At 36.2% G+C, this 60,712-nt stretch overlaps 6 protein-coding genes and 3 pseudogenes across 10 annotated transcripts; all 9 read right to left on the reverse strand.

Moving 5' to 3' along the window:
• Positions 1-2,322: 2,322 nt before the first annotated feature.
• On the reverse strand, positions 2,323-5,326 carry LOC127165968 (UDP-glucuronosyltransferase 2B15-like; annotated as a pseudogene).
• A 995-nt stretch (positions 5,327-6,321) lies between these two features.
• LOC127165966 (UDP-glucuronosyltransferase 2A1-like) lies at positions 6,322-7,467 on the reverse strand (annotated as a pseudogene).
• Positions 7,468-7,937: 470 nt separating this feature from the next.
• LOC127165969 (UDP-glucuronosyltransferase 2C1-like) lies at positions 7,938-18,535 on the reverse strand. The gene is made up of 8 exons (XM_051111008.1): positions 17,654-18,535; positions 17,458-17,459; positions 11,252-11,876; positions 9,862-10,010; positions 9,094-9,225; positions 8,802-8,889; positions 8,476-8,698; positions 7,938-8,367 (listed from the first exon to the last, which is right to left on the reverse strand). The coding sequence occupies exons 1-8, from the start codon at positions 18,345-18,347 to the stop codon at positions 8,085-8,087; spliced, it is 2,196 nt and encodes a 731-aa protein (XP_050966965.1). The 5' UTR covers positions 18,348-18,535; the 3' UTR covers positions 7,938-8,084.
• On the reverse strand, positions 12,604-15,763 carry LOC127165965 (UDP-glucuronosyltransferase 2B15-like). Its single transcript, XM_051111006.1, has 5 exons — positions 15,632-15,763; positions 15,009-15,111; positions 14,255-14,342; positions 13,791-14,013; positions 12,604-13,660 (listed from the first exon to the last, which is right to left on the reverse strand). The coding sequence occupies exons 2-5, from the start codon at positions 15,078-15,080 to the stop codon at positions 13,378-13,380; spliced, it is 666 nt and encodes a 221-aa protein (XP_050966963.1). The 5' UTR covers positions 15,081-15,111; positions 15,632-15,763; the 3' UTR covers positions 12,604-13,377.
• Positions 18,536-18,975: 440 nt separating the features above from the next.
• Positions 18,976-26,294, reverse strand: LOC127165963 (UDP-glucuronosyltransferase 2B15-like). 3 transcript variants are annotated; one of them, XM_051111001.1, is made up of 7 exons: positions 25,376-26,294; positions 21,152-21,780; positions 20,801-20,949; positions 20,492-20,623; positions 20,233-20,320; positions 19,893-20,115; positions 18,976-19,760 (listed from the first exon to the last, which is right to left on the reverse strand). In XM_051111001.1, the coding sequence occupies exons 1-7, from the start codon at positions 26,086-26,088 to the stop codon at positions 19,478-19,480; spliced, it is 2,217 nt and encodes a 738-aa protein (XP_050966958.1). In that variant the 5' UTR covers positions 26,089-26,294; the 3' UTR covers positions 18,976-19,477. The 3 variants fall into 3 exon arrangements, with proteins under 3 accessions (XP_050966958.1, XP_050966957.1, XP_050966956.1); XM_051111000.1 differs by lacking the exons at positions 18,976-19,760; positions 19,893-20,115; positions 20,233-20,320; ... (1 more) ...; positions 20,801-20,949; positions 21,152-21,780 and adding exons at positions 22,094-23,904; positions 24,011-24,233; positions 24,360-24,447; positions 24,620-24,751; positions 24,832-24,980 and having other exon boundaries at positions 26,165-26,294; XM_051110999.1 differs by lacking the exons at positions 18,976-19,760; positions 19,893-20,115; positions 20,233-20,320; ... (1 more) ...; positions 20,801-20,949; positions 21,152-21,780 and adding exons at positions 22,094-23,904; positions 24,011-24,233; positions 24,360-24,447; positions 24,620-24,751; positions 24,832-24,980 and having other exon boundaries at positions 25,380-26,294.
• Positions 26,295-28,102: 1,808 nt separating this feature from the next.
• LOC127165964 (UDP-glucuronosyltransferase 2B15-like) lies at positions 28,103-32,596 on the reverse strand. 2 transcript variants are annotated; one of them, XM_051111004.1, is made up of 6 exons: positions 30,811-32,596; positions 29,932-30,080; positions 29,603-29,734; positions 29,293-29,380; positions 28,866-29,088; positions 28,103-28,773 (listed from the first exon to the last, which is right to left on the reverse strand). In XM_051111004.1, the coding sequence occupies exons 1-6, from the start codon at positions 31,517-31,519 to the stop codon at positions 28,491-28,493; spliced, it is 1,584 nt and encodes a 527-aa protein (XP_050966961.1). In that variant the 5' UTR covers positions 31,520-32,596; the 3' UTR covers positions 28,103-28,490. The 2 variants fall into 2 exon arrangements, with proteins under 2 accessions (XP_050966961.1, XP_050966962.1); XM_051111005.1 differs by lacking the exon at positions 30,811-32,596 and adding an exon at positions 30,395-30,794.
• A 683-nt stretch (positions 32,597-33,279) lies between these two features.
• LOC127165970 (UDP-glucuronosyltransferase 2C1-like) lies at positions 33,280-36,996 on the reverse strand (annotated as a pseudogene).
• LOC127165961 (UDP-glucuronosyltransferase 2A1-like) lies at positions 36,954-48,869 on the reverse strand. 2 transcript variants are annotated; one of them, XM_051110998.1, is made up of 8 exons: positions 47,654-48,869; positions 47,260-47,261; positions 42,035-42,659; positions 41,188-41,336; positions 38,432-38,563; positions 38,191-38,278; positions 37,861-38,083; positions 36,954-37,755 (listed from the first exon to the last, which is right to left on the reverse strand). In XM_051110998.1, the coding sequence occupies exons 1-8, from the start codon at positions 48,435-48,437 to the stop codon at positions 37,473-37,475; spliced, it is 2,286 nt and encodes a 761-aa protein (XP_050966955.1). In that variant the 5' UTR covers positions 48,438-48,869; the 3' UTR covers positions 36,954-37,472. The 2 variants fall into 2 exon arrangements, with proteins under 2 accessions (XP_050966955.1, XP_050966954.1); XM_051110997.1 differs by lacking the exons at positions 36,954-37,755; positions 37,861-38,083; positions 38,191-38,278; ... (2 more) ...; positions 42,035-42,659; positions 47,260-47,261 and adding exons at positions 42,899-44,369; positions 44,497-44,716; positions 44,868-44,955; positions 45,137-45,268; positions 47,434-47,582 and having other exon boundaries at positions 47,654-48,862.
• A 5,494-nt stretch (positions 48,870-54,363) lies between these two features.
• Positions 54,364-56,710, reverse strand: tal2 (T-cell acute lymphocytic leukemia 2). The gene is made up of 2 exons (XM_051111007.1): positions 56,098-56,710; positions 54,364-55,979 (listed from the first exon to the last, which is right to left on the reverse strand). Exon 2 carries the CDS (start codon positions 55,962-55,964, stop codon positions 55,635-55,637), a length of 330 nt encoding a protein of 109 aa, XP_050966964.1. The 5' UTR covers positions 55,965-55,979; positions 56,098-56,710; the 3' UTR covers positions 54,364-55,634.
• Positions 56,711-60,712: the final 4,002 nt, after the last annotated feature.

Raw genomic sequence — 60,712 nt, forward strand, 5'->3', positions numbered from 1 at the left:
GTCACATATGATGTTTTTTTTAATGTTAATGACTGTGGTCTGATCTCTCTAAAACCTGTCGCATGTGTGTTTTCGTGAAGTTTTGACTTTTCATTTAAACTTTATAGGCTTTTGGGTATATTTGGACAGGCCCCATTTCTAAACAACCCCGTAATAGCTTCCCAAACGGTAAATTTCAAAATTTTTGACCTAGAGAGTCCAGAGAATTGTACTGGACTGTTTTTTTTTTTTTTTTCAGACTGAGCGAAAAACCTAGGAAAAGTTCGCAAGACCGTGCATACCAATTTTCATGTTGATAGGCTGCATAGTTTATGGGCTTTTGTATGCCTTTTGTATGAAGAGAGAGGGAAGTGGGATCAGCGAAGGACCACGAGCCGGGAATCGAACTCGGGTCACCATGAGCGCAATTGGTGCAGACACGGTTGTGTAGTTATGGCCGTTTTTGTTTTTTCCCCTCTGATAGCGCCACCAAGTGGCAAAGCTTCACGACTTTTTTCATGTTACCTCAGATTCAGCTCTTACATACCTATTCAGAGTTTGGCAAAGATATCTCATCCTGTTCAAAAGTTATAGCCCTTTTACTAAAAGCTGCTGTGCCCCTTTCGAACGTTTTAGCGTCCTTTTGTCCAAAATACAAAAAAATTAGATTCCAACAACAAAAGACACACTGTAAAAAACAATTTGTTGAGTCAACTTAAAATTTTATGGCAGCCAGGTTACAAATTATTTTAAGTTCAGTCAACTCAAAAAAAAAGTTTATTCAACTTGAAATGTTAAATTATACTGAGTGACAACTTAGATATTTGAGTTGAATCAACTTAAAATTTTAAGGCAGCTGGGTTACTTACCCATCTGTTAAGTTTAGCAGACACAAATATCTAAGTTGTTACTTAGTACAACTTAACATTTCAAGTTGACTAAACTTATTTTAGTTGACTGAACTTAAAATTTTAAGGCAGCAGGGTATTATTTTAAGCCGACTCAACAAATTGTGTTTTTTTACAGTGCACTTGAGCCTACCACAAACGGTTTAGGAGTTATGAGCCATTTTGTACTTTTGTTCATTGTAGCACCCTGGTCAGGCCAATTGGGGCGAGCCTTGGTGACGTTGTAGACGGTGTGAGTACTACCATCCGCCCGGTTTGGTTTGCACGATCAGTTTTACATGGAGATTGCTGATCCTTGGCCATTCTAACAATTACAACAGGGTTTGAACCTCTAATAATTAGTGTCACCTAATGATAAGTAAATCATATTCCTGTAAGAGAATTTAGATATGCAAGTATGTAGCGATAACTAGAGTATTTTCTAAAAAATAAAGTGGAATATTAGTCATTTAGAAGATATGAGTTACATTTGAAATATACTGCCATACTACTAACAATTGAGGTGCAATTCTTTATACTTCTATACCTATTTGCTTATGTAGATCACTTAAATCGCTAGCAGTGTAATATGCTAAGTGGTCTCAGTTTCACAGCTTGGCACATCAGTTGCGTCAGAATGCGCAGATCTGTGACGTCATCATTGACCACAGTGCTCTTATTATGAAACTAGATTTAAACTTAATTAATTTTATGCTTAAACTTTTACAAAATTACAATACTAACTTAACTTTATAACCTCAATACTGCTTGAAAAGTAATACGAATCTTAATGAAACTTGAATATGACTATGAATGAGTTACCTATCCTAACAGTTGCGCTGGACGTCTATTAGTAAAACCATATCAAGACCATCAATCACGCAGCAAATCTCTCGATCACCAAATCTTCTCTAATCATCTCGGGTTTTAACCGATCATATAAGGAAAATTGACAGGATCACAGGAAGAGTTTGCTTGCTTGTTGATGGTCGCCTAGCGTTCGCGATGTGTGAAGTAAACTACTGATACTGAACCAGGAAGTACTCCTTTAAAATAAAAGTCCCGTTGCAATAATTTACAACGGCCACTGGCGGCAGCCACACGATATTTATTGATGATCACGGAGTAAACAGGAGCATAGATTTTCCTCTTCTTTGTTTGGAGCAAAATCTATGTTCTTAATGTTTGAACAGCTTTATATTCTGCATTATAACTATTTTTAAAAACTAAATTGAACGTAAAATTGCATGTAGGATACTTAGATTTATAATACAGACGTTTCATCCATTGACTTAGAAATAAAGAAAAACGTGCAAGACCCAACAATGTTAGCACAATGTTGAGTTTTAAATAGTGCAAACATTACAGCAATATATTTGCAGAAAAGTAAATAGATTTTTTGTTTTATTTATAAAATACAGTTCAATTCAACTTCAAATGTACTGGTGTAGTGGTGTTCACATTATAGATTGTTCCAAAAAAAGTACAATTAGTGGTTTACAATTTCCTGTTAAACAAATGATATTCTACGTTAGAGGTAGAGATGATGGGTTAATAATAGGACTGGACCTCAGGATGGACATCTCATGCTTAGAGACATAATCAGTGCAAACAAAAGAAATAAACACCGGTTTCAAAAGCTTTGTTACTCTTTTTTGCTTTTTGTTTTTGATCTGAAACAGCAACACATTATTAAGAATTTGCACAGTTTAAAGAAGACGTAGAGGACTACAGTCAGGATAGTGATGAAAAAAGCGAACACATCCAGACAGTGGTACTGGTAACCAGGTAAGATTGTGGGCCTCGACACGCAGGTGTTTAGCGCCTTTATTGCGCATGACAAACTCAATCCAGAACACAGACTCATCCAAAGGCTTTATCGGTCTGTCATGATGAATCTTGGACAAACGCATTGCATTCTCTTTATACCTGCAGAGATGAACACAAATACTGTTATATGACTGTATAAACTGTGTGGAGTGCAATTGAGAACACAGTCCTCAAGATATCTAGAGTCCAGAGTCCTGCACTGACACCACTGTAAACCTGATATGAGTGACTTACGAGGGATCGTTAATGACAGCATTGAGTCCATCCACCAGGTCTTGCGACTGCTGTTTTAATGTTGTCTATGACAAAAACAACCCCTCTGGCCTTCATATGAACCAAATTATCAGGTTGGTCACCAAACAAGGGAATCCCAACCATTGGAACGCCATGATAAATGGCCTCGTATAAGCCATTAGTGCCTCCATGAGTGATGAATGCTCTAGTTTTAGGGTGACCTGATCAGGAGGTAATGGAAACAAGGAAAAGCAAAGAAAACAATGTTACAGTACCATACCAAAAATATAATAAAATATTAAACAAAATATAATAATAAAATATAATTATAACACAAACCCAATAAATCATTCTGAGGGATCCACTTATAGATTCTGGTGTTTTCACCAAGAGTATCTGGCTTCTCTCCACCATATCGCCATAAAACCTGCAACACATTTACACAACCACACTCTCAACTGATCAGTGTTTCATGACAAAGACATTATAGAAAATCACTGCTGGGGTCACTGTGGATATTCATTTTGAATTGTGACAAAAGTAAGTATAAAATTCATTCAAAGTGAGGTTACTATTCCGTCATTCCAATCATATCAGTGCATGTTTAAAAAAAAAAAAAAAAAAATATATATATATATATATATATGTATGTATACAGTATTGTGCAAAAGTCTTAGGCCACTAGTATTTTCATCAGCTAAAAAATGGTTTAAAGTCAGTTAAAGTCGGTCTTTTGCTGTAGTGTGTCAGTAGGAAAATATCAGATTTCATTTCCAAACATTAATTTTGCCATTAATTGTAATAATCCAGTGAGATTTTTGTTTGCACAAGGAGTCTGACAACAGCGAGTGCTCTGCACAGAGATCTGATCTCATCATCATCCAGTCTGTCTCTGGAATGACATGAAGAAACAGAACAAACTCAGACAGACTAAATCCAGAAGAACTGTGACAAAGTCTCCAGGATGCTTCAAGAAACAAAGCTGCAGCACTGTTAAAAGTTTTAGGCACTTGTGTAAAAATGCTGTAAAATGAGGATGCTGTCATAAATAGATTTTTTTTTAGCATTTACCTTCTATTAACTAAATGAAATCAACATTTGGTGCAACCATTCTTTGTGTTTACAGCAGCTTTTGCCCTAGGTGCACTTGCGCAACATTTTTCAGGTAGCTTTGCAGGTAGGTCTCTTGAAGCATCTTCGAGACGTTGCCACAGTTCTTCTGGATTTGCTCTGTTTCAGTTTGTTCTGTTTCTTCATGTCATTCCAGGAAGACTGGATGATGATGAGATCAGATCAGTGTGGAGCACTGGCTGTTGTCAGACTACTTGTGCAAACAAAAATCTCACTAGATTATTACAATTAATGGCAAACAGAATGTTTGGAAATGTAAACCGATATTTTTTACTGACACACTACAGCAAAAGATAGAAATAACTTACTTTAAACCATTTTTTTAGCTGAAAATACTAGTGGCCTAAAACTTTTGCACAGTACTGTATATATATATATATAAGAGAGTGGTAATTTACCTTCTGTGGAATCTGTGCCAGTGCAGAGGCGATCTTATTGCTTATCTTTTTAGGCATTCTGTCTACCAAAGACCCCAGAGTGAAGATCACAATCCCATCATCCGCTGAGCTCTGTACAAACTCCTCCATGTCCTACACATAAAAAAAGAGACATCATAAACTTGTATTGTGAAAAAGTGACTCCACATATCTGAAATATGTTGCTGCAGGTGCAATTCACTGAAGCTTCCAGGTATAAAAAGCAACTGGTACAGCAGACCGTGTCAGTGACACAGCAAAAGAATTTATAATTAAACTCAGTTTTATTTGTAAGGTTGTAATCTGCACTGAATGTGATGCAGTAAAAAAATGACTGTGTATCGCAAAATAACATTTAGAAACATCGTTATATTCACACCTTTTTTTTCCAATTGCGGTTGGCGCAAACAACAACATACAACAAACCAGCATTCAATATAATTCTTGAACAAATTACACAACAGGCATCCATGCCCAGCCAACAGTCCTTTTAATGAATATTTAAAAAAAAATACTGGTTGGAATCATTCTGATGAATCTTCAACTGAATCCACTCAGTGCGACTTGCTGAACTGAAAGTTTTCATTGTTTTCAGTGAAGTAATGATAACTGGTCTTGCAGTATAATGCAAATTATGAATTGTTTATTTGACCAAATGCCAAAAAAGACAGACCCACCTCAGGTAATGGTTTGGCAGTAGGCTCTGATTAACCAGATATCAGCTTTACCCATCATCTCACAATAGGAAGTCAGCCGTCCTGAAATAAGGAGGTTCAAAACATTATTAAAGGGGTCACCGGATGCTAAGTTCACTTTTTCATGTTGTTGAACATTAATGTGTGTTGGCAATGTATGTACAAATCTACCCTATAATGATAAAAATCCATGCAGTGGTTTTTAATTAATCTGTAAAAATAATATTCCCTTTTTCAAATTGAGCCGTTCTCAGATGCTTGTCATTGTGGTGTCACACCCACGATAGTTGATTAACATGTGCGTTTTACCTCAGATCATCTGTAACAGTCCGCCCTCTTTGTTTCGTTGCCAGAGCAGGGATATAAGTTAGACAAGAATATCTCAGATTGAGCGATTGAGGTGTTGTGTTGCTGGATGTAATAATGAACATAGTGGTCGTCATTTACTCCCGACATCTGAGCCGCTGAAGATTCAGTAGATTACGTTTGTTTGTGAAGGGAATGTGCCTCCTGATCTACATTTATCCGTCTATGTTTGCACAAATCATTGATGATTCAGATTCACTTACAGCAGAAGTGAGTATAAGGTTTTTTTTATGAATCTTTATGATCACCTTTCCTAATAATGTGCTAGTTAGCAAGTTTAGCGGCTAAACGCGGCTAAAGTAAACAGGCTTGTCACTCCACAGAGAGAAGAGAGGGGCGGGGCGAGCAGAGCTCATTTGCATTTAAAGTAGCCTCGACCAGAATGAGATGATTTTTGCAGAGCTGATTTTGGCAAGGTAAAAAGGGTGTTGTTTTACACAACCTTTGAGAATTTTTAACCAAAGTATATTATAGACTTTTCATTAAGACCCTAAAGAATCATATCAACTTGTGGAAAATGGGCATCCGATGACCCCTTTAAAGTCTCACAGTCTTTTTAATGTTGAAAACTTCACGGAATCACAGAGGTATGAAGTGAAGAAGAATGCAATGAAGTCATAAACAAGAGTCTGATTCCACACTTTTGAGTAGTGTGTGATTTTCAGACTTTCAGACCATTGGTCTATGACTGATCGGTCTATGCCAGGGGAGCCCAACCCTGTTCCTGGAGATCGACTTTCCTGCAGAGTTTAGTTCCAACCCTAATCAAACCCACCTGTCTGTAATTATCAAGCGCTCCTTGAGATCCTAATTAGCTAGTTCAGGTGTGTTTGGTCAGGGTTGGAGCTGAACTCTGCAGGAAAGTCGATCTCCAGGACCAGGGTTGAGCACCCCTGGTCTACGCAATGCCAGTTTAAGCAGAACACACCTTTTGTTAGGGGTGTTCAGTAAGTTCTGCCATGAAACATATGTCATTCATTCAGTCCAATCAGGTTGCGAATGTATCACTATACCTTTAGGTTTGGTATCTTTAGGGTTACTTTCAGAAATGTTAGTGTGAGCGCTAAGACGGCCAGGACCTAATAATTTACCTTTTTGGTCCGGACCAAATGAACCAAACAAATAGTGAACACACCCTTAAAATCTGATCAGATTTTGAAAGTTGAAGCTGCAGTGAGTGACACGACGTACCAATAAGCGACATGCTTTTTTAAAAGTTGGAACTATGTCGCCACATTGCGCGTAGCACTTTCTCCCATTCACCAGTAATGTGTGCACCATAACGTCATATCTAAAGGTAGTCTGGGTGCTTCAGTCTGATTACTACATCATTTCAGTTTGTTTCCCAGATAAAACAAAATATGATTACAGTGAGGTACATTAAATAGCAAACAGAGCCATGCATTTGAGATTCATTATTGGGTGAACTTGGCTTGAAATCACCTAAATAGTCAGTGTAATAACTGTCGAATTTTCTCCAAGCAATAGTGGTCAAAAAATCTTGAGAAAGGTAGAAGAGCATATTAATGATTCGCTCTGTAAAGCTCATTTTGTCAGTGAGTTTACTCATCACTCCAGGAACAAATGATGGTGGAGCTGGGATCTGACCACACAGCCGCTCTACAATGTTAGCGATAATCTGAACGTGTAAACCAAAGGAACGTTCAGCTTTTTAGCGACAATATCGCTGCACGGGTACATCGGATCTGACAGAACAATGTCAAACTTTCCATTTTGGAGTTTATCCATCAACTCTGGCGATTTGAGAACGCCGTCACAGTATGATACAGACATTTCCTGAATTCTGGAAACAAACTTGTAGAATTTCATTGCAATCTGCAGTATGTTTAATTCATCAATCTCATACAACGAGAAATAGGTAAAATCCTCAAAGAAGGCACGCACCATATGTTCATCCATGGGCGCATTAAAGGACTTTTTTTGCGTGTCCACCTTGAATGAAAACAGTGTTTTCAGGGCGTATCAGTAAATTGAACAGAAAGAGCAAAGGGAGAGTACAGTTTCCATAATCACTTAACCTCTTAAGATTCTCTCTATTTAAAGTGTTGATGCTACTTTTGTAGTACATTTTATAATTTTCTGGAGCTGACAGCATTAATGGTAGTGGGGGTGGGCCATTAAAAGCCTGGGGGGAAAAAGATCTATGATAAAAATTTATAAAGCTGAACACTGGCATGTTGGTAAACAACAACAGAAAACAATCATTCCTTCCCAAAAATTAAACAATGGTTTCCTGACTAGATTTTTCACTGTATTGTTATTTTTTGTATGACTCAGACTTGAAACAGCCAGAGCAGACTAACAAGGCAGCATTTTCACAGATGAACCTTACAGTAAACTGAAATGTTAACATGTTTGCAAATGTACAGTGTCAAATATTCAAGCATGAACTGTGAAATCTTTAATCATGAATACCCTGGATTAATAGTGCATTGACATGACCTCATACCTGTTTTTCAGTGCATGTTAAAAAAATGTAGAATGTTCAAATCATATAGATTGTTCAAAGTAAGCAAAAAACCTTTTCACTCTTTTTTGCTTTTCCTCTTTGATCTAAAACAGCAACGCATTATGAAGAATTTGCACATTTTAAAGAAGACGTAGAGGACTACAGTCAGGATAGTGATGAGAAAAGCGAACACATCCAGACAGTGGTACTGGTACCAGGTAAGGTTGTGGGACTCGACACGCAGGTGTTTAGCACCTTTATTGCGCATGACAAACTCAATCCAGAACACAGACTCATCTAAAGGCTTCACTGGTCTGTCATGATGAATCCTGGACAAACGCATAGCATTTTCTTTATACCTGCGGAAATGAAGACAAATACTGTTATATGTACGTGTATATAGTGCAGATGTATAGAGAACATGGAGCACTGACACCACTGTAAATCAAATGATACGAGTGACTTACGAGGGATCATTAATGACGGTATTGAGTTTATCCACCAGGTCTTGCGGCTCCATGGTTTTAATATTGTCTATGACAAGAGCAGCACCTCTGGCCTTCATATGAACCAAATTATCAGGCTGGTCACCAAATAAAGGGATCCCGACCATTGGAACGGCATGATAAATGGCCTCATATATGCCATTAGTGCCTCCATGAGTGATGAATGCTTTAGTTTTAGGGTGACCTGATCAGGAGGTAACGGAAACCAGGAAAAGCAAAGAAAACACTGTTACAGTACCATATAAATATAATAAACATAGTATATAATCACAAATTATAACACAAACCCAATAAATCATTCTGAGGGATCCACTTATAGATTCTGGTGTTTTCACCGAGAGTATCTGGCTTCTCTCCACCATATCGCCATAAAACCTGCAACACATTTACACAACCACACTCTCAACTGATCAGTGTATAATGACATTATAGAGAATCACTAGTGGAATAAACGTGGATTTTCACTTTGAATTGTGACAAAATTAACCTGTATAAAACTCATTCAAATTGAGGTTACTGCTTTTCCCTTGTTCCAATCATATCAGTGCTTATTTAAAAAATATAAGCATGGTCATTTACCTTCTGTGGAATCTGTGCCAGTGCTGAGGCGATCTTATTGCTTATCTCTTTGGGCATTTTGTCTACCAAAGACCCCAGAGTGAAGACCACAATCCCATCATCCCCTGAGCTCTGTGCAAACTCCTCCATGTCCTACACATAAAAAAGACATCACAAACTTGTGTTGTGTGCAACATCTGATATGTATTGCTGCAGGTGCAATTCACTCCACATCCCAGGTAAAAGATGGTGCTAAAGCAACTGGTACAGCAGGGTTACATGTGGGTTCACTGCTGAATCTTCAGTGACAAGGCAAAATATTTTATATTTTAACTTTTTTTTTAAATGCGAGGTTGTAATCTGCATTGAATGTGATGCAGTAAAAAAAAAATGACTGTGTACCGCGAAATAACGCAGAGAAACATTTTCATATTTTCATCTTTCTTTTCCACGTAGGGTTGGAGCAAAAAACAAATAACTTTTGACAGTGTGGCCAGTGTGGTTTTATTCTTGAACAAATTATTAGGCAGGTGGAAAGATTTTACCCCAGCTAACAGACCTTTTAAAGAGTATTAAAAATAATAATAAAATAAAACAATTACTTGAGTTACTGTTAAAATCATTCTGAAGAATCTGAATCCATTCTGATGAATCTGAATCTATTTAGAGCGATTACTTAATCACTGAACACAATCATTGTTTTCAGTGAACTAACGACAACTGGTCTTAAAGTATGTACACATATCATGAATTATTTATTTGACCAAATGCCAAAAAAGACAGACCCACCTCAGGTAATGGTTTGGCAGGGCGGCAGTGAAGGCCTCCAACATATTTGAAGTTGGGCAGGAATGGCCGTGGAAACTCAAAATCCCAGTAGGTTCTGATTAACCAAATATCAGCTTTACCCATCATCTCACAATAGGTAGTGGGCCGTCCTGGAATGAGGAAGTTCAACACAAGTTAGTATTGAAATCTCATACCCTTTTTATAAAATCTTGAAAATATCACAGAAGTACGAAACGAGGTCAGTATTGTAATTAACAAGAGTTTGATTCCATTGCATTTTTCAAGATTACTGGCTGATTTGGGGGAATGGAGCTAACAAAACTAACTAGCCACTGTACGGAGGCATTTGTGCATATTATGACCCGAAGTGACCAGATGTAAGACCTAAAGAGGGTTCCCGAATCTCACACGATTTTTTGATTGCTTAAAGTCAAAGGCAAATTCTCCAAATGAATCATCAAATTCTCAAATATTAACACATTTCATATTTGAAACTATGGGTTTCATAAAAAATTGTGTAGTGTATAATGATCACAGATGTTTTTTTAGTGTCAGAATATGAATCTTTCCAGTCGTAGGTTTTTGAACATGTTTGATATTTTCAGACGATTTTAGAACACATATCCACCTTGTTCTTCAATGCGAGGGTGAGCATATGGGCGAGACTTCCAGTTCTTTAAGCGTTATAGGGAAATAACAAAAAGAATAACAAAGTGCAGTAAATGGTAAAACTGTTTGAACTAACAAACCAGTGTGTTCAAAATTAAAACAACACATTAAAATAATATGGTAAGACACACCAATTTGCAATAGCTATTTTTGGCTGTTTTATACAGCCAAAAATAGCTAAATGCAGATAAGACAGGAAGACAGACTCATAAAATTTACTGAAAAATATTTGTCATGCTTCTCCTAGCAACAAAGCGTACATTTCTGCGATAGTTTGTTGGTAGTGTGTGACGTCAGTGTTTTAAAATCATTTTAAAAGTTGCAGCTGCTGTGACACGATTTACAAATACGCGATTTGCTTTTTTTGCGCGTTGCACTTTACCCTTTCCCATTCGTCAGTAATATGAGTGCACCGTCTGTGTATATCTAAAGTCTTTGGGTGCTCAAGCCTGATTACCACTGAACATAATTTCAATTTGTTTCCCAGATTAAACAAATATGTTTACAGTAAGCCACATTAAATAGCAAACGGAGTCGTGCACATATTATTTATTTATTTAAATGCATGTGTTTTTGTTTCAGCACATGTAACTATTTCTTAAAAATTAGTTATTTTTGCAGCGGAACCCGTTGTTGTAGGTTAGCGGAAGGTCATGAGACTAAGTAATGACGTCAGTTTCATTATTGGGTGAACTACCGTTAGCGCTTTTCTTTAACTCACCTAAATATTCACTGTAATAAGTGTCAAATTTTCTCCAAGCAATAGTGGCAAAAAAATCTTGAGAAAGGTAGAAGAGCATATTAATGATTCGCTCTGTAAAGCTCATCTTGTCCGTGAGTTTACTCATGACTCCAGGAACATATGATGGTGGGGCTGGTAACTGACCACACAGCCGCTCTGCAACGTTAGCAATGGATAAACGGAACGTGTAAACCAAAGGAACGTTAAGCTCTTCCGCTACAATGTCGCTGCACTGGTAGATCGGATCTGTCAGAACAACCTCAAACTTTCCATTCCGCAATTTATCCATCAGCTCTGGCGATTTGAGAACGCCGTCACAATATGCTATCGACATATCCTGAAGTTTGGAAGTAAACTCCAAGACTTTCTTTTGAATCTGCAGTAAGTTTAACTCATCCATCTCATACACTGAGAAATACAGAAATTCCTCAATGAAGTCTCGCATCTCCTGTTCATCCATGGACACGTTAAAGGGCTGATAGGTGAAGCGATCCGAATCTTTAGCTTTCATGTAGAGAGAGGTACCCGGAACCAGCACTGTGACATCGTGTCCCCTGTCAATCAGTGCTTCCAACACGATCTTCAGATTGATCCAGTGACTGCCCTCAGTAAACCAAACTAAAACATTCCCACATTCTGCAGGGCCGAACACAGTGAGCAGAGAAAGAAAACACACTACGAGTCTCATGATTGCCAGCGATAGAGTGCGAGTGTGAGATCACCAGAGTTCCGCCTCAGTATATACAGTGAGGTATAATTATTAACCAGTGCAAAGTCATGGCACTTGGCGATCATATATCAATAAAGTATTCAGGTAAAAGGCGTAGACCAAAAAGAAAGGTAAAACAGGTTCATGCACATAGCCGTAATTCTTGTTTTTTAAGTAGAATACATGGGGAAAAGTAAACGATCTTTCAGCGTACATTATTCATGGTAACGGTGAACGTTTAAGTTTCTCATTATAGTTTCTAAATAATTCGCATGTACACCACATACGCAAGAGACAATTAAGTTTATGCTTTTCCTTTTTTACCTTATATGGCGTTGCGCATACTCCTTTAATGCAACCAGAGTCCACGAAGTTCATGGACTACTTCAATGGTTCATTTTGACGTTTTCTAGAGCTTTACAGCATTATTATATGTGACCCTGGACCACAAAACCAGTCATAAGTAGCACGGGTATATTTGTAGCAATAGCCAAAAATACATTGCATGGGTCAAAATTATCGATTTTATGCCAAAAATCATTAGGATATTATGTAAAGATCATGTTCCATCAAGATAATTTGTAAATTTCCTACCATAAAACTACTTAATTTTTGATTAGTAATATGCATTGCTAAAAACTTTAAAGGTGATTTTCTCAATATTTAGATTTTTTGCACCCTCAGATTGAAGATTTTCAAATAGTTGTATCTTGGCCAAATATTGTCCTATCCTAACAAACCATACATCAGTGGAAAGCTTATTTATAAATGTCAGTTTCAAAAAATTGACCTTTATGACTGGTTTTGTGGTCCAGGGTCACATATACCCAAAGGCAATGGGAGTGAGGCAGTAGATCTCACACTGTGTTTTTACATAAAAAGATATATGACAAAAATGTCTGATATTATTGTTTTACAATCTCATCTCATTAGCAGCTTCCAGAAAGCCACTCACTCATAGCCTTATTTTTATTTCTTGTCAAAAAGCCAGCTGATCTTTACATACCCCATGCTCCTAGCTTGATTCAAAAAGCATAATATCAGCAAAATAAAATAAACAACTCAAACTGAAAACTTTTGATTAATTTGTTCATAATGAACAGTAAATGAATTGCAAAACAAGTGCATATTTATTCTGTTTAGTTTCAATGTCTGAAAGACTTAGGCCTATTATTTCTTTTCGTATGACTCAGACTTAAAACAGCCAGAACAGAATAACAAGGCAGCATTTTCATAGTTGAACCTTATGTACAGTGTGAAATCTTTAAACATGAATTGTGAAATCTTTAAACATGAATCCCCAGGATTAATAGTGCACTGACATGACCTCTAGTTTTCAGTGCATGTAAAAAATTAATATATCCTACAGAATGTTCCAAGTAAGAAAAAAGCTTGATCATTCTTTTTTGCTTTTCCTTTTTGATCTAAAACAACAACGCATAATGAAGAATTTGCACATTTTAAAGAAGACATAGAGGACTACAGTCAAGACAGTGATAAGAAAAGCGAACACATCCAGACAGTGGTACTGGTACCAGGTAAGGTTGTGGGCCTCGACACGCAGGTGTTTAGCGCCTTTATTGCGCATGACGAACTCAATCCAGAACACAGCCTCATCCAAAGGCTTCATTGGTCTGTCATGATGAATCCTGGACAAATGCATAGCATTTTGTTTATACCTGCGGAGATAAATACTGTTATATGTCTCTGTATATAGTGCATTATATAGTGCATATGTAGACAAAACAATGAGTCGAAATCCTGTTATGCGCTGACACCACTGTAAATCAGATGATATGAGTGGCTTACGAGGGGTCATTAATGACGGCATTGAGTCCATCCACCAGGTCTTGTGGCTGTGTGGTTTTGATGTTATCCATGACCACAGGAGCACCTTTGGCCTTCATATGAGCTAAATTATCAGGCTGGTCACCAAACAAGGGGATCCCGACCATTGGAATGGCATGATAAATGGCCTCATATATGCTATTAGTGCCTCCATGAGTGATGAATGCTCTGGTTTTGGGGTGACCTGAATCAGGAGACAAACAAAAAGCAAAAAACAGTTTTAAGGTAACACACTTATAATAGAAATATACAGACAATAAACATTAAAATTCATACCCAAATGCCCTATTTTTATTCCCATTGCTACTGTTTGCTTTTTCTGTTTTTTAATAATTTTAAACAGGATTAATATCAAAATATTAAGTATTTTCAAAATGTATTTTGAATTTAGAAAGTAGCATTCAATCACAAATTTTAACACAAACCCAATAAATCATTCTGAGGGATCCACTTATAGATTCTGGTGTTTTCACCAAGACTATCTGGCTTCTCTCCATCATATCGCCATAAAACCTGCAACACATTTGCACAACCACACTCTCAACTGATCAATGGATAATGGCAAAGAAACTACAGAGAATCACTGCCTGACAAAATTAACCTTGATAAAACTCTTTTAACTTGAAGCTACTACTTTCACTCATTCCAGTGGCATCAAGAAGCAGTCCTTATTCATTCATGATATATGGAAGGAAAAAAAAAAATCATTGAGCAATTTTGTCCATTTTGTCCGATTAATGAATTTAGACAAGAAAGTAGATTAACTTTGGTGGATAAACCTGAAAAATTGAAATAAAATATGTTCTGATGTTCATTCATGTTTATTTTGTGCTTTAAGTGAATAGGAAAAGAAGATCGGTTCACGTGTCGATTAATAAGGCAAAAAAAAGGACATTTAAACGCTGAGACCTTGTTTCATACCCTGTTTTGTCTGCTGGTGTGTTTTCAGTTTCGTCTTTGTTCCATGATGCATTTTTCACTGCGTGAAAACATGACTTGTAGTGTGAGAGCATCATTGTTTGTGGACATAGCAACAGTAACTAAGAAGGGCAGGTTTTTGCAAAGGGTCAATTGAGAAATCGTTGGCGCCACAAGATGGCCCTGCCTTCGATAAACTGCGCACGCCTCCTCACTTCATGTATTCTGGCGCCAAACCTGGATGTAAGCATGGTAAATTACCTTCTGTGGAATCTGTGCCAGTGCGGAGGCGATCATATTACTCTGAAGTAATGAAGACCACAATCCCATCATCCCCTGAGCTCTGTACAAACTCCTCCATGTCCTACACATAAAAAGACATCATGAACTTATGGTGTAAAAAAGTGAAACTACATGCATTTCTGTAAAATCTGAAATAGGTTAATGCAGGTAAAATTCACAGCAAAGAAAATCATATTTGATTTGTATGCATGTGAGGTTGTACTGAAGTCTGTATTGAATGTGATGAAACTTCTTTCTATTGAGTGTTTCTCACGGGTTTCAAGTAAACGCGTCTAATTTCCAAGACAAATGACTCTTGAGTCAGTTCTTTTTAGTGAATCATACATATAAAGAGCAACTACAAATTACTCTTATGTGCCAGCTCTTTAAATGAATGGTTAAAAATACTTTACCAGTTTGAATCAGTCTGAATCCATTCAAAGCAGCTACTGAATCAATATCTAAATCACTTACTTAAGTTATTTTCAGTGAAATTATGATGACATCTCAAGGACTTACAATTAAAATCGTGTACGTTTTATTAAATTCAGATCATTTGTGCTCTTAATAACATCAAATAGGGTTAAAACAGACAGACGCACCTCTGGTAATGGTTTGGCAGGGCGGCAGTGAAGGCCTCCAACGTATTTGAAGTTAGGCAGAAACGGCTCTGGAAACTCAAAATCCCAGTAGGTTCTGATTAACCAGATATCAGCTTTAATCATCATCTCACAATAGGAAGTGGGCCGTTCTGGAATGAGAAGTGCTTGACAGCTTTACACAAGTTTTTTGTACAGTATTTAGACATGCTTCACACATCTTGCATCTGCAGCACACAAGCTTCACATTAGCACAACTGCAACAGCCAAGGACATATACTTGAAAGAGCTATCCATAAGCATTTACTTTCAGCTCAGCTGGCTTAGCAACCTTGGCCAAATAATTAATTAGCCTGAAACCGCAGGAAAATTAAAGGATTAGTTCACTTCCAGAACAAAAATTTACAGATAATGTACTCACCCCCTTGTCATCCAAGATGTTCATGCCTTTCTTTCTTCAGTCGTAAGAAATTAGTTTTTTTTGAGAGGAAAACATTTCAGGAATTATCTCCAAATAGTGGACTTCAATGGTGCCACAAGTTTGAACGTCCAAAATGTAGTTTAAATGCAGCTTCAAAGGGCTCTAAACAATCCCAGCCGAGGAATAAGGGTCTTATCAAGTGAAACATCCGGTCAATATATATATTATATATAATATATATACTTTTTCACCTCAAATGCTGTTCTTGTTTAGCTCTGCCATGTGCATGCATACTCTGTGTAATTCGGGTCAATACAGTTGCCCATCTCATTTTCTCCTCCAACTTCAAAATCATCCTACATTGCTGTTTTACCTTTTTTTGTAAAGGGTGTTTGACCTTCTTTGCATGTTCACTTTGTAAACACTGAGTCAGTACTTCTGCAGCAATGTAGGACGATTTTGAAGTTGGAGGAGAAAATTAGATGGGTGTTTTTTGACACACCCTAACTGTATTGACCTGGATTACAGAGTACACATGCACATGGCAGAGCTAAACAAGACGAGCATTTAAGGTTAAAAAGTATATAATTAAAAAAAAATTTTTAAGAAAATGACCGATCATTTCGCTAGATATCATTTAGACCCCTTTGAAGCTGCATTTAAACTGCATTTTGGACGTTCAAAATCGCGGGCACCACCAAAGTCCACAATACGGAGATGATTCCTGAAATGTTTTCCTCAAAAAACTATTTCTTTTTACGACTGAAAAAAAAGAAAGGCATGAACATACTGGATGACAACGGGGGTTGGGGTGAGCACATTATCTGTAAATTTTTGTTCTGGAAATGAACCAATCCTTAGTATAGCATAACAGTTTTGAATGGCTGATGACACATGTCCCAAAACCTTCACTTGGTGACTATCCTGAGGTGTAGCATAAAATAAATGCACATTTAAGACAAAACTAACAGCATCCCTGGTGAAAAAAAACAGCATATGCTGGTAGGTATGTTTTGATGCTGGAATGCTGGTTAGGTAGGTTTTGATGCTGGTTTAAGCTGGTCCTTTGCTGGTTTTTGCTGGTCAAGGACCAGCATGAACCAGCAAAGGACCAGCATAAACCAGCATCAAAACATACCTACCAGCATATGCTGTTTTTTTCACAAGGGATGAGGGTTTGGAAAGTCATGTGTGAGTAAACAATCACATTTTTTATATTTCTGTTATCTATTTCTTTTTTATATATATTTGGGCTTTTTGTGGCTTTAATGAACAGGACAGTAGAGAGATGACAAGAAAGTACTGGGCATAGTGAGGGGAACGGGATCGGCAAAGGACCTCGAGACGGGATTCGAACTCGGGTCACTGTATATGTAGGCGCACTACCCACAAGGATATTGGTGCCGACATCTATTTTTAACAAGCCCTCAAAATTGAGCAGTAGTCAACTAATATGATAAAATTAAATACTGAAATAATTTAAAGCCATCAAAAGAGAAAGATGCTATTTGCCCAAAATGGTGTTATTATGCTATCTACCAGTTAACCAGCTAAACCCTATTTGCGATGCTACTTATGAAACATTTCTGCTTCCTTTAACTCACCTAAATATTCAGTGTAATAGTTGTCAAATCTTTTCAAGCCAAAAGTGGAAAAAACATTTAGAGGAAGGTAGAACAGCATATTGATGATTCGCTCTTTAAAGTCCATCTTGTCTGTGAGTTTACTCATAGATGCAGGCACAAATGAAGGTGGAGCTGGTATCTGACCACACATCCGCTCTACAGCACGGAACGTGTAAACCAAGGGACCGTTCAGCTCTGCAGCCACAATATCGCTGCACGGATAGAGCGGATCTGACAGAACAACGTCAAACTTTCCATTCCGCAATATGTCCATCACCTCCGATGATTTCAGAATGCCATCACAGTGTAACAGATTCATATCCTGAATAATGTTAGCAAACTTGTAGACTTTCATTAGAATCTGCAGGAAGTTTAACTCATCAGTTTCATACACGGAGAAATACACAAACTCGTCAATGAAGTTGCGCATATCCTCTTCATCCATGGACACATTAAAGGGCTGGTATGAGAAGCGATCCGATTCTTTAGCTTTCATGTAGAGAGAGGTATCCGGTATCAAAACTGTGATATTGTGTCCCCTGTCAATCAGTGCTTCCAACACGATCTTCAGATTGATCCAGTGACTGCCCTCAGTAAACCAAACTAAAACATTCCCACATTTTGCAGGGCCGAACACAGTGAGCAGAGAAAGAAAACACACTACGAGTCTCATGATTGCCAGCAATAGCGGGAGAGACCACCAGTGTCCCGCCTCAACATATACTGCCTAGTTTAATTATTAACTGGTCATTGCGTTCATCTATCAATAAACTGTAGGTAACTAGGAGAAAGGTAAAACTAGCGATGTGCGTTTTCGAAACACTGCTTGCGTGAAGCTTTGCAATCTTTTGTTTTGAACGAGTGGCTCGGAGCGCCTAGCAAACTGCAAAAGTCGCGTGATTTCAGTAAACGAGGCGGCTACTTTTGCTGCTTCTTGTTTTACGGCGGATCGCAAACACATAAGCGAGGCTTCGAATGTTTCGAAATTTCAATGGTTCTTAGTGACGCAATGAACCTCCCTCTGCTTTTTACCTGATCTCGGATCAGTTTTATAAAAAGTATTCTAAATATTATATGATAAAATATTTGTATAAAAAAGGAACAGTACCTAGTAGCTAATTGTCTCTTATTGGCTTGACTAGCCACGCCTTCCATAAAACACAAAACACCACATGCAAAACGTCGCACATTTGCTAAAGTAAAAAGTCAATTCAAAGCTATTTTAACTCTTCTTATTGTTAGCCATATACGTGCCAAATTACACACGGATGACAAATGTAAAACAGTCGTTTATATTTTACATTACACAAGCTCCAGAACGTTTGATTTCATTTTATCATATAATGATCAATAAATTAATTACAAAATAATTTATTCTCCTTTTAGTTTCAGGGTAGGAACGACTTAAAACAGCTGGAGTGGACTAATAAGGTGGCATTTTCATAGATGAACCTTAAATACACTATTACAAATTTTAACCTTTGGTTAGCAAATGTACTGTGGGAAATTTTTTAACATGAATTGTGAAATCTTTAAACATGAATACTCCGGACTGACAGTTCATTAATATGACCTCATACCTATTTTTCAATGGTTTTCAGGATAAGATGCACCAGATGTGTGAACCAGTCTTTCAATATCAAATCTTCTGTCAAAAGTTTCCCAGTGACCACTAGAGGGCGCAATGTATTGCTTAGTGGCCTAAGGGCCCCACAGACAGCTTACATTTAAAATGTAAACAATCTGAAATCATGTATAAATGAATGCATTATACAGGATATTCCAAACAAGCAATAATCTTCATCAGTCTTTTTTGCTTTTCCTCTTTGATCTACAACAGCAACGCATTATGAAGAATTTGCACATTTTAAAGACGACGTAGAGGACTACAGTCAGAACAGTGATGAGAAAAGCAAACACATCCAGACAGTGGTACTGGTACCAGGCAAGGTTGTGGGCTTCGACACGCAGGTGTTTAGCGCCTTTATTGCGCATGACGAACTCAATCCAGAACACAGCCTCATCCAAAGGCTTTATCGGTCTGTCATGATGAATCCTGGACAAACGCATTGCATTCTCTTTATACCTGCAGAAATTAAGACAAATATTGTTTCATATCTGTGTATATGTACAGAGAACACTGAGACCTTAGAATATCTAGACTGAAGTCCAGAGTCCTGTTATACACTGATACCACTGTAAATCAAATGTGACTTACGAGGGATCATTAATGACAGCATTGAGTCCATCCACCAGGTCTTGCGACTGCATGGTTTTGATGTTGTCCATGCTAACAGCAACTCCTTTGGCCTTCATATGAACCAAATTATGAGGCTGGTCAGCAAACAAGGGGATCCCAACCATTGGAACAGCATGATAAATGGCCTCATATAAGCCATTAGTGCCTCCATGAGTGATGAATGCTCTTGTTTTAGGGTGACCTGAATCAGGAAACAAACATTGGTAAAGAAAACACTGTTACTGTACCATATAAAAACATAATAAAAATAAATTAGGAAATATAAAAGAAGCTTATAATCACAAATTACAACACAAACCCAATAAATCATTCTGAGGGATCCATTTATAGATTCTGGTGTTTTCACCAAGAGTATCTGGCTTCTCTCCACCATATCGCCATAAAACCTGCAACACATTTACACAACCACACTCTCAAATGATCAGCAGATAATGGCAGTTTACAAAGAATTACTACCTCAATAAACGTTCACATTTAATTATGACCAATCACATTAAGCAGCAGTGCTTATCTAGTCATGATATATGGATGAAAATGATGTAAGCATGGTAAGTTACCTTCTGTGGAATCTGTGCCAGTGCAGAGGCAATCTTATTGCTTGTCTCTTTGGGCATTTTGTCTACCAAAGACCCCAGGGTGAAAACCACAATCCCATCATCCGCTGAGCTCTGTACAAACTCCTCCATGTCCTACACATAAAAAGACATTGTGAACCTACGGTGTGAAAAAGTGAATCTACATGTATTTCTGTAAAATCTGAACTGTTAATGCAGGTCTTTCATTGAAATAATAAGTCATCAGATGCATGTTTTATGAAATTCAGATGTCTTATTAACAGCAAATGAGGCAGTACAAGACAGACATACCTCGGGTAATGGTTTGGCTGGGGTGCAGTGAAGCCCTCCAACGTATTTGAAGTTGGGCAGGAATGGTCGTGGAAACTCAAAATCCCAGTAGGTTCTGATTAACCAGATATCAGCTTTACCCATCATCTCACAAAATGAAGTGGGGCGTCCTGGAATGAGGAGGTTCAAGACAAGTTCAGCTAACTCTATCAACTACATTTTGATTACCACTGAGTCATGGCTTGTATTTTTGATTCAACACATTATTTTTGCAGCAGAACCAGAGGATGATCAGCATATGTGTTTGGAACTACATGAGGTGAGTAATTAATGATAGTTAATGACAGAAACTAGCGTTTTCGTTTAACTCACCGAAATATTCAGTGTAATAGTTGTCAAATTTTCTCCAAGCAAAAACGCTAAAAGCATCCTGAGAAAGGTAGAAGAGCATATTAATGATTCGCTCTGTAAAGCTCATCTTGTCCGTGAGTTTACTCATTGCTCCAGGAACAAATGATGGTGGGGCTGGGATCTGACCACACAGCCGCTCTACAGCGTGAGCTATGGAGAATCGGAAGGTAAAAACCAAGGGAACGTTCAGCTCTTCAGCCACAATATCGCTGCACGGGTACATCGGATCTGACAGAACAACGTCAAACTTTTCATTCCGCAGTTTGTCCATCAACCCAGGTGATCTGAGAACGCCGTCACAGTATGCTATAGACATATTCTGAAGTTTGGAAGCAAACTCGTAGAATTTCATTTGAATCTGCAGTAAGTTTAACTCATCCATCTCATAGACTGAGAAATACAGAAATTCCTCAATGAAGTTTCGCATCTCCTGTTCATCCACGGACGAGTTAAAGGGCTGATAGGTGAAGCGATCTGATTTTTTAGCTTTCATGTAGAGAGAACCATCCGGAACCAGTACTGTGACATCGTGTCCCCTGTCAATCAACGTTTCCAACACGATCTTCAGATTGATCCAGTGACTGCCATCACTATACCAAACTAAAACATTCCCACATTCTGCAGGGTCGAATACAGCGAGCAGAGAAAGAAAACACACTACGAGTCTCATGATTGCCAGTGATAGAGTGCGAGTGTGAGATCACCAGAGTTCCGCCTCAGTATATACAGTGAGGTATAATTATTAACCAGTGCAAAGTCATGGCTCCTGGCGATCATATATCAATAAAGTATTCAGGTAAAAGGCGTAGACCAAAAAGAAAGGTAAAACAGGTTCATGCACATAGCCGTAATTCTTGTTTTTTAAGTAGAATACATAAGAATCAGAATCAGAAAGAGCTTTATTAGTGTGTTCACACACAAGGAATTGGTCTTGGTGTTAGGAGCTTCCAGTACAGAAAATACAAACATAGTGCAGACATACATAAAGTTAAGGTAATAATAAACACTAATATTAAAAAAGAATATACAATAAATTATAAATAACAGTGGTAATAAAAATATACAGAAAGAAAAAAAAAAGATGTCCATAGACAGAACTATGAATGTGCATATGTGCTATATACAAAAATTTTGTTAAGTAAATACACATGACCAGTACTGAGGTGTGTTAAGTGTGGTTCAGGTGGGATATGGCTTGGGGGAAAAAACTGTTCTTGTGTCTGGCTGTTTTGGTGATGTACATGGGGAAAAGTAAACGATCTTTCAGCGTATATTATTCATGGTAACGGAGAACTTTTAAGTTTGTCATTATAGTTTCTAAATAATTTGCATGTACACCACATACGCAAGAGACAATTAAGTTTATGCTTTTCCTTTTTTACCTTATATGGCGTTGCGCATACTCCTTTAATGCAACCAGAGTCCATGAACTTCATGGACTACTTCAATGGTTCATTTTGACATTTTCTAGAGCTTTACAGCATTATTATATGTGACCCTGGACCACAAAACCAGTCATAAGTAGCACGGGTATATTTGTAGCAATAGCCAAAAATACATTGCATGGGTCAAAATTATCGATTTTATGCCAAAAATCATTAGGATATTATGTAAAGATCATGTTCCATGAAGATAATTTGTAAATTTCCTACCATAAAACTACTTAATTTTTGATTAGTAATATGCATTGCTAAAAACTTTAAAGGTGATTTTCTCAATATTTAGATTTTTTGCACCCTCAGATTGAAGATTTTCAAATAGTAAATATTGTCCTATCCTAACAAACCATACATCAGTGGAAAGCTTATTTATAAATGTCAGTTTCAAAAAATTGACCTTTATGACTGGTTTTGTGGTCCAGGGTCACATATACCCAAAGGCAATGGGAGTGAGGCAGTAGATCTCACACTGTGTTTTTACATAAAAAGATATATGACAAAAATGTCTGATATTATTGTTTTACAATCTCATCTCATTAGCAGCTTCCAGAAAGCCACTCACTCATAGCCTTATTTTTATTTCTTGTCAAAAAGCCAGCTGATCTTTACATACCCCATGCTCCTAGTTTGATTCAAAAAGCATAACATCAGCAAAATAAAATAAACAACTCAAACTGAAAACTCTAACTTTTGATTAATTTGTTCATAATGAACAGTAAATGAACTGCAAAACAAGTACGTATTTATTCTGTTTAGTTTCAGTGTCTGAAAGACTTAGGCCTATTATTTATTTTCGTATGACTCAGACTTAAAACAGCCAGAACAGACTAACAAGGCAGCATTTTCACAGTTGAACCTTATGTACAGTGTGAAATCTTTAAACATGAATCCTCAGGATTAATAGTGCACTGACATGACCTCATACCTAGTTTCCAGTGCATGTAAAAAAATAATATATCCTACAGAATGTTCCAAGTAAGAAAAAAGCTTGATCATTCTTTTTTGCTTTTCCTCTTTGATCTAAAACAGCAACGCATAATGAAGAATTTGCACATTTTAAAGAAGACATAGAGGACTACAGTCAAGACAGTGATAAGAAAAGCGAACACATCCAGACAGTGGTACTGGTACCAGGTAAGGTTGTGGGCCTCGACACGCAGGTGTTTAGCGCCTTTATTGCGCATGACGAACTCAATCCAGAACACAGCCTCATCCAAAGGCTTTATTGGTCTGTCATGATGAATCCTGGACAAACGCATTGCATTCTCTTTATACCTGCAGAGATGAAGACAAATACTGTTCTATGTCTGTGTATATAGTGCATATGCAGAAAGAACAATGAGCCCTCAAAATATCTAGACTGAAGTCCAGAGTGACTTACGAGGGATCATTAATGACGGCATTGAGTCCATCCACCAGGTCTTGCGGCTGTGTGGTTTTAATATTGTCTATGACAACAGCGGCACCTCTGACCCTCATATGAACCAAATTATCAGGCTGGTCACCAAATAAAGGAATCCCAACCATTGGAACGCCATGATAAATGGCCTCATATATGCTATTAGTGCCTCCATGAGTGATAAATGCTCTGGTTTTGGGGTGACCTGCATCAGGAGACAAACAAAGCAAAAATGTTATTACATTAACACACTTATGGTGGAATTATACAGACAATAAAAGTAAAGAAAGTATTTTTTAAGTAGCATCCAATCACAAATTACAACACAAACCCAATAAATCATTCTGAGGGATCCACTTGTAAATTCTGGTGTTTTCACCGAGAGTATCTGGCTTCTCTCCACCATATCGCCATAAAACCTGCAACACATTTACACAACCACACTCTCAACTGATCAGCAGATAATGATAAAGAGATTACACAGATTTAAATTGTGACAAATGTAACTTTCCCACATTCCAATTACATCATGCAGCAGTGCTTATGCAGTCATGATATATGAATGAAAGGGATATAACAATGGTAAGTTACCTTCTGTGGAATCTGTGCCAGTGCGGAGGCGATCATATTGCTCATCTCTTTGGGCAATTTGTCTATCATAGACCCCAGAGTGAAGACCACAATCCCATCATCCCCTGAGTTCTGTACAAACTCCTCCATGTCCTATATATAGATACATGGATAATCAATAAATTGAACTGCAAGTTCTTATTAACTGCAATTTTAGAAAAAGACAAACCCACCACTGGTAATGGCTTGGCAGGGGTGCAGTGAAGCCCACCAACGTATTTAAAGTTGGGCAGGAATGGCCGGGGAAACTCAAAATCCCAGTAGGTTCTGATTAACCAGATATCAGCTTTACCCATCATCTCACAATAGGAAGTGGGCCGTCCTGGAAAGAAGACTACTTTAGACATGCTTAATTCATCTTGCGTGTACAGCACATAAGAAACACAGATGTAAATGCCATGTGAGTGAAGTATGACATCATAACTAAACAAATTGGCTGGTGGGACAAGTCTTAAATCCTTCATTTGATCACTATCAGCATGACTATATGAAAGTGTGTCCTATACATGGCAAATGTCAGTGAGTGCTGATTATTCTCTTTCAAGGTGTTTGAAGGAACATTCTGGGTTTAATAGCCTGCAAGATAAGATCGATCAGCTGAATTTGTGGCATTTGGATTACCACTGAAAATAATTCAAATTTCTTCCCCAGATTAAAAAACAAATTTGTTTATAAAATGTATTTGTTGGCAGAGCTCTCTTCAGATCCAACTTTAACTCACCGAAATAGTCTGTGTAATAGTTGTCAAATTTTTTCCAAGCAATAACGACAACAAAATCTTGAGAAAGGTAGAAAAGCATACTGAGGAGTCGTTCTGTAAAGCTCATTTTGTCAGTGAGTTTACTCATTGCTCCAGGAACAAATGATGGTGGGGCTGGTATCTGACCACACATCCGCTCCATAACGTGAGCTATGGAGAATCGTAAAGTGTAAACCAAGGGAACTTTCAGCTCTTCAGCCACAATTTCGCTGCACGGGTACATCGGATCTGTCAGAATAACGTCAAACTTTCCATTCCGCAGTTTGTCCATCAACTCTGTCGATTTGAGAATGCCGTCACAATATGACAAAGCCAAATCCTGATGTTTGGAACCAAGCTCGAAGAATTTCATTTGAATCTGCAGGAGGTTTAACTGATCCATCTCGTACACTGAGAAATACAGAAATTCCTCGATGACGCTTAGCATGCCCTGTCCAGATGTGGACACATTAAAGTGCTGAAAGGAGAAGCGATCCGATTCTTCAGCTTTCACGAAGAGAGCACCATCTGGCACCAGCACTGTGACATCGTGTCCCCTGTCAATCAATGTTGCCAACACGATCTTCAGATTGATCCAGTGACTGCCCTCAGTATACCAAACTAAAACATTCCCACATTCTGCAGGGCCGAACACAGCGAGCAGAGAAAGAAAACACACTACGAGTCTCATGATTGCCAGCGATAGCGGGACAGATAATCAGTGTCCCAACTCAACATAAACTGCCTGGTCTAATTATATAGGTTACCTGAGCAAAGTCATTGCGTTCATCTGTCAATTAAGTAGAAAGGTAAACATAGGGATGGGCGATTTTTTTTAAACGTTTGCGAATCTCTAGAGCGCGTATCCAGAGCCCTCGAGTTGCGATACTTGGGCTTCCATAGGAACTGAGGAACGCGGAAGTAAATGGTGTCATGATAGAGAGTGTAGCACTGAAGCGAAGCTCATACATACAGCATACCCATTAGCTTTTTTTTCTTTTTTTTTTTTTTCTTTGAATAATGCGTTATTATTCCAGTGCCATGAGAACATGATTACATACACTACCGTTCAAAAGTTTGGGGTCAGTACATTTTTATTGTTTCTTTTAAGAAATTAATACTTTTATTCACCAAGGATGTATTAAGTTAATAATTAAAAGTTAATAATAAATAATTTACATTGTTATAAAATATTTATATTTTGAATAAACACTGTACTTTTTAAACTTGTTATTCATGAAAGAATCCTGAAAAAAAAAAAAATCACAGGTTCCAAAAAATATTTGGCAGCACAACTGTTGATATTATCCAACATTGATTATTCTAATAATAAATCCGCATATTAGAATGATTTCTGAAGGATCATGTGACACTTAAGACTGGAGTAACAGCTGATAAAAATTCAGCTTTTCATCACAGGAATAAATTCTATTTTAAAGTATGTTAAAATAAAAAAAAAACATTATTTTATATTGTAAAAACATTTTGCAATATTACTGTTTTTTTTTTTTATATATATTTTTAATCAAATAAATGCAGCCTTGATGAGCATAAGAGACTTTTTTAAAGACTATTACAAGTCTTACCCAAAACTTTTGAACGGTAGTGTATACAGAACACACCCTATCTGGGTATTAGCTATACCTGTTTCACACATAAAAGGAGTAATTTGACTGAGTTTTTCAAATGAAATACAACCCAGATAGCACACGTATGTCTGCAAGATGTCTGTTAAAGATCCCTCGATCTGGAAAGCATCTGCTGTGTATAAACGTCTGGCACATACATTCTAAATCATAAACATCTTAAAGACATCTAATAGACGTCTATTTGACATCTGATAGGAAGCGTCCAATAGACGTATTGCAGATGAGCAAACTATGTCTTGCAGATGTAAATGCAGACGTCAAATAGACGTCTCCGAGATGTACATGTGCTATCAGGAAGAGCTGTTCTGAATGATGTGTCTAACGTAAAGTAAAAAGTTTGTACTATTTCAGACGGTGTGTAAGGCAGATAATGCGAATATTTGGTCTTAAGGTTAGATAAAAAGAGTGTGTAACATCTGTATTGGGTTTATAAAAGGTGTTAATCATGTTTGGGCTTAGTTTTCGTTGCATTTACACTGTTTTGACCAGCAGATGTCGCCAGCATGTTTTGTTTTGAACGCTTCGACACTGAAAGTGAATCATTTTGCGAAGTTGGTTTAATTGCTTCGGAGTTTCGAAAAGCTTCCTTTCTCATATCACTAGATAAACAAGAGAAAAGGAAGGAGAGGGATGCGTCTTCTTATATGGTATATTCTACTTAATTATTGCACAGTCTAGAGTTACAAAAATCTTGAAAAAGAAATAACAAATTGTATACAAATTGTATAAGGTACACATTTCTAGCAATTACGCAGTTAATTCTCATTGCATTTTCAGAAAGTTTCGTAATATTTTTCCTCTCCCCAAATTTGTCACTACCGAAACACAATAATATATAATGTAATAAGAAGGGCTATATTGACCTATTAAGATGTTACTTACATCTACCTTATATATATATATATATATATATATATATATATATATATAAGGTAGATGTATATATATATATATATATATATAGCAATTTTATTAAAATGTTTTTTTAGAGGCAAATAAATAACAATCAATTTTAACAATATTTGAAGTGTGATTTATGAGATTTGTTTTATTTTGAATCCAATCTTTCTATGTAAAAGGCATAAAGTTGATCATACTGATTTTAAAGTTAAGGATTCATTCGTTTGAATATGCATTGAACCAAACTCTACCAGAACATCTTAGTTGATAATTCAATATGCTGTATTTCTGACAAAACATCCCATATTTAGGGAGTGACAGCTTTGCCTCATTTCAGAACACCACTGTATGCCACATATAAATTTATAAATCCCATTATAAAACCTCATAAGAAAATCTCAAGGGAAAACATGGCAAATTAGTCTTCTGGGTTTTGACGTCATACTTGCAGCATTTATGCTCATACTAAAAGCTGAACATTCAATATGTAAATAATCTGAAATTAATTAATACATCATACAGAATATTCAAAGCAAAGGCTTCATTACTCTTTTTTGCTTTTCCTATTTGATCTAAAACAACAATGCATAATGAAGAATTTGCACATTTTAAAGACGACGTAGATGACTACAGTTAAGATAGTGATGAGAAAAGCGAACACATCCAGACAGTGGTACTGGTACCAGGTAAGGTTGTGGGCCTCGACACGCAGGTGTTTAGCGCCTTTATTGCGCATGACAAACTCAATCCAGAACACAGCCTCATCCAAAGGCTTTATTGGTCTGTCATGATGAATCCTGGACAAACGCATAGCATTTTCTTTATACCTGGAGAGATGACGACAAATACTGTTATATGTCTGTGTATACAGTGCATATGTAGAGAGAACAATAAGTCCTTAAAAAATACAGTGACTTACGAGGGATCATTAATGATGGCATTGACTCCATCCAACAGGTCTTGTGGCTGCATGGTTTTAATGTTGTCTATGACAACAGCAGCCCCTCTGGCCTTCATATGAACCAAATTATCAGGCTGGTCAGCACACAAGGGGATCCCGACCATTGGAATGCCATGATAAATGGCCTCATATATGCCATTAATGCCTCCATGAGTGATGAATGCTCTGGTTTTGGGGTGACCTGCATCAGGAGACAAACATGGGTAAATAAGTAAAAGCAAAAGCCATTGTTACAGAAACACACAAGTGAAATAAACAAACAATAAACACTAAAATGCATACTCAGAAGTACAGCTATAACTTTATTTAAGCATAATTTACATTTTAAATGTTTGTATATATTTTATTTAAAAAATGTGTCACAATCACAAATTACAACACAAACCCAATAAATCATTCTGAGGGATCCACTTATAGATTCTGGTGTTTTCACCAAGAGTATCTGGCTTCTCTCCACCATATTGCCATAAAACCTGCAACACATTTACACAAACAAACTCTCAAATGATCAGCAGATAATGACAAAGACATTATAGAGAATGTGGAAATATACTTTTAATTGTGACTAATAAAACCTTGATGAATTAATTCATTTAAACTGAGGTTAATACTTTCACTCATTCCAGTCACATTAAGAAGCAGTGCTTATTTGTTCATGATATGTGGATAGAAATTATGTTAAAACGATCACTTACCTTCTGTGGAATCCGTGCCAGCGCGGAAGCGATCATATTGCTTGTCTCTTTGGGTAGTTTATCTATCATAGACCCCAGACTGAAGACCACAATCCCATCATCCCCTGAGCTCTGTACAAACTCCTCCATGTCCTACACATAAAAAAGACTTCAACTCATGGTGTGAATACAGAGTTAACTGAACTAAATCTATTCAGACTGGTCACTGAGTCAAAACATGGCTCACTGAACTACAAGTTATCATTATTTTTAGTCTAAACAATGAATTTGTAGACAAGTTTTATGTTCTTAACAGCAAATGAAGTGGAATGTTAGAAAGACAGATGCACCTTGGGTAATGGTTTGGCTGGGGTGCAGTGAAGGCCTCCAACATATTTGATGTTGGGCAGGAATGGTCGTGGAAACTCAAAATCCCAGTAGGTTCTGATTAACCAGATATCAGCTTTACCCATCATCTCACAATAGGAAGTGGGCCGTCCTGGAAAGTTTGCATAGTATTTTAGACATGCTTAACACATTTTGCATCTGCAGTATAGGCCAATAAACTGTTATACTATGGGTTCATACACATAGCTTTTGATCTTTATTTAGTTTTTAGAAAAATCATTTGTCATGGAAAAAACACTGATCATGTACTTTCTGAAGTTGTATGCATTGCATTTGTGTGTATGTGCATACAAATAAAACAACTACTGCATTAATATGGAACTCAAAGTCCCAGTAGTTTAGGATTAACCAAATATCATCTAACAAGAAAAGTTTCAGTAAGTTTAGCCCTTACTGGTGACCAACCTGAGCTGTGATTCCACAGACAGCACACCAGCACTAATATAAGTCCATTTAACACATACATGAGAAAATATATCAATATTTTTTAGTGTATTTCACTATGCAACAAATACTGTTGATACAGATTAAATATTTGTAGTTAAATTCCCTATAAAGAAGCCAGAAATGCATGTCATTGATAATCTTTCTCTCTAGTGAGCTGTTAACTTGAGAATGGGTTTATTGTGAAGCTGAATTTGAGAACCATAGCTTTTTGTTCACATTGGAACTTGATAAACTTGATTGTGTGAAGATCCTTCAAAATTATCCTTTTGTGTTCCACTGAAAGAATAAGGGTTTGTAACTACATGAGGTGAGTAAACAGAATTTTAATTTGTGTGTGAACTCAGTAATGAATTCAGAACATTGCTTTAACTCACCAAAATACTCAGTGTAATAATTGTCCATTCTTTTCCACATCACAATGGAAAAGACATCTTGAGTACAGTAGAAGAGTATATTTTTGATTCGCTCTCTAAAGCTCATCTTGTCTGTGAGTTTAGTCATGGCTCCAGGAATAAATGATGGTGGAGATGGCATCTGACCACACTTCTGCTCTACAATGTAAGTGTTGGTGACATGGAAAGTGTAAACCAAGGGAACGTTCAGCTCTTCAGCCACAATATCGCTGCATTGGAAGTGCGGATCTGACAGAACAATGTCAAACGTTCCATTCCGCAATTTGTCCATCAACTCTGGAGATTTGATAATGCCATCGCAGTATGAGAAAGCCATATCCTGATGTTTGAAAGCAAGCTCGTAGAATTTAATTTGATACTGCAGGAAGTTTAACTGATCAGACTCGTATGCTGAGAAACGAACAAGCTCCTTAAGGAAGTCGTGCATGTCCTGCGCATTCATGGAGACGCTGAAGTGCTGGTAGGAGAAGCGATCTGATTCTTTGGTATCCATAAAGGAAGAGGGATTCGGCACCAGCACTGTGACATCGTGTCCCCTGTCAATCAACTTTTCCAAAATAATCTTCAGATTGATCCAGTGACTGCCTCTAGTAGGCCAAACTAAAATATTCCCACATTCTCCAAGACCGAACACGGCAAATAGACCCAGAACAGCAATTATAAGTCTCATGATTACTAGCAACTGACCAGTCTGTAATCACATTGTGTCCTTTCTTCTATATTCCAAAATGTCTAATTATTTACTCAGTATACAGACTTGTACCATATAAAGTGACATGGTTTTTTATAAATCATTAAACTGCTTTGGTAAAAAGTATACAAAGTACCCCCCTTTTCTTAAAATTAAGTATCCTCAATGGCCAGCTATGGTGTCATCTGGATTCTGTAGTTGATTTGCTGATGCTTTCATTGTAGGATATATTTCAGCCATGAGAGGATTCTTTCAAAAACATTTTGAAATCTTACCGACCCCAAACTTTTGAGGTAATGATTATATTACTGAGCAAAAGTCGTGGGCATGTTAGAAAAATTCTTTAAACACAGTTATTTATAATTTTGCTTTAGTGTGCTGGTAGGAAATACAGTCAGGTCCATATGTATTTGGACACAATTTTTATTATTTTAGCTGTTGACCAAAACATATTCAAGCTTTAATTTAAGAGTAGTCAAAATTGGAGAAAAGGTTAAGGAATTACAGCTGTTTAATATGCACATCCCCCCCTTTTTCAAGGGACCATAAGTAATTGGACCAGGGGTGGCGAACTCCGGTCCTGGGTAGCCGCAGCCCTGCAGAGTTCAGCTCCAACCCTAATTAAAACTCACCTGTAAAGGCCTGGCAAAGCATCACAAAAAAGAGAAAACCCAGTCTCTGGTGATGTCCATGAATTCCAGAGTTAAGGCAGTAATTGCCTGCAAAGGATTCTTAACAAAATATTAGAAATTAAGATTTTATTTATGATTATATTTATTTGTCCAATTTAGCTCCTGAAGATGGGGGGTCTGTGTATAAAAAAAAAGTTGTCAGTGTCCAAATGTATATGACTGATTGTATGAGATGGACATGTTGAAACATCTTGAACTTTTTGCAGCAGTTCTAATAAATTTAGTCTGTCTCAGTTTTTCTGTCTCTTAATGTAATTACATACAGACTTAAAGGAGAAGTCCACTTCCAAAACAAAAATAATTCACATATAATGTACTCACCCCCTTGTCATCCAAGATGTTCATGTCTTTCTTTCTTCAGTCGTAAAGAAATTATGTTTTTTGAGGAAAACATTTCTGCATTTTTCTCATTTTCAAACTATGGTGCCCTGAGTTTGAACTTCCAAACAATCCCAACTGCAGTTGTAAATGATCCCAGCTGAAAAAGAAGGGTCTTATCTAGTGAAACGATCGGTTCTTTTCTTAAAAATAATATAATTTATATACTTTTTAATGTCAAATGCTTGTCTTGTCTTACTCTGCCTGGACTTTCTTTCCGGTTCATGACAGTTAGGGTATGTCGAAAAACTCCCATCTCATGTTCTCCCTCAACTTCAAAATCATCCTATATCGCTGTTTTACCTTTTTTGTTAAGGGTGTTTGATCTTCTTTGCATGTTCACTTTGCAAAGACTGAGTCAGTACTTCTGCAGCGATGAAGGATGATTTTGAAATGATTTTTGAAATTGAGGGTGAAAATATGATTGGAGTCTTTCGACATACCCTAACTGTCTTAAGTCAGAATACACAGATTTTTGTATTTTTTAATGAAAATAACCGATTGTTTCGCTAGAGAAGACCCTTCTTCTTCGGTTGGGATCGTTTGAAGCCGCATTTCAACTGCATTTTGGAAGTTCCATTATATTAAATATTTTCCTCAAAAAACATAATTTCTTTACGACTGAACAAAGAAAGACATGAACATCTTGGATGACGAGGGGGTGAGTATAATAAGTTGTTTTGGAAGTGGACTTCTCCTTTAATGATGGTGTGATCAGATCTCTGTGGCTCCTTGTGCATACTGGATTTTTACAATTCATCGCAAAATGAATGTCAGAAACATACACTGATATTTCCTACTGGCACACTGAAGCAAAAGATATGAATAACATTTGTGAATAATCTGGTGTTTTTTTACGGCATCATTTTTTGTCTCTGTTGAAATCACTCTTTTTTGCTTTTCTCCTTTGATCTAAAACAGCAACGCATTATGAAGAATTTGCACATTTTAAAGAAGATGTAGAGGACTACAGTCAGGATAGTGATGAGAAAAGCGAACACATCCAGACAGTGGTACTGGTACCAGGTAAGGTTGTGGGCCTCGACACGCAGGTGTTTAGCGCCTTTATTGCGCATGATGAACTCAATCCAGAACACAGACTCATCCAAAGGCTTTATCGGTCTGTCATGATGAATCCTGAACAAATCCATAGCATTTCTTTATACCTGTGGGGATGAAAACAAATACTGTTATATGTCTGTGTATACAGTGCATATGTAGAGAGAACAATGAGTCCTTAAAATATATAGTGACTTATGAGGGATCATTAATGACGGCATTGAGTTTATCCAACAGGTCTTGTGGCTGTGTGGTTTTAATGTTGTCTATGACAACAGCAGCCCCTTTGGCCTTCATATGAACCAAACTATCAGGCTGGTCAGCAAACAAGGGGATCCCAACCATTGGAACACCATGATAAATGGCCTCATGTACGCCATTAATGCCTCCATGAGTGATGACTGCTCTAGTTTTGGGGTGACCTGAATCAGGTAACAAACACAGGTAATAAAGACAATAAACAGTAAAATACATACTTTTATTTTAAGCAGAAATACATTCACAAACTATAACACAAACCCAATAAATCATTCTGAGGGATCCACTTATAGATTCTGGTGTTTTCACCAAGAGTATCTGGCTTCTCTCCACCATATCGCCATAAAACCTGCAACACATTTACACAACCACACTCTCAACTGATCAATGGATATTGACAAAGACATTATAGAAAATCACTACTGGAGTAAATGTGGAAATTTACTTTTAATTGTGACTAAATTAACCTTGCTGAATAAATTAATTTAAATTGAGGTTAATACTTTCACTCATTCCAATCACATTAAGAAGCAGTGCTTATTTGTTCATGATATGTGGATAGAAATGATGTAAAAATGATCACTTACCTTCTGTGGAATCTGTGCCAGTGCGGAGGCGATCATAATGCTAATTTCTTTGGGCATTTTGTCTACCAAAGACCCCAGACTGAAGACCACAATCCCATCATCCCCTGAGCTCTGTACAAACTCCTCCATGTCCTAAAAAAGACCTCAACTTATGCTGTGAATACCGAGTTAACGGGATTGAATCGATTCAGACTGGTCACTGAGTCATCATCTAACTCACTCAACTGCAAGTTATCCATATAAATAATGAATCTGAATTTGAATGTTAAAAAAAAGACAGACCCACCTCGGGTAATGGTTTGGCTGGGGTGCAGTGAAGGCCTCCGACATATTTGAAGCTGGGCAGGAATGGCCGTTGAAACTCAAAATCCCAGTAGTTTCTGATTAACCAGATATCAGCTTTACCCATCATCTCACAGTAGGAAGTGGGTCGTCCAGGAAAGAAGAATGCTTTACAGCTTTACACACGTTATTTTTGCATAGTATTTTAGACATGCTTAACACATCCTGCATCTGTAGAAATAGGAATCACAGCTGTAAATGATAAAACATCATGTCTACAATAAGGCACTTAAAATAGCAATGCATTTTAAACATTTTAGTTTCAGTACTTCATTATTTTTGCAGGGGAACCTGCTGTTCCATATGGAAGCCCGTTTCTGCCACTGAATAAAAAATAAAAAAAGGTTATTGTGATATGTTATCTCACAATTCTGACATTTTTTTCTTAGAATTGTGAGATATAAACTGGCAATTGTGAGTTATTAAGTCAGAATTGTGAGATGTAAACTTTGGACTTTATAACTCGCAATTGCAATTAGTATCTGACCACATATTCACTCTTTTTCTAGGGCCAAACACAGTGAGCAGAGAAATAAAACAGACTACGAGTCTCATGACTGGCAGATAGACTATGAGATCATCTATTTCCAGCTTCAACATATACTGTCTGATATAATTATTAACATAGTATATAGATCATAACAAGTCATGGCACTCATAAAACAATGTATTAGGGTAAATGGTAGAGGCCAAAGAGAAAAGGAAGCAGGTTCATACACACAGCTTTTAATATTTATTTTGTTTTTAGAAAAACCTGGAAAAAACATTTATCAGATATTATCTAAAGTTGTATGCATTGTATTTGTGTGAAAAGCCAAAGATAAACTGAAACAGACTTCTTGTGTACATATGTATACAAATAAAACACAAATGCTGCATTAATATGAAACTCAAAGACTCAGACGGCAGACCAGTACTAATACAAGTCATTCTAAGAAATTAGATAATAGTCAATTATCTTTTTTTTCCTTCCTTTTTTTTTTTTTTTGCAGATGAGACATTACTTTTACATTTATACATTTCTAATCCATGTGAGTATTGTAATGTGGGGTTGGATAGATTTTCCAATGGAACAAATTAAACTGTTACAAAAACATCACAGATTTCTCTGCACAGACATGTCCTGGTTTACTTTGATAAAAAAAAATCAATTTACAACTAAATTCTTTTCTACAGATTAAAAAAACAGTGCCATCAAAAATGAAACATCTGCAATTAAATACCACATAAAGAAGTCAGAAATGCATGCCGTTGATAATCTTTTTCTCCAGTGAGCTATTAACTTAAAAATGTGTTTATTGCGGAGCTGAATTTGAGAACCAGGTCATTCCAACCTGGAATGTAGCGCACAAGAAATATGAACTATTTTATAGAGCTTTTAGTACTGATTAGAACTTGATAGACTCCAGAACTTTTTTTGTATGTGTAACTCAGTATTGAATTCAGAACATTGCTTTAACTCACCAAAATACTCAGTGTAATAGTTGTCCATTCTTTTCCACATCACAAAGGAAAAGACATCTTGAGTAAAGTAGAGGTACATATTTTTGATTCGCTCTCTAAAGCTCATCTTGTCTGTGAGTTTAGTCATGGCTCCAGGAATAAATGATGGTGGAGATGGCATCTGACCACACTTCTGCTCTAAAATATAAGCATTGGTGAAGTGGAAAGTGTAAACCAGGGGAACGTTCAGCTCCTCAGCCACAATATCGCTGCATTGGAAGTGCGGATCTGACAGAACAATGTCAAACTTTCCATTCTGCAATTTGTCCATCAACTCTGGAGATTTGATAATACCATCACAGTATGAGAAAGCCATATCCTGATGTTTGAAAGCAAGCTCGTAGAATTTAATTTGATACTGCAAGAAGTTTAACTTATCAGACGCATACGCTGAGAAATGTACAAGTTCCTCAAGGAAGTCGTGCATGTCCTGTGCAGTCATGGACACGCTGAAGTGCTGGTAGGAGAAGCGATCTGATTCTTTGGTATCCATGAAAGAAGAGGGATTTGGCACCAGCACTGTGACATCATGTCCCTTGTCAATCAATTTTTCCAAAATAATCTTCAGATTGATCCAGTGACTGCCTCCAATAGGTCAAACTAAAATACTCCCACATTCTCCAAGACTGAACACAAATAGCAAGTAGACACAGAACAGCGATTAGAAGTCTCATGATTACCAGCAACTGAATGTGTGATCACTTTATGTCCTTTCATCTATATTCCAAAATGTATAATTATTAACCAGTATATAGACTTGAGAAATATAAGATGCCATAGCTTTCATAAATCATTAAACTGCATTGGTAAAAGGTACACAATTATGGTCCATCTTTTTTCTCACCCTTTTTCTTTTAAATTAACTATCCTCAATGGCCAGCTATGGTGTCATCTGGATTCTGTAGTTAATTTTCTGATGCTTTTATTGTAGGATATATTTCAGCCATGAGAGAATTCTTTCAAAAAAATCTTACCGACTGACATAAACTGATTTCTCCAAGTGGCACGCTGAAGTAAAAGATATGAATAACATTTTCTGAATAACTGGGCATGCCCAAGATGTACGGTTCTGTACATACAAACTATTTCAATTTTAGTACCAGTCGAAATCAATCACTCTTTTTTGCTTTTCCTCTTTGATCTAAAACAGCAACGCATTATGAAGAATTTGCACATTTTAAAGAAGATGTAGAGGACTACAGTCAGGATAGTGATGAGAAAAGCAAACACATCCAGACAGTGGTACTGGTACCAGGTAAGGTTGTGGGCCTCGACACGCAGGTGTTTAGCGCCTTTATTGCGCATGACGAACTCAATCCAGAACACAGACTCATCCAAAGGATTTATTGGTCTGTCATGATGAATCCTGGACAAACGCATTGCATTCTCTTTATACCTGTGGAGATGAAAACAAATACCATTATATGTCTGTGTATACAGAGCATATGTAGAGAAAAAATAGAGCACTCAAAATATCTAGACTGAATCCAAAGTGACTTACGAGGGATCATTAATGACAGCATTGAGTCCATCTACTAGGTCTTGCGGCTGTGTGGTTTTGATGTTGTCCATGATAACAGCAGCACCTTTGGCCTTCATATGAACCAAATTATCAGGCTGGTCACCAAATAAAGGGATCCCAACCATTGGAACGCCATGATAAATGGCCTCATATATGCCATTAGTGCCTCCATGAGTGATAAATGCTTTAGTTTTAGGGTGACCTGAATCAGGAAACAAACATGGGAAAACCAAGCAAAAGCAAAAGTTAATAATTTTATGTTTTTATGTATTTTAGTAGTAGTATCAAATCACAAATTTTAACACAAACCCAATAAATCATTCTGAGGGATCCACTTATAGATTCTGGTGTTTGCACCAAGAGTATCTGGCTTCTCTCCACCATATCGCCATAAAACCTGCAACACATTTACACAACCACACTCTCAACTGATCAGCAGATAAAGACAAAAAGAATTTGAGATTTGAATTGTGACAAAATTAACCTTTCCTCATCAAGAAGCAGGGCTTATGCAGTCATGACATAATGATGAAAAGGGATGGCTGGTTACCTTCTGTGGAATCTGTGCTAGTGCAGAGGCGATCATATTACTCGTCTCTTTAGGCATTTTATCTATCATTGACCCCAGACTGAAGACGACAATCCCATCATCCCCTGAGCTCTGTGCAAACTCCTCCATGTCCTATATATAAAAGACTACAGTGACTACATAATACATTTCTGCAAAATGTAAAATATATGCTGCTGCAGGTACAATTCACTGCAGTTTTTCAGGTAAAATAATGGCGCTTTTAACTATTAAAAGCAGCTGATATAAGTCCTAAGGTGGCAAAAGGGTTACATCCCCTGATAACAGTGGAAACAGCTTAAAATACACCGTAATTTTTGCTCATAAATATAGAAGTGATACATCATTCAAAATTGTAACAGGTCTATTATTATTTGTATACACTGACAATATTAACAAAACGTTTTTGTAAAGAAAACAAACACTATATGCTTTCTGCCGTTTCGAACTCTGTTCTGAAATACATCACAAAAATAAACCTAAACTCAGCATATAGGCGACTTGTCTCACAGACATGAGAAATATATCTATAGAAAGGCAATTCAAATCAAAAACAAAAACTCTCTCATCAAGTAATTCGTCTGAAAGCTGTATTTCTCTCTATGTATCATCTTTACACCCGACTTTGATCAGAAAAAATAGTTTATCAATAAATAATTAAAATATATCCTTACTATTTTGTGAGGTTGCAGTCTATATAAAATGTACGTTTTAGTGCCACGTTAAAAAAAATCTAAGATTATAAGATTAAAGTTGTAATCTTTTGAGAATAATGTCAGAATATTTTGAGAATAAAGTCAAAATGTTTTAAGAATAAAGTCAAAATTATAATAATTCATTCGTAGCAATTACGAGATTAAAGTTATAATATTTTGAGAGTATATTCCAGCCTATTGTGCATGTAAATGGCCAGATGGGGGCATCTGGAAGTCTCAGCTTTACAAATCTGTCAGTTTTATAGCGAAATACAAACAAAATGTATATTACAATAATGTGTTTTTCATGCTCTTCAATGTGGTGTAACACTGTATTCGTCTAAGCACCATGTGAATCAGTCATCTTTCTGATTACACTGAGACATTAGTTTCATTAAATTAGGCTATACTGCTTTTTTCATTCCTTCTGATGTTCCTTCACGTTTGTATTGTGCTATAAACTTGAAACAAAGAGGAAAAACACATTTATAATTTGTATTTCATGATAGAACTGACAGAATTTGAAAGCTGAGCTGAGTTATATTAAAAGCAACACATTTATTCTGATTACTGGGCGCTGCGAAAAATGAATGGAAGACGTTAAATATTATGTAAAATCATTTACTGTGTTATACCGTGAATAAAACAGCTTGTGAAGTCACTTTTATACCTCAGAGAAGACAATACTATAACTTATGCTAACGAGTTGGAGTCCACTTCAACCTTTAAAATGTTTTATTGTTGTTTTTAATTAAATACGTGAGGAATAAAAGACTGGACCCCACAGACATTTTATATTAAAAGTAGCAAAAGCACAAACTTTATTGCTATTATTTGGTGGACAAATATTGCACTACAAATAGGCCTAATGAATGCAAATGAAGACGTGAAATATTATTTCCAAGCATACTGTCCCAAACTGATTCCCAAACAATTTACTCTTATGAGCCATTTGTTTTAAAGGAGAAGTCCACTTCCAGAACAAAAAAATGACTTTGTACTCACTCACCCCCTTGTCATCCAAGATGTTCATGTCATTCTTTCTTCAGCCATAAAGAAATTATGTTTTTTTTGAAGGAAACATTTCAGGATTTTCTCCATATAATGGACTGATATGGTGCCCTGAGTTTGAACTTCCAAAATGCAGTTTAAATGCGACTTCAAACGATCCCAAATGCAGTTGTAAACGATCCCAGCCGTGGAAGAAGGGTCTAATTTAGCGAAACGATCAGTAATTTTCATAAAAATAATACAATTTATATACTTTCTAATGACTAATGCTTGTCTGAACTGTTTTTTTTTTTTTTTTCCCCGTTCATGACAGTTAGGGTATGTCGAAAAACTCCCATCTCATGTTCTCCCTCAACTTCAAAATCGCTCTATATCGCTGTTTTACCTTTTTTGTTGAGGGTGTTTGATCTTCTTTGCATGTTCACATTGCAAAGACTGTGTCGGTACTTCTGCAGTGATGTATGATGATTTTGAAATGATTTTTGAAGTTTTTGACATACCCTAACTGTCCTATGTCAGAATACACAGAGTTCAGGGAGAGCAAGACAAGACGAGCGTTTGAGATTAAAAAGTATTTAAATTGTATTTTTTAATGAAAATAATCTATCTTTTCACTAGATAAGACCCTTCTCCCTTGGCTGGGATTGTTTACAACCGCATTTGGGATCGTTTGAGGCTGCATTTAAACTGCATTTTGGAAGTTCAAACTTGGGGCACCATACAAGTCCATTATATGGAGAAAAATCCTGAAATGTTTAACTCAAAAAACATAATTTCTTTACAGCTGAAGAACATCTTGGATGACCAGGGGGTGAGCACATTATCTGTAAATTTTTGTTCTGGAAGTGGACTTATTTAATAAACTGGTTCAGAAAAGCTGAAATGAGTTAACTGAACTGCATCTGTTCAGACAGGTCACTGATCATCTCACACAACTGCAGTGAAATAATGATAACTCCTTATGGACCTGTAGGTTTGTTTTATGAAATTAAAATCTCCTTTTTATGGTAAAAAAAAAAAAGACAGACCCACCTCAGGTAATGGTTTGGCAGGGGTGCAGTGAAGCCCTCCAACATATTTAAAGTTGGGCAGGAATGGCCGGGGAAACTCAAAATCCCAGTAGGTTCTGATTAACCAGATATCAGCTTTACCCATCATCTCACAATAGGAAGTGGGCCGTCCTGGAAAGAAGACTACTTTAGACAAGCTTAATTCATCTTGCATCAACAGCACATAAGAAACACAGATGTAAATGCCATGTGAGTGAAGTATGACATAATGACTAAAATAACTGGCTGATGGGACAAGTCCTAAACCTTTCATTTGATGACTATCAGCATGACTATATAAAAGTGCATCCCTTACATCTGTACATGCAAATGATGTCAGTGTGTCACTGATCATTTTCCCTTTCACAGTGTATGAAAAAATGTTCTGGGTTTAATACAATATAACAGGGGTGGCGAACATCGGTCCTGGAGAGCCGCAGCCCTGCATAGTTTTGCTTCAACCCTAATAAAACACACCTGAACAAGCTAATCAAGCTCTGAAGGGTTACTAGAAAGCAACAGACACGTGAGTTTTAATCAGGGTTGGAGCTGAACTCTGCAGGGCTGCGGCTCTCCAGGACCGGAGTTCGCCACCCCTGCAATATAAGCTCTATCAATTGATTCTGTGGCATGTTGATTACCCTTGAAAATAATAATAATAATAATAATTAAAAAAAAATTATTTACAGTAGAGCACTTAAAAAGCAGAGTCATGCACTTTTAACTTTATATATTTTGTTTGCACCAGTGAATTATTATCCAGCTTAAAACTACATGAGGTGACAATTTATTTGTCAATGAACTCTCTCCAAAACCTTTCTTTAACTCACCAAAATGTTCACTGTAATAGTTGTCAAATTTTTTCCAAGCAATAATGCAAAAAGGATCTACAAATAGGTAGAAGAGCATATTGATGATTCGCTCTGTAAAGCTCATTTTGTCCGTGAGTTTACTCATTGCTCCAGGAACAAATGATGGTGGAGCTGGTAACTGACCACACAGCCGCTCTGTGGCGTGAGCTATGGAGAATCGGAAGGTAAAAACCAAGGGAACGTTCAGCTCCTCAGCCACAATTTCGCTGCACGGGTACATCGGATCTGACAGAACAACCTCAAACTTTCCATTCCGCAGTTTGTCCATCAACTCTGGTGATTTGAGAATGCCATCACAGTATGACAAAGACATCTCTTGATGTTTGGAACCAATCTCAAAGAATTTCATTTGAATCTGCAGTAAGTTTAACTGATCCATCTCGTACACTGAGAAATGAAGAAGTTCATCAAGAAAGTCTTGCATGTCCTGTGGAGATGCAGACACACTGAAGTGCTGAAAGGAGAAGCGATCCGATTCTTTGGCTTTCATGAAGAGAGCACCATCTGGCATCAGCACGGTAACATTGTGTCCCCTATCAATCAACGTTTCCAACACGATCTTCAGATTGATCCAGTGACTGCCCTCAGTATACCAAACTAAAACATTCCCACATTCTGCAGGGCCGAACACAGCGAGCAGAGAAAGAAAACACACTACGAGTTTCATGATTACGAGATAGACTGAGAGATCATCTGTGTCCAGTCTTAACATGTACTGCCTGGTATAATTATTAACCTAGTATATAGATCATGACAAGTCATGGCACTCATAAATCAATAGTGTATTAAGGTAAAAGGTAGAGGCCAAATAGAAAGGTAAAGCAGGTTCATAAACATAGCTTTTATGTAATGTTGTATGCATCACATTTATACATTTGCCCCACCCTATGTATCTCATTCATGGTGGCAGAGAAAACTTATTACAATTTCTGCATATTTGCATCATTCTGCATGAAGATCATACATGCAAGGGCCAATGAAATTCATGCAACATTTTCTCCTTATATGGCATCGGACATTCACCCACTCTGAACGGAAAGCAAACAAGAAAAGTCTGCTTATTGTAAGTGACTTTGGGCTTTTTTTTTTGGCATATGTGACCATGGACCACAAAAGCAGTCATAAGGGTCAATTTTTCGAAATTGAGATTTATACATCACCTGAAATCTGAATAAATAAGCTTTCCAATGATGTATAGTTTGTTAGGATAGGAGAACACTTGGCTGAGACACAACTATTTGAATGTATGGAATCTGAAGGTGCAATAAAATAAAAATATTGGGAAAATCGCCTTTAAAGCTGTCCAAATGAATTTCTTAGCAATGCATATTAGTAATCAAAAATTAAGTTTTGATATATTTACAGTAGGAATTTTATGAAACATCTTTATCGAATATGATCTTTACTTAATTTCCTAATGTTTTCTGGCATAAAAGAAAAAAATCTTGACCCATACAATGTATTTTTGGCTATTGCTACAAATAGACCCCAGCGACTTAATACTGGTTTGGTGGTCCAGGGTCACATATGGATTTGCTGTTTTGGGGCTTATTTCCAGAATACAGTTGCATATTTGGGCCTATTAGTGGTTAGCACGCATACTAAATGTATGACCTTTATGTTTTGTTTTTATGAGCTGTTTGGACTCTCATTCTGACGGCACCCATTCACTGCAGATGATCCATTGGTGAACAAGTGACGTAATGCTAAATTTATCCAAATTTGTTCCAATGAAGAAACATCTTCAACTTCTTGTTCTGATGTATTAAGTCTGTCTTATAATGTAATCACAGACATACTTGATTATAGTAAGATCAGTGTGTAGACCATACCGTCTGTTGTCAGACTCCAAAAATCTTGCTGGAATATTTCAGTTCATTAACTGGAAACATGAATTGATATTTCCAACTGGTACACAAAAGAAGAAGATGTAAATAACATTTGTGAAGTTTCTAGCGTGCCCAAGATGTACAGCACTGTATATATGAACTATATCGATATTTGTATCAATCACTCTTTTTTACTTTTCCTCTTTGATCTAAAACAGCAACACATTATTAAGTATTTGCACATTTTAAAGAAGATGTAGAGGACTACAGTCAGGATAGTGATGAGAAAAGCGAACACATCCAGACAGTGGTACTGGTACCAGGTAAGGTTGTGGGCCTCGACACGCAGGTGTTTAGCGCCTTTATTGCGCATGACAAACTCAATCCAGAACACAGACTCATCCAAAGGCTTCACTGGTCTGTCATGATGAATCCTGGACAAACGCATAGCATTTTCTTTATACCTGCAGAGATGAAGACAAATACACAAATGTCTGTGTATACTGTATAGTGCATTTGTAGAGAGAACAGCGACTGCTTAAAATATCTACACTGAAATCTTATTATAGTTGTACAAAGAATTCAGCTTACGAGGGATCATTAATGACGGCATTGAGTCCATCCACCAGGTCTTGAATCTGCATCCTGTTGAAGTCCATGACAACAGCAGCACCTTTGGCCTTCATATGAGCCAAATTATCAGGCTGGTCAGCAAACAAGGGGATCCCAACCATTGGAACGCCATGATAAATGGCCTCATATATGCCATTAGTGCCTCCATGAGTGATGAATGCTCTGGTTTTGGGGTGACCTGAATCAGGAAAGAAAACATGGATAGACAAGATTACGTTGTTTGGCAAAAGGTAATCAGTAGTGTCTATTAGTTTTATTTAAATGCCTGTGGCATTGAATTAAATGTAGCATTATTCAGTTAGCTAGCTCTTGAAAAATACATTACAAACCCAATAAATCATTCTGAGGGATCCACTTATAGATTCTGGTGTTTTCACCAAGAGTATCTGGCTTCTCTCCACCATATCGCCATAAAACCTGCAACACATTTACACAACCACACTCTCAACTGATAAGTGTATACTGAAAAAGAGATTAAAAAGAATCACTTGTTGACCTAGGAGGACTGAAAACTTCTACTTTTCTTCTAATTAAATTTTCAAGAAGCAGGGTTAATAAAATATGGAAAGAACATAAGAATGCAAGGACAGTGAATAACCTTCTGTGGAATCTGTGCCAGTGCGGAGGCAATCATGTTGCTCCTGTCTTTGTCTAACTTGTCTATCATAGACCCCAGACTGAAGACCACAATTCCATCATCCCCTGAGCTCTGTACAAACTCCTCCACGTCCTACACAGAAACAAGGGTGTTCAATAGCTTCTCTTTTTGCTGCAATGATTTAAATACCAAGTACTACATAGGATAATGTTGTAATAGCTATATGCATGTTCAGAAATGAAATTAACATTTATGCATTTACTACTCTAGAGAAAATAGCTGGTGCGTGTCACCATATCAGTAATTGAATGTTATCATTCCCACCACACTCAACTTAAGTAGTAAATAACAACCCTACAGTACAAACTCTTTATGGTCTCTGAGAACAAAGGTACCCAGTTTGTCATTTCTCATTGCAAAGATGTAAAAGGTGAACCTGCTGCTGAATCACCCTCTTCGCTTAGTGTTTAGTTATTTCTGTAGGCGTAAAGGAATATTATATCCCCCAAAAATGAACATTTTATGAACATTTACTCATCCTCAGGCCATCCTGGACGTAGATGATTTTGTTTCTTCATTGGAACAGATTTGGAGAAATGTAGCATTACATCACTTGCTCACCAATGGATTCTTTGCAGTGAATGGGTGCCGTCAGAATTAGAGTCCAAACAACTGATAAAAACATCATAATAATCCACAATAAATCCAGTCCATCAAGTAACATATTGTTAAGAGTAAAGCTGAATGTTTGCAAGAAGTAAATCCATCAATATGTTTTTTAACTTCAAACCATTGGCTAAAATAAGTCCACAGAGTGAGTGGGAAAGTAAATTCTCTGAATCAGGAGAGAAACATGCACAGATCAAGCAAAAATAGTCTTCTAAACAAATATGTGGGTGGATTTTGATGTGAGAAGACAACATTTAACAAGCGATTTTGGACTTGTATTTTGGAAGCAGTGGTTAAAATTTAAGTTTAAATGCCTTAACGATAGATTTGATTTTTACAAATACACAGCTTTTCACTTCACAAGGTGTTAACTGATGGACTGGAGTGGTGTGGATTACTTGTGGATTATTGTGATGTTTTTATCAGCTGTTTAGACTCTCATTCTGACGGCACCCATTCACTGCAAAGGATCCATTGGTGAGCAAGTGATGTAATGCTACATTTCTCCAAATCTGTTCTGATGAAGAAACAAGCTCATGTACATTTTGGATGGCCTGAGGGTGAGTACATGTTCAGTGAATTTCAATGTTTGGGTGAATTATTTCTTTAAAGGAGAAGTCCACTTCCAAAACAAAAATTTACAGATAATTTACTCACCCCCTTGTCATCCAAGATGTTCATGTCTTTCTTTCTTCAGTCGATAAGAAATTATGTTTCTTGAGGAAAACATTCCCTAATTTTTCTCCATGTAGTGGACTTCAGTGGTGTCCCCAAGTTTGAACTCCCAAAATGCAGTTTAAATACAGCTTCAAATGGCTCTAAACAATCCCAGCCCATCTGTCATTTTTGAAACAAACAGACAATTTATTTACTTTTCAACCTCAAACGCTCGTCTTGTCTCGTCTCTGCGATGCGCTTGCATAGTCTGTGTAATCCATGTCAATACAGTTAGGGTATGTCAAAAAAAACTCCTGTCTCGTTTTCTTCTTTAATGTCAAAATCGTTCTATATCGCTTTTTAATCTTTTTTTGTAAAGGGCATTTGATCTTCTCTGCATGTTCACTTTGTAAACACTGGGTCGGTACTTCTGCAGCGATGTAGGATGATTTTGAAGTTGGGAAAGAAAACAAGATGAGAGTTTTTCGACATACCTTAACTGTATTGATCGTATTGAACCGGAAAAAACGAGTTCACGCAGACTTAGACAAGACGAGCGTTCGAGGTTAAAAAGTATATAAATTGTCAATTTGTTTCAAAATGACCGATCATTTTGCTAGATAAGACCCTTCTTCCTCGGCTGGGATCGTTTAGAGCCATTTGAAGCTGCATTTAAACTACATTTTGGAAGTTCAAACTTGGGGGCACCATTGAAGTCCACTATATGGAGAAAAATTCGGGAATGTTTTCCTCAAGAAACATAATTTCCTATCGACTGAAGACAGAAAGACATGAACATCTTGGATGACAAGAGGGTGAATAAATTATCTGTACATTTTTGTTCTGGAAGTGGACTTCTTTAATGTTAATTGGATTCCTATTTGGCTTTTCCTGATTTAATGATTCAAAGCATGTGTCTCATGAAGTTCTGGTTCTGGTTTATTTTACAAGGACTATGAAGACAGATCCACCTTGGGTAACGGTTTGGCAGGGGTGCAGTGAAGGCCTCCAACAAATTTGATGTTGGGCAGGAATGGCCGTGGAAATTCAAAATCCCAGTAGGTTCTGATTAACCAGATATCAGCTTTACCCATCATCTCACAAAATGAAGTGGGCCGTCCTGGAATAAAAAAAAAAAAAATTTAAACAACAAAATTGCAGTTTCTAGAAGTTGTAGAGTATTTAACTTACCAAAATATTCAGTGTAATAATTGTCGATTTTTTTCCACAGACTAATGGCCAAAGCATCTTGAGAAACGTAGAAGAGCATATTAATGATTCGCTCTGTAAAGCTCATCTTGTCCGTGAGTTTACTCATGACTCCAGGAACAAATGATGGCGGAGCTGGCATCTGACCACACAGCCGCTCAAAAGTGTGAGCGATAGAGAACCGCAACGTGTAAATGAAGGGAATGTTCAGCTTTTCAGCTACCGCCTCGCTGCACGGGTAGATCGGATCGGTCAGCATGACGTCAAACTTCCCATGCTGCAATTTGTCCATCAACTCTGAAGACTTCAGAACGCCATCACAGTATTTAAGACTCAAATCTAGATCTTTAGAGAACAGCTGGTAGAATTTGATATGAATTTGCAGCAAGTTTAAATGTTCCATCTCATACATTGAGAAATGTAAAAAATCCTCAAAGGAGTCTTCTACATCCTGTGCCGATAGGGACACGTTGAAGGGCTGGTAGGAGAAGCGATCCGATTCTTTGGCTTGCATGAAAAGAGAGGCGTCTGGCACCAGCACTGTGACATCGTGTCCTCTGTCAATCAGTGCTTCCAACACGATCTTCAGATTGATCCAGTGACTGCCCTCAGTAAACCAAACTAAAACATTCCCACATTCTGCAGGGCCGAACACAGCGAGCAGAGAAAGAAAACACACTACGAGTCTCATGATTGCCAGCGATAAGGTGTGATCACTCAGTGTCTCACTACCATGTATTGTAAGACTCTGTATAATCATTAACATAGAAGAGCAAAGTCATGGCAGAGATCAATCAATAAAATGTTCAGGTAAAAGGTACTTATCTACTTATTTATCTGTTATAAGATTATTTCTAAATGTGTTGTTGATATAACATCTCCAGCAGTGCAAAAACATTATTATACTGTACATGCAAGTTTAAAAAACATATATGGAATTTACTTTAGAATATTTGTGACAGCGTTTATTCGAACAGCAAATAAGCACCTGCGTCTAACAGAGTGTTTAATGGGTTAATTATCGCAATAACACACCGTCCACATTTGTTTCACTTTCTAACGTTGCGTGAATGATTTTCACCGCTTTCTGTGGTTAGCGTTTCGTTTCCGTCAATAACGCGACAAGGGGTCCCTCTTCTCCGGCCATTACGAACCAAACTTGTCCCGATTACCAACAGCGGCCAGACCCAAATATGGTATGCGCTCTTCCTAACGCTTCTGAAGTTTTTCAAAATAAAAGCAGGCAGTTACCCATACAGTAAGAGGATCAAAAAAGTTCTACAAAGTTATCCTAAGACAAGAATGGGTGTTGTTTTGGTTTTAGGAAAACTTTAATGAAATGTTTTGATCCACTGTAGTTCATGTTTTGAGTAGTGATGGTGATGGATGACCACAACTACAGCACAGATATGCTGTCTGAAATATAATTTATACTATATTTTAATAATTTTGTTTTTATATTCCTATTTTGAATGAAATTATATAGTTATATATATGTTATATATATATATGTTACATACACTATTAGTCAAAAGTTTTTGAACAGTAAGATTTTTTTTTTTTAGATTTTTAGTCTCTCCTGCTCACCAAGCCTGCATTTATTTATTCCAAAATACAACAAAAGCAGTAATGCTGTGAAATATTTTTACTATTTAAAATAACTGCTTTCCACTGTTTTCCAGTGTAAAAATGTAATTTATTCCTGTGATTAAAGCTGAATTTTGACCATCATTACTTCAGTCTTCAGTGTCACATGATCCTTCAGAAATCATTCTAATATATGCTGATTTGCTGTTCAAACATTCATTCTTCTTATTATTATTTAAAACAGTTGAGTAAATTTTATCAGGATTCTCTAATAAATAAAAAGATCCAAAGATCAGCATTTATCTGAAGTGAAAAGCTTTTGTAACATTATACACTATACAATTCAAAAGCTTTTTTTGGAAAGTAATTATAGAAATGAATACTTTTATTTAGCAAGAATGCTTTAAATTGATCAAAAGTGATGATAAGGGCATTCATAATGTTACAAAAGATTTCTATTACAGATAAATGCTGTTCTTTGGATCTTTCTATTTATCAAAGAATCCTAAAAAAAATTTACTCAACTGTTTTAAATAATAATAATAATAGAATTTGAATTTGCTGTTCTTTCTATTCATCAAAAAAAAAAAAAAAAAAAAAAAAAAATCCTGAAAAAAGTTTTTAACAATAAATGTTTTCTGAGCAGCAAATCAGAATATTAGAATGATTTCTGAAGGATCATGTGACTGGAATAATGATGCTAAAAATTCAGGTTTGAAATCACAGAAATAAATTACATTTTAAAATATATTCAAATAGAAAATACTTATATTAAATAGTAAAAATATTTGTATATTTGACTGTTTTCGCTGTACTTTGAATCAAATAAATGCAGGCTTGGTGAGCAAAAGAGACTTCTTTAAAAAACATTAAAAACTTACAGTTCAAAAACATTTGACTGGTAGTGTATTAATCATATTAATATATTTTAAATAAAAAAAAAATCTATTTATCTAATGATCGAACAACCAATCCTTCCATATCACACACTACCAGACTCCTAAATAATTTCGAGCACAACACATAGAAACATGTAGGCCTACCTTGTTAATAGGAGACGCATGACAAATGAAAACAATGAGTTCTAAAATTGTAATTTTTTTATGCAATATTCTGCAAAAATCCATCAACCAACGGCCCAAACTCTGCATACTGGCTCTGACTGTGGGAAATTACACAGGAAAAAAAATCTGGTCTAGGATTTACTTTGAAATCATTTTCATTCAGAAAAATTCAGAGTAATTTTTGCAAACAATTTCAAAGAAATGTCAAGTAACACATTGAATTAAACATGAACTTTTAAAGCAGAAATACTGTAAAAAGTACAATAAGTACTCCAAAAAGTTTTTTTTTAGGTTTCAGACTAAATGTGTAGCTAATGTATTAACATTGCACTCTTAAAAATAAAGGTTCTTTATAAGCATTGATGGTTCCATTTAGAGCCTTCAACATCCTTAGAACCTTTCCACTGTAAAAAAATATTATTTAAAGGTTCTTCAGAATATGAAAAAGGTTCTTTTCTATGGCATAGCTGCAAAATGCATTTTTGGAATCTTTATTTTTAAGAGTATGGGATTGCAGAACATATTCCTCACTAACAATAATGCTACCAAACGTTTATACTCCATCAAATTTGATTTTATAAAAACAAAATGTTTCAGATGATCCCATTTTCCCCTAATGCAAAATGTTCAAACTTCCTCTGTTGAGTTACAGCATGTTGCTTTTTGAAGTATAGATTTGCCTAATCTGATTACAGATCATTGGTTTGTCAGTGTGCCATAAAAAAAGTGCTCTAGAGGAGAGAGCCGCTGTCCGGCCAACAATGGGCGTCCCTCCAGCCAGCGATGCACCTGCCTGCACTCCAAGCAGCTCTCCTGTCTCGCACAGATAACACTTTCTACCCTCTCTTCCATGCCTCCTTTTATTTTTAGGGGGGCAAATATAAGGATTTATGACCCCTCCAGCCCCCTCTTTTGGAGACAGGGTCTCAGACAGGAGTGGGAAAAATTTAGCATGCAGCATGTGAATTGGTTTAGAAGTATAAAGAGATCAGGGCTAATCGGTTGGCACCAGAGACACTTCTGCATTCAGCCTCCTTTCGGGGAGGGCGACGGAGCGCGGGAGTGAATGCATGCGAGAGAGGGAGGGAGGGAGAAGCCCATGATCTGCTCCATTGTGATAACAGATTTAGGCAGAGTGTGGGGTTCCGATAAGGAAAAGCACACTCAATAGAAGATTAGCCGCATACTTGGAGTAGAACAGTGAAGGAGAGGAGGACACTTGGAAAGAAGAGGAGATGTGTTAGTCATGCTAAAATGGATTCTGTTTATTATTTATTATTAATTGTTACTCGCTTTGCATCACATTAACATTTGCTTTAAATATCAGTTGCTGTGCAACAGAGCTTGAGTCTAATCTTAGCCGATTAATCGATATAAAGCATGGCAAAGCACAATATTTAGATATGGATATTCATTCAAGTCAAATTTATATATAGCACTTTTCACAATACACAAAATTTTCAAAGCAGCTTTACAGAAAATCACGATGGTAATGTTGCATTTAGTGGATAATAGTTTACATTTTGTGACGATACGTGCAATCAAGCAGTTAAGATATGCTATATAGTATGTATTTTCCTATACGAGTATGTATGCAGGTAACGTTGGACATGTTTATATATCTAACTTACTTAAAAAGCTTGGTAATAGTATAGTTTACATTTTGCAATGATAACAGCAAACAATCAATTGGAATTTGGTAAATATGTGTATGCATAATATATTTATGCTGATAAAGTTGGATTTTTATATATTACACTTCATAGAAAACACTGGGTAATAATATAGTTACATTTAGTGAGGAAATCAAGCAGTTGACATTTGCTATAGTTGATATCGGCCAAGGTAAATTGTATGTATGCAGATAAAGTTTTTTATATATCTAACTTTATATATAGAGCTTGTTGATAATACAGTTTACATTTTGTGACAACACAAGCAATCAAAGATGTTGAGATTTGTAATGTAGTATATTGTATGTATGTGGATAAAGTTGTTTATATATCCAACTTTTTATAAAGAGCTGGATGATAATATAGCTACATTTTGTGATGAAAAAAAAATCAAGCAGTTGATATATGCTATATAGTATAGCAACTTTATATATAGAGCTTGCCGATAATATAATTTATATAATAGCAATTTGCTACATAGTATATATCGCCCTAAGTGAGTATATTTTGTGTATAAGAATTAAAGTTGGATATCCAACTTTATATAAAGAGCTGAGCAATAATATAGTTACATTTGTGATGAAATGCAAAAATAAAGTAGTTTAAATTTGCATTATAGTATATATTGCCCTATTGTAGCTTGCCAATAGTGTGTAGTCTACATTTTGTATCGATACAAGCAATCAAGCAGTTAAGATATGCTATATAGTATGTATTCACCTACATGAGTATGTATGCAGGTAACGCTGGACATGTTTATATATCCAACTACATTTTGCGACGATAACAGCAATGAAGCAATTTGCTACATACTATATATCGCCCTAAGTGAGTATATTTTGTGTATAAGAATTAAAGTTGGATATCCAACTTTATATAAAGAGCTGAGCAATAATGTAGTTACATTTGTGATACAATGCAAATATAATGTAGTTTAAATTTGCTTTATAGTATATAGCTTGCCAATAGTGTGTAGTCTACATTTTGTAACGATAAAAGCGATCAAGCAGTTGAAATATGGTATATATTGCTTTAAGTGAGTATATTGCATGCATGAGAATAAAAGAGATAGGTGATAATATAATTATATTTTGCAACACAATTAAAAAAATCTTTTTTGTCAGTTGAGATTTGCTCTAAAGTATGCATCACTTTACATGAATGTACTGTTGGATGTAATATACTGTATAACCCACTAGAGATGTGTGATAATACAGTTTATAGTATCTATTTTTAATTACGCAAACATTGTTAGTTGATAGTGGTTGTTTGAACATTATCTAAACCGGAAGGCTCTAAAAAAGCATTAGCAACCATTCACACACTTGCCAGATGAGCTTCGCTTTCAGTGTTTGGTTTTAGGATCACAAAGTTGCTTTTTTTGTGTTTGCAGTTGTGATTGTGTGTTGTGTTAAATGGTGATTAGTACAGAGGGTCAGCTGCTGATTTCAAATGGGTAAAGTGGTATGAACAGCTGCCCATAAACTCACTCTTCCTCTGTGATGATGGTTTTAACATGGATAAATGAGATTAAATTAAGTATTTTTTTGCACTTTAGGTCAAATGTGGTGTAAAGACTAGAGTGATCTGAACAGAAATGATGGATATGTTTACTTGCAGTGTTACATGCATTTATCCAGTATCATTTAATAAAAGGGTCAGTGTCACAAAGTAATGGCTATGTCATATTTCACCCCAAAATGAAAAAAAGAAAAGAAAAAAGAAATAAATCTGCATGGGGAAATTATATATAGAACAGACCATCTGACTTTCTTAGTACATTTATCCCCCTAAAAATGTCCATTAATATAATGCACAAAAAAAAGAAAGAAAAAAAGTTATACTACAATAATACTGAAAATTATCCTGTCTATATTTTTTGTAATATATATGTTTATATATAATAATTACCTGTATATATTTAATTCAAAACTAAATATATTACCATTAAAACATTAAGTGCTAAATTGGCATAAAAAAGTATTACAATGCAAAATAAAATGAATGTTCCCAAAACTAGGCTTTATATTGCAAAATCATTCCTTATTTTTCTTCTATGTATATCCAACTTTATATATAAAACTTGCCGATAATAATTTACATTTTGCAATGATAACAATCAAGCAGCTGAAATTTGCTATATAGTATATATCGCCGTAAGTGAGCATATTTTATGTATAAGAATTAAAAAGTTGGACATTTTTATATATCCAACTTTATAAAGATGATGATACTAACATGGCTAAATGGCATTTAATTTTTTTTTTTTTTTTTTACATTTTATGTCAAATGCGGTCTAAAGACTACAGTGATCTGAACAGAAATTACGGATATTTTTAATTTCAGTGTTACATGCATTTGTCCAAAATCATCTTATAATAGGTTAAATGTCACATTTCAATGTCACAAAGTAATGGCCAGGTCATATTTAACCTTAAAATTAAATTTGCATGGGGAAAGTCAAGCCTGTACAATAATACAGAAAATTACCCCGTCTTTGATTTTTATATTTTACATGTAATAAAAAAAACTGTATATATTATATTCAGCCATATATTACCATTAAAACTAAAATTAAGTGCTGAACTGGCATTAGAAATTTTACCATGCAAAATAAACGGTCCCAAAACAAGGTTTTATTTTCACCATGCAAAATAACATTCCTTATTTTTCTTACTGGTATTAAAATAAAATTTTGAATAGATACATTTTTTATATGTTTGGATGCAACACAAACATGCACACTCTCTCTTTATGCACCTGATTGGTCACTGACGAGTGTGGATTTTGACTCCAAGATGACCTCTGGCCTTAGACCAAAAGTTAAGCTGTGTCTACAATCCCCTCTCTTATGCGGCTCGGACACTTCCAGAGGTCATCGCTATGGTCACACGGCTCTTAAACAGCGGCTGCAGCGAACAATTATCTGACCACAACATAAAAGCCAATCGCAGTCTTCAGAGCTGACCAATGCATGCACACTGGCTAATACAAACCAGATTGAACAACAGCCTTTTAAGCATTTTAATATCAAACAGACTAATAAATTAATACAATATTTAATTATTGACAAAAAACATTCAACATTTTGTTTTTTAAATAATGAATACACAAAAATAATCTTTGGCAAAACATATTTTGTATTTGTGAATGCAGAGCAGTTTAAACAATAACATTTTCCATTTAATAAATTACAATTTAATATACAACTAGTCACGTGCTGAATCCATTGAAAGCATAAATATTAAATAAAAAATTAAATACAATCAAATAAATTACAGTTTCAATTCTGAGGTTGCCTTCAATCTCAAACAAAACATTCTTGAGTGTCAATTCAGTCAAGGAAATTAAATTACATATTATTAATTACATTTAATACTAAAAAGTATCAGGGAGATCCTTCCAAAGTGCATCCCTGATCATGCATACTGTGTATGTTGTTCAGGGTTTCCACTCCATTACAAAGTGTTTCTGGGTTTCCACAGATCATTTCCAAGCAGGAATAAATGAGTGATTGTGATGTCATAGCGAACATTCCGACTTCCAAAAATCCAGCTTTGTGTTTCCATGGCGATGGAACTTTCAAAAACATCACAGAATCCTCTCATAGAATGTTCAGAACTGTACATTTGTTTTCTTCTACCAGGCTTCTGAACTGTCACAGCTGGATCCGGGTGACGGCGGGTCGGTGTCGCTGGTCCAGGTGCGGTCAGTGCGTAGGTTCTGCATGTTCCCCGTGATCAGCGTGAGGAGCGCGGCTTGCGAGTGAGCCGACGGCTCTCCGCCTTGACTCTCCAGGAGAGTCACCAAGAAGTTGATGTAGCGCATCGCCAGCCGCAGGATCTCGTTTTTGCTAAGCTTTTTCTCGGGCGGGTGCGTGGGGATGAGTTTCCGCAGCTCTGCGAAAGCAGTGTTGACATTATGTTGGCGCCAGCGCTCACGTGTGTTGGTGAACACCTTCCTGGTCATGATACTGCAGTACTTCTGCAAAAAAAAAAAAAAAAAAAAAAAAAAAAACAGACAGTCATGGCATTGTCTGAATATAAGAGCATGGAGAAAAAAGAAAACAATTCTGTTAATAGCAAGAAGTATAAACACTTACCACTTAATGTTGTCTTGAAGCTCTTTATAAGTGTTGGAGCATCAGGCGCGAATTTTCAGTTTTAAAAATCGAAGAAATAGTCCAGATTGCAGGTAAAAACCTGTGACGTGTGTGTTGAGGAAAGATAAAGTAAGGAGCAATAAGCCGCCGTCCTCTCACTCTCAGCTGTCCGACACTCTCTGAACCCTTGAACAAACTCCTCGGATGGAAAACAGGGTGAAGGAAAGCGAGGATGTGAGGGAGGGGTGGGGTCTGGCTTGTGCTCCTCATTTTTATAGTCATGCCGCTGTGTGACGTTGCAGGGTGTGAGCGGGGGAATGATTTTTGCATCTGCCATTAATGCGTTTAAATTGATTAACATAATGCGTCGTGTTTCCATTCACAGCTATAGCATTTGGGGGGGTAAATACAAAGAAATCCAACTTTTTACCAACTGAGCTTGTAAAATAAACTGCAGTCTAGTGTTTAAACCAAGCAGGGTACATTAATGTAAAATAAAAAGCTTTTGTTTTATGCATAAGGACCTGCGCTTAATCTTCAATTCACAGCAGTGTCAAAAACTCTTACTAAATATAAATAAAAATACCATAAAAAATATATGAAGAATAGAAGAATTTATATTAAAAATGTTTAATTTTTTAATTTATTTATTTTGCTATTAAATTGCATATTTTTATAAAGTAATTTACATTTTTATTCATTAATAAATCTAATTATTAGATTAATTATATGTAAATTAAATAGCTTTTATCTATAAATTATATACATACATACATACATACATACATACACAGTACTACAGTACAAATACTAAAAATAAATAAATAAATAACAAAACTTTAAAATTATTACTATTTTTAAATAATCTATTTCAAAATATGAGCAACTATACTAAAATTATACAAAAAAAAATGGAAGAAAATAAAATTAAACTTGATATTGTATATGCAGTATATATACACATAAAATATAAACATTTCATTTAATTTTTTCATTTTATCTTTATTGTAGTATATAAAAATCTAAACACAAAATTATAAAACATTATTCTAAATAAATATTGTAAGTATAAATAATATAATTAGTTATATATTAGAGTTAAATTCTATGCAAAAACAGATAACTTTATAACCATTTTAAAAAATCATGTTTTTTCATTGCACGTTCCATTTAATCTCAATTAAACTGCGGTTGGGTTATTTGAATTAAGTAAAAATAACAAATAAATAAATATACAAATATATATATATATATATATATATATATATATATAGTCACATTAATAGATGCATCTAATGATTAACACACTGACAGCTGACATTGCATCTCACCAAAAAGTCAAGCCTCATTATGCTTTTAAATAGTTTTGACAAATATTTACTGTTCTCACTGATGATGTTCTCATTTTAATCCCCCCAAATAATGTCAATATATTTTGCATATTTTCCACTCTTTAAAAGTCAGCTTATACATCCTCACATTGCACATCTTTTCTAATAAACCTAATAAAGCGAATGAACCAGCATAAACTATTTTTACTGTTGTGAGTTTATTCATCATCTTAAACACTTCCACATTCACCCCATTGGGAAACAACAAAAAGGACGGACTATTCAAAGCAGACTTATTGCCTATGAGCTTTAACAAATACGTGGCTGTTGTACAAAATGTGTTTCCCTCTTTTGTTGGGATGCTGGATGTCCACCTGCTAACAGATCTATTACAGCCACTCCGTCCAATAGTGAAGTGACATCATAATGAAAACCTTCCTCTGATTGGATGACACGGTGCCAAAAAAACCCCACGGCATATTCACCCTGACAGAGTAATAATATGGGTTTTGTCTGAATGATGGTAATCTTGTTTAGAATGTCCTGGGGCTTCACATAAATTACACTAGGTTATGACAGAGGCAAGCTTGTGGATCAGCACATTCTTTGGGGCCAAGGTCTCCGAAGCCCCCTCGCGCTCTCTCCCGAACTCTCAACCTCCCTTCAGATCAAAAGCTGGTGTCTCGCTGCAGCAATTGTTGCGTTAAAAGTCTCTCTGCGAATTGTGGGGGATTTGCATAATGGGATTATGGAGGGATTAGGAGTCAGGCAGAGGACAGACACAGTTAGGACGGAGCTGAATTCACGACTCCATTCATACGGACTCGACCGCTCAACACACCCTGCACCTGCAGAGTTGCCTTTCAGATCTGCCAAAAACTTCTGCAACACTCAAACCTGACCAAAACCAAACTTTCACCCAATCCACACTTAAATTTTCAACCTACCTGAGCTCCGGTGTCCCACCGGAAAGAAACAGTGCAGTTGTTTCTCCAAGACAGCGATGCAATTAAATGGAGACGTCTGCTGCTCCAATGTTTCTCCTGTGAAAAACAATCCAGATCTCCCAGATTTGGTCCAAAGTCTGCAATCAAAAGTTGTATATGTCAATAAGAAATCAACTATTTCAATACCCAAATAATCAGAGCTATGCAATCCAAATTAACTGTATCAAATGCATTTTATTTTATTTTAAGGAATTCCAAGACAAAACTGGTATATATATACATATATGTATATATATATATATATATATATATATATATTTACATGAATTCAACATAACTAAATTCTTCTGGATTATCCTGGTTTATGAAAGAGCAAAATATGAGGAATACAATTTTGCTTCAAAATAATATTAGAAAAAAAAAAGTATGTATATATATATATATATATATATATATATATATATATATATATATATATATACACACACACAAAATATATGTAATCAAATAATATATTACAAATTAATATATTACAATTGCGAATACATACAGTGTATTATTATATTACATATATAATGGAAAATGAGAAAATAATATATAGTATTAGAATATTATAAATAGAAGTGATATTTATGTATTAAAAATATACATTATATTTAAAATAAAAATATATTTATATTCTAAATAAATAATTTGTATATATTTGTGTTATTTGTTTGAAAAATATAATGACAATTACAAATTTGAACAATTATATATATATATATATATATATATAAAATATATAAAATTACATAATAGATATTATACACATAATTATATAGAAATTATATATACAGATAAAATTATGTATAAAATTTGTATAATAAAATTATACAAATATATATTATAACTAGAAATTATATAAACACAATTTTTTTGTATATAATTAAAATATATTTGTAAAATATATTTTAAATATATACAGTATATTATTTTATTTGTATAATGTATATAAATTAAACATGGAAAACAAAAAGAGGGACAACTAAAAATAAATCTGACTGCAAAAGTAACTTACTGTAGGGTCAGTGGTTTGTTCAGATCGCCTCAGCAAGGACCAATTAAATGCAGAAACCTTCCCCAACTGTTCCTATTTGAGCATTTAGCTGACATTGTGAAACACTGTTGACAATGCAATAAGGGTGACAAGAGATTTGACCCAGTGTTTGCAAAGAAGAGAGCAGTTAAACAGGTTCAGATTTGAACAGCATGTTCTGTTCTCACAGCTTTTTTCCATCTGAAAGAACACTGTGATTACGGTCACATTACTGATGTATTCATTTGCAGCGCTGTTTACTGCCTTAAACTGGACACACGTCTTCCCTCTCACACCCCAGTGTCCGAAAACACTGGTTTTATTTGCTTTTGTTTGAGAAGGCAAACAAGAGCAGTTCAGAGTTATTTATGGAGGCTGTTTGGTGTTTTACAGAGGCTGAGGCTCATGGGGAGCAGAGAGAGTGAAAGGGAGAGTGATGGAGAAAGGAAAAAGCCCTATGGGAGTGTCTGTTCTCGAGCTCATTCCTGCGAGGGGCTGCCGTCAGACTGCTGGTGTGCTGAGATAAGCCCTCCGACCCCCATCGCTCTCCCTCTCTTCCTCCTCCTCTGTTCGCGCAGCGCTTTTCCTCTGCTCTGACTGTCAGTGATAAGGAGATCGTCCTGTAATTGAATGACTATCTTTCCATCACGCTCATTTAAGAAAATAGCGAGGGGCTGGAAATGTGTATGGTTTGGGAGATAAATTAATGGCCACTGTCACCACAGTCCCCAATCAACATCCAGACTGGCAATTTTGAAAATGTGTTTTTAACGCCAATCAATTCGGCTCCACATAGCGAATGATTTATTCAGTTCCAGACCGGCGTGACCTCCTCTAAATAAGCAGCGTTGCAGCAGTAACGTGTAGCGGGAAATGTAAGTCACCGCATGTTTGTCAATACAGTGTCACGTTTGAATAGAACTTTTCATCTGCATCCTTTACACCTGCTTCTGTGTACAGACTGTAAAGCTAACAGATGCATGTGTGCACAAACGCTCACTCTCAACTGCAGGTCAAAGGTCAGTAGATAAAAGAGACATGTAATACTGGAGTCTTACAATTGGTGCAAAAAACAAAACAGCACTAAATACCTCTAAACAATTAGTGCTTAAACCGTCTGCTGCATCCTAAGAAGTACGTTTAAACAAGTCTAGTTATATCTCGTTAAACCTTTTAAATCCTAATTTAAAAAAGTAATTCTAATAAAAATATTTAAATGTTACACAACAATTTTTGACTAGTTAATTTCCAAGAAAGGA

The sequence above is a fragment of the Labeo rohita genome, chromosome 5, assembly GCF_022985175.1.
Source record: "Labeo rohita strain BAU-BD-2019 chromosome 5, IGBB_LRoh.1.0, whole genome shotgun sequence".
In the NCBI taxonomy this organism is placed as follows: domain Eukaryota; kingdom Metazoa; phylum Chordata; class Actinopteri; order Cypriniformes; family Cyprinidae; genus Labeo; species Labeo rohita.

What these genes read in the sequence shown, in the direction of transcription:
- LOC127165965 (XM_051111006.1), bottom strand. Translation starts at nt 15,080, where the DNA reads ATGATGGGATTGTGGTCTTCATTACTTCAGAGTAATATGATCGCCTCC. An exon ending in TGGCACAGATTCCACAGAAG is followed by an intron (nt 14,343 to 15,008) that starts GTAATTTACCAT and finishes AATGTGTTGCAG; the next exon opens with GTTTTATGGCGATATGATGG. An exon ending in GCCGTCATTAATGACCCCTC is followed by an intron (nt 13,661 to 13,790) that starts GTAAGCCACTCA and finishes TTATCTCCGCAG; the next exon opens with GTATAAACAAAATGCTATGC.
- LOC127165969 (XM_051111008.1), bottom strand. Translation starts at nt 18,347, where the DNA reads ATGAGACTCGTAGTGTGTTTTCTTTCTCTGCTCACTGTGTTCGGCCCT. An exon ending in CTGCCAAACCATTACCTGAG is followed by an intron (nt 9,226 to 9,861) that starts GTGGGTCTGTCT and finishes TTTTATGTGTAG; the next exon opens with GACATGGAGGAGTTTGCACA. An exon ending in TGGCACAGATTCCACAGAAG is followed by an intron (nt 8,890 to 9,093) that starts GTAAATGACCAT and finishes AATGTGTTGCAG; the next exon opens with GTTTTATGGCGATATGGTGG.
- LOC127165963 (XM_051111001.1), bottom strand. Translation starts at nt 26,088, where the DNA reads ATGAGACTCGTAGTGTGTTTTCTTTCTCTGCTCGCTGTGTTCGGCCCT. An exon ending in TGGCACAGATTCCACAGAAG is followed by an intron (nt 20,321 to 20,491) that starts GTAACTTACCAT and finishes AATGTGTTGCAG; the next exon opens with GTTTTATGGCGATATGGTGG. An exon ending in GCTGTCATTAATGATCCCTC is followed by an intron (nt 19,761 to 19,892) that starts GTAAGTCACATT and finishes TAATTTCTGCAG; the next exon opens with GTATAAAGAGAATGCAATGC.
- LOC127165964 (XM_051111004.1), bottom strand. Translation starts at nt 31,519, where the DNA reads ATGAGACTTATAATTGCTGTTCTGGGTCTATTTGCCGTGTTCGGTCTT. An exon ending in TGGCACGGATTCCACAGAAG is followed by an intron (nt 29,381 to 29,602) that starts GTAAGTGATCGT and finishes AATGTGTTGCAG; the next exon opens with GTTTTATGGCAATATGGTGG. An exon ending in GCCATCATTAATGATCCCTC is followed by an intron (nt 28,774 to 28,865) that starts GTAAGTCACTGT and finishes TCATCTCTCCAG; the next exon opens with GTATAAAGAAAATGCTATGC.
- LOC127165961 (XM_051110998.1), bottom strand. Translation starts at nt 48,437, where the DNA reads ATGTTAATGATTATACAGAGTCTTACAATACATGGTAGTGAGACACTG. An exon ending in CTATTACAGTGAACATTTTG is followed by an intron (nt 41,337 to 42,034) that starts GTGAGTTAAAGA and finishes TCTTCTTTCCAG; the next exon opens with GACGGCCCACTTCCTATTGT. An exon ending in TAGCACAGATTCCACAGAAG is followed by an intron (nt 38,279 to 38,431) that starts GTAACCAGCCAT and finishes AATGTGTTGCAG; the next exon opens with GTTTTATGGCGATATGGTGG.
- tal2 (XM_051111007.1), bottom strand. Translation starts at nt 55,964, where the DNA reads ATGACCAGGAAGGTGTTCACCAACACACGTGAGCGCTGGCGCCAACAT.